The sequence below is a fragment of the Asparagus officinalis genome, chromosome 1, assembly GCF_001876935.1.
Source record: "Asparagus officinalis chromosome 1, Aspof.V1, whole genome shotgun sequence".
Classification (NCBI taxonomy): Eukaryota; Viridiplantae; Streptophyta; class Magnoliopsida; order Asparagales; family Asparagaceae; genus Asparagus; species Asparagus officinalis.
This window is the reverse complement of record NC_033794.1, coordinates 48,390,010-48,462,098: the sequence shown is the minus strand read 5'-3', so window position 1 is coordinate 48,462,098 and position 72,089 is coordinate 48,390,010. Positions and strand designations below refer to the sequence as shown.

The following is a 72,089-nucleotide window of genomic DNA, read 5'->3' as shown; positions in this document are numbered from 1 at the left end:
GATCTGTTGCGAATTATTTGTGCTGTAATATGATTAGTTATAACTTGTATATTGCGATTATCTGCGTGGGACTGTTGATGATGACATTAAATGATTTCAAATGATAAATTAATGTTTTTTTCTAGATTAATTAGAATTATTATTATGAGAAATAATTTTTAAAAGAGTTTATTTTGGAAAAATGGTTTAATTTGAATTATTATAATAATAAATGAGTTGAAAGAATTTATTTTGGAAAATGGGTTAGTTTTGAAAATTTATAATGTTAAATAATTTTAAAGTTATTTTTTTGGAAAAGAGATTACTTTTAAAGGAATCTATTTTTTTGGAAAAGATTATTTTTGGAATTAATAAATTTATGATCATGACGATTGGAAATTGCGAGTTTTCATGTATAATTATTTGATAGTTGTAGTTCCATCTTGCACTATTATTAGTAGTTGTTCACGTTTCCTGTTCATGATTCATGACACTGTTACATAGTATTCATTACATTTATACCCTGTTATAGTTGAGAATCGCGAGTATGGCTTGACCATAGTAACCCGTGAGATATGAGTTGTTAACTTGGACTTGGGATGGGAAAGTCTTGGTTTGTGTTATCGGATATGTTATTGTTTATTTCCAGGCTCGCACCAGTGAATCGTTTCGCACTGGGGTGGGTCTGAGGAGCAGTGATCGGATATGTTATTGTTTATTTTTAGGCTCGCACTAGTGAATCGTTTCACACTGGGGTGGGTCTGAGGAGGGGTGGTATTGTGATTATTGTTTATTTCCAGGCTCGCACCAGTGAATCGTTTCGCACTGGGGTGGGTCTGAGGAGCGGTGGTATTATGAATATTGATTATTTTCAGGCACGCACCAGTGAATCGTTTCTCACTGGGTTGGGTTTGAGGTACTAGTGAGATGTGGTTGTTAACCAGATATCCGATAATGTGAACTTTGACCCTGTGTGGGATGTGAACCAGTGACCTGTTATAGGATGGCTAGATACATGACTCGTTTCTTGGCTAAGTATGAGTTCTTGTGAGATATAGTCTAGTTGTGTTTCTTTTCATACATAGATCGGGATTAATATTTAATTATTTACAATTCGAGACATATGGTATGGTATATACATGAGGGTTTTCTTGTTTGGATTATTTCGCTCGACGTACTACGTCTCTTGTTGTAGATTTTTAAGTATTAATTCCATCTATGGTATGATCTTGTTGCTTGGATGATTAGTCTGATCGCTAGCTGCATGACTCGTTACCTGATCGATTTTGGATGCTTTATGTTATCATGATTTAGTAGTGTTTTCATGTTGATTTGTGGATTTCAGTTGTACGTTCTTTTGTTGTTTCTCTTATCGTATCGTTTTTCGCATTAGATTTCCGTTCGTTCTATTTTCTTTGTGGAGTCGGGTCTTGCCGTGTGCCATACACGCTGACGTACACCTGTTTTCTCTGGTGTACGTCAGACTTAGAAGAAGAACAAGTTCAGCTTGGAGATGCGCCAGAGCCGGAGGATTCTCAGCAGGAGTGCCTTGCAGATTAGCAGAAGAAGAAGCCGAAGCTTAGTCATTCCCTTTAGTTTGTTTTGTAGTACTTTTATTTCCTTTTGATCAGTGTATTTTTATATTCTCAAGTATTTCATTCAGATAGTTTTGTATAAGGGCATGTTGACTCGATTATTATGTCTAGGATGAATATTCATTGTGATATGTATTATTTTATTCTGAGTTTGTCTATTATATTCTTGATGATTGTGATCGGGGACTTGTGACTTCGCATTATACTTATTTCCAAACGCTTAGCGTATTAGGTTGAGGAGAAACATTTATTTTTATTTATTCTTCTTGATCTAATACGTCGCGGGCTTGTTCACATTCCGATTCCCGTGTATTTTGGGAAGCGGGGCATGACAACATGTCTCCCAGCTGAAGTATTCTCAGCTGATTGGATCTCTCTTGTACATATCCAACCGGACTAGACTTGATATAGCTTATGTTATAGGAAGCCTGAGCCGGTATACCAGCAACCATAGCAAAGATCATTGGACTGCCTTAGAGAGAGTATTTAAATACTTGAAAGGTACAGTTGACTATTGCTTGACTTACACTATGTACCCTGATGCGATAAAAGGGTATATGACGCTAGTTAGGTCACGGATTCCAACAGTGTAAAGTCTACATCTAAATATGTATTCCTTTTTGGTGGTGCAGTTGTATCCTAAAAAACCTGTAAGCAAATAGTAATTTCTAGGAGCACCATGGAGCCTGAATTGATTGCACTTGATACCACTTGCACAGAAGCAGAATGGTTAAAAGATCTACTCTCTGAACTGCCTTTGGTTCCTAAATCCTCTCCTCCGATTTCTATTCACTCTGATTCTAGATCCACCATAGAGTTTCTAAAGCAAGTGCATGTCAATAAAAAACTTAACAGACATATTCAAATAAGATATAAATATGTACAACGTCTGCTAGGCAAAGTTGTGATTCTAGACTTTATGAAGTCTAAAAAGAATCTTGTTGACCCATTGACTAAGGGTCTATCTAGGAGTGTGGTTCTGGATTCATCGAGGGAGATGGGGTGAAGCCCATAAGTGAGGTCACTGACAATAGGAATCCAACCTTTATTTGGAGACGCAGTCCTAATGTAGGTTCAATGTGGTAGAAACAAGTTGGACTGGTGACACTCGTGTAGAGCATCAACCTAGATATATTCATATATCATTATGGTAGTATCTGCTACTACCCCTTCTCTATGATGATAATACTCTTATGATACAGTTGGTTAGGTTGAGTATTACTCTTAATAAGTCCAACGCATATATTATGGAGGGTATGATATTCAGCTATAATACCCTTGAAGGACTTACCTACATAAGAGGAACTGTGATGGTCGCGGTTGGGGGGGCAAGGTTAACCCCTAGAAACTCTCATGAGTCGGTTATTGTGAGCATGACCTTTAACGTTCAACCCACTTTACTCAATAGATGAAGACGTATTGTGTGTGATTTCATCAATACCTGGTACAATGGGCCTATTCAAGGCTTAGTCCATTATGTCCCTCAGGTTGTGATGAACCCACTAAGGAAAGGTTCAAAGTCGAAAGCTATCTCTCCTGAATTCATGATACGAAATGTTGCCCAACCTATATTTATTTTGTGATTTATTAATTTATTTTATTTCCCGAGTTTTCCGTCAAACATTGCCTTTTGGGGGTGACTGTTGTCTTTGTTAGGAGAAAAGGCAATTTGCCTTCAAACAATAGTCTCACATTGTCTAGTGTAATGAATGGGTACGTGTTTAAATTAATTCTCTTCTCTTTACCCCTTGAGGGTCCCTAAGAGGGGGTGTTTTGGCATTCAGTTTGTGTGGTCTTTGGATAACACGCGCACGCTCGCCGCCGCACCGCGCCGCCCGCGTTGCCATTTTTCGGTTTTGATTTTTTTAAATTTTATTTTTACACGTTTCTTTTGACTCAAAAATAACAACGGTTAGAATGTGCGCACGTTTGGAGAACGTGAGTAGAGTTTTGCGGGAAGTTCAAACGGATGAGCAGTTTTAGCAAACGTGGATTTACAAACGGGAAGTTAAAACCCTATAAGTACCTCCTCTAAACCAGTTCGGAAAATACAGTAACGAAAAAAGAAGTTCTCTCTTTTGCCTCCTCAAGAACTAAAGTTCTCTCTTTTGTCTTCTTCCTCTCCAAAAATCTAATCTCTGTTATTTATTTTGGGCAATCGTCTTCATCTGAGAAGAAGCTCTATACTCTCGCCTGAGTACAGAGGTCGGCTGTTTCCGAAGGCTTTTACCGCTAGGAAGTGAGGATCATCTGCGTCAGGGCGATAGACGGGTCATCAATCTTCTAGAGCAATGCTTTGCGCGATTGCTACCCGTATCAGGCATGTTTTCTGTTCAATTTATTTTCGGATTTATATACATGCTAATAAGTTTTTTTTTAGCATCAACTAGATCGATTTTGATCGTGGCTCTCTTTTGCTCAACGTGTGACCACAACACGCTTCCATCTTAGCAATAGTTTAAGCATGATGATGACCTACACATGCTAGACTTGGGCTTGATAATAATTTGGAAAAAATCTCTTTTAACCCAAAGTTTTACCAGAACTTATTTTAAAACCCACTCATTTTTTCAAACACCAATAGACCCACTGTATCTCATCTCACTTATTTTTAAACCCAACATGTATAATACACCCATTTTATGTACTGTATTTACCCAATAAATTAAAAATTCCTAAACTACCCCATCCCCAAATATAACTCATCCCCTCTCTCTCTCTTCCGTTTCACTTTCTCAAAGATTTCAAGAGAGATTAGGGTTTCGGCAAAGAGATCTCAGGTTTAGGATCACCGGCAGCGGCGAAGGGAGTTGGTTCGACGGTGAGCGACGACGGACGGCAACTGCACGGGTCTGAAAGCGGAGGATATTTGGAGCGACGACGGACGGCGGCTGCACGGGTCTGAAAGCGGGTAACACATGAATCTTCCCCTTTTCCTCTCTAATACTTGAAATTAAGCCCCTAGATCATTGATTTTCATCGCAAGTTCCTCATATCACTGAGTGTTTTTATTTTTCGAATGAGGTTGTAGAGAAGGCGACGGAGAGAGTTAGGGCTTGGATTAATCGGTGTTGTCTGTAGCGAGAGATATTGGAGTTGGGAGAGATTGAAAGGTTTTCCTGCAAGTGTGATTAAGCTCTTTTTTTAAATTAATTTATGAAAATGGATGATTTCTTGACCTAATTATGTTGATGTTTGGTATAATTTAGGTCATCGTGGGACTGTGGATTGTTTCGTACATTGGAAGTTCGTTTAGTATCTTCACTCTTATTTACATCGGTGAGTTCTAATAATTTATCCATTGTTTGGCTAACCTAATTAAAGTTCCAAAAGAATAATACTTTATTTTGATCGAAATTAAGCCCCTTGTTGTAGTTTTGATCACATGCAACTTGCATGTATAAATTGTTGAAAGGGCCCGAAAGATAAGAATGTACTTATATCATAGTAATCTCTCGAACATCTAAGGTTTAACACCTATGATAGCTTGGTGTTGAAATCAAAACTTATTTATAAAAGGATTCCAACCTGCCGCTGGGATATTCATAATTATATTGTATTTTTTGAAATATTTGTCAATAGGTTGTCAAAGATGTCAAGCAGAAGTAAATCGAGGGATTCTTCCCAATTAACGTCTAAGGCTACTAAGTAAGTAAATTTTAATTTATATGAAATTATTGTTATGTTAATAATTTCTTATGTTTTTACTTGTAAATGAAATTGAATTTGAAGATTTGGATACCTAGATCCCTAGATACGTCTGATACATACGAATGATAAATAAGAGCATCAGGAGAAAACTTCAACATAACTAGTGTTCTGCTACAATAGTTGATTTTTATCCTACAATAATGAAACAGTAGATATTAAGTTGGTAATAGAGGAATTAAACAATAGATATTAGCATGTAAAGAGTTGAATATATTGATAAAAGTTTACATGAGCAACTCCTTCATTATCAACTTTAGCTATATAAAGATGCTTCTTGTCCATGCTTTGACTTATTTTTGGTGTTTATTGTATTTTAAGTTAAAAACTCTTAGTCTAGTTTTAAACTAACTGACAGAAGGCTTCTAGGAACTGATGGTTCTGTTTGTTCTTTGTCTTATTAAGGCCTGTAGGCGAAGCTGATCCTGGTTCCTTAAACCAAATCATATCATCTTACCTTTTATTTTGTATTTTTGAGAAAGATATCATCTTAGCTTAGTTATTTGGTTTTTTGTTTTTTTTGGTAATTGTCAAGGTGAAATTTGAGGACTTGATTCTTCATGTTGTAAGCTCAAAGATGATATACAAAATTTTGGTATATCTGCCGGTTAATTTGGTTCAAAGGAATTCTGCACCAACTTATAGTTTAAAGTCAAGTCTATTCTAGAATCTTCTATCAACTTCTGGGATTTTTATAACTCAACTATTGTTCCTGTTTAACCATGTGTTTTTTCTCTGGAGAGGATCAGATGAAGTAATGTTGACGTGTGGTGTGCTTTATTGTATAATTGATACTGTAGACTTTAATTCTAAGCAAATTTGTCATTCTTGCTTTGGTTAATTTGTTGTTTCATTACCTTTTCATGCTAAATATACCTTATAATACCAATTTCCAGTTAAGTCTCTGACCATGCATTACCTTCTTCTTTTCTTAATGCAGTTCTTAATGCTTTATCACTTTGCTTTACAATCTCTTAATTTTTGCATTTATAAGGGCTATTCGTTTTGATTGATATATTCTTCTTTTTGTAGGAAAAATGTTGCAGAGTTAAGATTACCTTCAAATATTGGTGTATTTCGTGATTTGGTGAATAATCATCTAAGGCCTTTGCTAAATAATAATCATTATGAAGCCCTCCGTCAAACCCTTTTTTTCCATTTCATTAATCTACCGGCTATACCTAATGAACAAGTTTCTGTTGATTGCTTGCTTCGTGCATTTAATCTAGAGCATAGCTCATTCAGGATTGGGGGAAAGGATATTGTGTTTAGTGTTCTAGATGTGCATGAAATAACCGGATTGCCGAAGACTAGAAATAGGGTTGTAATGGATGGTCGAGCGCCTAATACTATATATATTGCACATGTGTATTGTAAAAAGACCCAAACAGAGAAGGAGGAGGAGAAGAAGGCCAGTAAGAGGAAGAAGAGGAAAGTCAACAAGAAGGATGAAAATAAAGATAAGAAAAAAGTGTGGGCCACACGCAAAAGGATGGCGGATTTGATTATAGAGTTGGCAGACTCCAACCACATAGCATGTGTGAAATTACTTGTGGCATTTATTATTGGATTTGTATTATGCCCTCAGCCCTCTAACTCATGTCCATTATGGGCATTTAGATATGCGGACAATTTACTTGCTCTTCGTTCTTATAATTGGGCTGGTGCTGTGTTTGATCTACTGCATAAGGAGATGAGTAAGGCAAAGTTGTCCATCACAAAGAGAGCCGTAGGAGAGAGGTCACGAGCCGGATACATGGGCGGGTTTGCCTCAGTATTGGTGGTGAGTTTTAATAAAATTATATAATTTTATTATCATATGTTCTACTAGTTGTAACTAAATTTATTTTTTTTAGGTTTGGTTTTATGAACTAGTGGGGGAGCTCAAGTGTGAAATAAAAGAGGAATCCTTGCACCCCATTTTTATTGAGAGGAAGTCTCGATCATTACGACGAAAAGCGATGATGAGGATAATTGAAAACCCAAAGTGTATTAGGAATTTCACTAGTCAACCCACCATATCATCCATTCCTAGTGCATCACGTCATCAACCGGTATGTACACTTCATATTCTCTATTGTTGTCTTGTTGCTATCAATTTATTATATCTTTCTCGAATGCTAACCCATTCATTGTGTTGTATTTGTAGGCGATGACATTACTTCAAGTACGTGAGTTGCTTGCCAAAAATAGAGAGGAGTATGATGAGCTTATTTAGTTAGAGAAAAAGTTGATTAGTGGCGGTAATTGTGGCAATGAATCTGAAGATAAAACTGAAGGGGAAGAACAAGAAGAAGATGATGGGAAGGACGAGGAGGATGGTGATGATCCAGATGATGAGGAGAATGGTGGTGATACAAATGATGGGGAGAATGATGATGACAGTGATACTAATGTTGGGGGGAATGTTGTTCAGGATGATGAGGTTAATGGAGGGGAACAAGGAGAACAAAGTCATGAAGAGATGGGTAAAGATGAAGAAAGGAGTGAGAAAAAAAGTGGTGGCTCTAAATACAAGAGGAAGGAAAAACAACCAGAGATGATTGCGGAAGAGCTCATTGAAGATGATGACTTCTTACCTATATCTTTTTCAAGGACATCAGCAAGGGACATCAATGATAGGACCTCGTCAATTAAACGGGTCGTTAGAGATAGGAAACATGTACCCGCACGTGCAAGACGTTCACCTTATACACAGTTGCGAGGCCGAGGCCGTCATGAGAAGAAGAATGAGATAATTAATGTTTCTCAATTGCAAACGCCAACGTGTGATGAAAAGAATGAAGTGATTGATGTTTCCCTAAGAACTGTGATTACCCTAAGAACTGAAGTATTAGGAATGTCAGTAGCGAGACTGGTTTTGTCAGTAGCGAGACTGGTTTTGTCAGATGCGATTTTGCAAACACCGGAGAAGAGAAGGAATGTCAGTAGCGAGACTGGTTTTGTCCCTAAGAACTGTGATTACCCGGCGAAGGGAAAGTTATGAAAGTGAGAGGAAAGTCCTTGATGAGTTTTGCAAGAAGAGAATGAACAGGTATAATTTATCCCACACATGCGATTTTGCTTTATAAATTTTGTTTTATGTTGCGCTTCCTTTCATATTACATTTATTTAACTTGTGTATGTTTCATTTGTCATAGAGATGAATTTGTTTGGCAATCTGTTACCCGGTTAGATGTATATCATCTTCTTATTAGAAGCGCAATTTCTGATAGTGTAAGTTCCCAATATTTAAATAGTTTTGTGTGTATTTCCATATTTTAGTTATGATCATTCTATTATGAATAATTTTCAGTTAGTCAATGGTATGATAGAGAGATTTAAGATGAAGATTGAAACGGACACATGTTCTAAACACATACACATCACAGGATCATTCTTTGCCGTGAGTATTAGGAAAATTTACTATCATTTAAATTATTTTTTGTTAAATATTATGGTCATGTTTTAACAGAGAGCATTACTACAAGATAATCCTGGCCATTGGGCAAGATAACTCAAGGGTCGACAGCTTCCACGTGCACGCTTCGAAGAATGCGAGAAGATTATTTTTCCTATTCTTAGCTGTAGTCATTGGCATTTGTTGGAATTGATTAAGGCTGAGAAGTTTTTTTATCACTATTCATCACTCACATACATTAAATATCTTAATGATGCCAAGATGTTCATGAACAATTTCTTAGCTTGCATAAAGGATGAATGGAAAATAGAAAATGTGGATGAGTATAGTATAGAAACCCGACAGGTTCCTCAACAGGATGGGTATGACTATAACTTAAAATGTATTAATGTGATTGATTTTCCTAACATATTATTATTTTATCATGTAATCATTGATTGCGGCATTTGTTTGTGTAGGAGCTTAGATTGTGGCATTTTCATGATGGGATACATATATTCCATCATCAACAACACACCACCATTCATTCATCAGGATGATTGTGAACTTCTATGAGCAAAGATTGTTATTGCCTTTATCTCGGAGGAAGCAGAAAATCTGTTAGAATATGCTTTTACTCAGGAAGTAGACTCTAGATATACATGTCTTGGATGTTCTGAATGTTAAAGTTGCACAGCAGCTTGGATCTTGTGTTGATTGTGTACTTGGCTGATTTGGATTTTGTGTTTATTGTGTAGCTTAAATCTGTGCAGGAGCATAAAGTACTTGGCTGATTTGGATTTTGTGTTTATTGTGTACCTGAAATCTGTGCAGGAGCTTAGTTATGTATTTGTTGTTTTGTAGCTTAGTTATGTTGAAGTTGTGCAGGAGCTTAGTTATGTGTACTTGGCAAATTCATTTTGTTCTTATTGTTAAAATTAGGGTGTTGTGTATTGGTTATTTTTTGTAGTGGTGTATATTTTTATAGTGGTGTTGTGTATTTGTTGTTTTGTGTTGTAATTATGTTCTTATTGTTAAAATTTTGTGAATGTTGAAGTTGTATGTCTGTAATGGAAACTAAGATCTTTGAAAGCCATTATAATAATATTCAACTGCAAGTGTGGTTTATGAGACAACATTAATTTAGGCCTTCTCTATGTCTACCCTGAGTAAATGACCCTAAGCAAATGTAAATTGTGATATCTAGTCATGATTAGTTGATATCTGTCTGCATTCAAAGTCTCTGTTGAACTGAAATTTTTGAGACAGCTCGTAATTGAACTGTTCTGCTCAATATCAAGGCTCAAGTCAAAAAATGTTTCATCCCTTGCAGTGACTGTTTCACATCTCAAGCACTTTGTTTCATTGGTCAATATCCCCTGCATATATGATTAGAAATACTTTGTCGATAGACCATGAAATATTCAATGAGCTAAAAGCACGAAACAAGACTTATATTCACCTAAAAACTTTTGTGGACCCACGTAACAAGGGGCTCTTTTCTAATACCATTAGCTTGAGGATGGCATGGCCCATTTGCAATCTTTTTGGATGGTGAAGTTTCAGAGGAGACCTTTGTAGCATTAGACTCTTTCTCCAGAATGTCAACGAGCTCATTTAATAAGAAATTCAAGAATTCATGAGCATCCTACAAACTTGCCAGGAGTTTGGTTCAGCTAAATAATTTACTGCAAAGTTGTCCTGTTACAATACAGATGCAAGCTTCAATTACTTTGCACATAAAAGAGCACATAATTTACTTTGCACACTCGATGACCTCTCATACGTGTTTATTGACCAATCATCCACCGTGACGGGGGTCCTCGCGCAATTTTGAAGCTTTTGGCAAAGTATAACACTTTATGGGAAAGTATAGCACCTTATGGCGAAAGTATAGCACTATACGGCAAAGTATAGCACTTTATGGCCAAAGTATAGCACATTATTGGCAAAGTATAGCACCTTATGCCCTATGAAGATTCTGCACCCAAAGTATCTGAAAACAAATCAGTTTTTTTCACCACAACGCAGACACTCAATGACCTCTCATACGTGTTTATTGACCAATCATCCACCGTGACGGGGGGTCCTTGCGCAATTTTGAAGCTTTTGGCAAAGTATAGCACTTTATGGGAAAGTATAGCACCTTATGGCCAAAGTATAGCACTATACGACAAAGTATAGCACTTTATGGCCAAAGTATAACACCTTATTGGCAAAGTATAGCACCTTATGCTCTCTGGAGATTCTGCACCCAAAGTTTCTAAAACCAAATCAATTTTTTTCACCGCAACGCAGACACTCGATGACCTCTCATACGTGTTTATTGACCAATCATCCACCGCGACGGGGGGTCCTCAAGTAATTTTGAAGCTTTTTCCAAAGTATAGCACTTTATGAGAAAGTATAGCACCTTATGACAAAAGTATAGCATTATACGGCAAAGTATAGCACTTTCTGGCCAAAGTATAGCACCTTATTGGCAAAGTATAGCACCTTATACTCTCTGGAGATTCTGCACCCAAAGTGTCTAAAACCAAATCAGTTTTTTTCACCGCAACGCAGACACTCGATGACCTCTCATACGTGTTTATTGACCAATCGTGCACCGCGACGGGGGGTCCTCGCGCAATTTTGAAGCTTTTGGCAAAGTATGGCACTTTATGGGAAAATATAGCACCTTATGGCCAAAGTATAGCACTATAAGGCAAAGTATAGTACTTTATGGCCAAAGTATAGCACCTTATTGGAAAAGTATAGCACCTTATGCTCTCTAGAGATTCTGCACCCTAAGTGTCTAAAACAAAATCAGTTTTTTTCACCGCAACGCAGATACTCGATAACCTTTCATACTTGTTTATTAACCAATCATCCACCGCGACGGGGGGTCCTCGTGTAATTTTGAAACTTTTTCCAAAGTATAGCACTTTATGGGAAAGTATAGCACCTTATGGCGAAAGTATAGCACTATACGATAAAGTCGATTCCATCAATCGGTATAGCGGGACTTTGGAATGGCTTCTGTTCTTGATTCCTTCAATCCTCCAGGCTATTCGGTGCTTTGTCGAATGTCTGTAAGGGCTCCAGTGCTGCATTTATTGTTTGACCGTTGTCGGAATTTTAAACTTGAAGTCGATTCCTGATTTTCTGATCTTTAGCTCGTGTTTGCTGGTTCAACATAGAACTGACCATCGATTGTTGGCGTTGAGTTTTTATTTTGTGACGCGTTGTCCGGCGTAGTGTTGTTGAGTTATCCTTAAGAATGTTTTTAGAAAAATATTCTCCAGAAACTTCTCAACCAAAAATAGGAAATAGTTTGTACTCGTATACCTTATTGGAGTATTAAGAAGCAGTTTATACTCGTATACTTTATTGGAGTATTAAGAAGCAGTTTATACTCGTATACTTTTCAGAGTATTAAGAAGCAGTTTATACTCGTATACTTTATTAGAGTATTAAGAAGCAGTTTATACACGTATACTTTTCGGAGTAATTTCTGTGCCCGAATGAGCTGAACCGGCCTGATAATGAGCTGAACCGGCTTGATAATGAGCCAAAAAAAAAGGCAGTAATTCGGTTCAAAAAATCTTCTGATCCTTCCGAATGTGCGGGAGAGGCAAGAATAAACCAAGGACTGAACCCTCGGTCGATTTGAAGTTGTTTCGATGCTTGATTTAGCTTCAATTTGAATTCTGGTTCAAATTTGGTTCAAACTGGTTCAAACTGGTTCAGGACTAGTTCAACCTGGTTCAAGGCTGGTTCAGGACTGGTTCAAGGCTATAAAAGCCTCTTTTCCTTCTCCTTCTAGGGCCGGCCACCCTTTCCTCCTACTTCTTGGATTCCTCTTCCCTCTTGCATCCGTTCTCCCTCAAATCTTCATAATTGTCTTAGATCCATCCTTCCTTTTGATCTTTGACTGAGAAATCCCTCAGAAATCTTCATATAAAAATTCCTCTCAGGCCCCTCGAGCACGTGGTCTGAGCCTCTTTCAAGATTTGATTTTTGTCGGATCTTCGAGCTTTCCCTCAGGTAACTTCTCCACAATTTTAGCATATTTCATGCTTAATTTAGTACATGAATTTGTGGTATTGCATATGAGGGTTAGGGTTTATGATTTGGCGCCTCGAGCTCCTCTTTCAGGGGGTAGAATTTGGAGATTTGAGGGGCTTAATTGTAATAAATAAGGAATTTTTTTTTTGGATCTGATCCTCTGATTTATTTTGCAGGTCACCATGTCTAAGAAGATGGTGAGACCCGAAATCATCCTGATATCCGACGATGAAGGGGAAGAGGATCCCATTGCTGCAATTATGCCTGGCCAAGAATCTATCCTCCCGGTCTCCGAATCCGTGCAGGGCATCCTCCAAAAATTAGAGCAAGTTATGCAACAAATGGCCACCGCCATTAGTTTTGGACGGGAAAGATTTTATGATTTGCTCCCTTTCATAGCAGATAGTCTTAAAGACATTCGGCGTATAGGTGGCATCCGGCTAGCTAGACGATGTGAGTTAAGGTTGACTTGCTTAGAGGAACTCATGTATCGTTTGGAAGAGCTAGTATACTCCGACCCACATGATGAGGCCACGCCGCTCATGATCGATGCTCAGATTTAGAGGATGCACGAGCGTAAGGCCCGAGCGAGATGCATATCATAGCAAGAAATCATCGTTGCGAACTTGTACGAACGGCAACGTCATCTGTGGACTAAGATAGATGCTTATAACAACATTGCTGATAGGACGGGGATTAGGACCATCCAAGGGGAGAGGACTCTAAAAGATTTTGAGCTCGAGAGCACCAGAGTCTGAAATGTTTATAGAGGAGAGCTGGAGGTTCTTCACGCGTTGCGCCGAGAAGACGTAACTGCCGACGTTGCTGCCGTTCTTGCTTATGCCAACCTTCAGAAGGAAGAAGAGGAGAAGGTTCGAGCGGAACACGCAGAGAAACTTGCCGCTGTTAAGGCTAAAATTGCTTCCTTCAGTTTGTTAGATCTGATTTGAGACGTCTTCTTGTATCTCCACTTGGTCTAATTTTATTAATGAAATAAAGTCTTTTCTTTAGCGTACTCCTCTTTTTATCATTATGTTTCTCTGTTGATTGTGAACCCAACGGTCATAATACTTACAGGATTTTTGGAAAATCCTCAGCCATCAACGGGTTTGATAAACCTTTACCGACTACCGTTTGAGTCGGGCTAGCATGCGGATTGTCTAAATCCGTTCTGCATGTAACGTTGTGCTAAGAGAGTGAATTCTCTGAGACTTGGTGCTATGATGTCGAATACATAGACTTCGCCATTGTTATGGGAATAGGCTACCCAGCGACACGTGTTAGGTGTTGAATTTAGGATTTTTGGCTAACCCCCAGCCTTCAACGGATTTGATTAGCCTTTACCGACTACCGTTTGAGTCGGGCTAGCATGCGGATTGTCTAAATCCGTTCCACATGTAACGTTGTGCTAAGAGAGTGAATTCTCTTAGACTCGGCGCTACGACTTTGAATACGTAGACTTCGCCCTTGTTACGGGAATAGGCTACTCGGCAACGTGTATTAGACGCTGACTTATCCCTACTTAGGCTTCGGGATAAAATACCCCAGAATCGAACTCTGGTGTCTTTTTCTACGGAGAAAGACTAAATCGGCGACGCGTGTTAGGCGTCGGCATATCCTTTCTTAGGATTCAGGATGAAATTCCCCATGTGTGTAAGGCATGGATTTTGGTATTATTAATAACAACCTGCCACAATGTCGAATATGTGAACGGGTGTTCTTTTTAACGGTTAAGAACTAACCGGCAGCGCGGGTTAAGCGCAGACTTATCTTTGCTTAGGTTTTAGGATAGAATACCCTAGAATCGGACTCTGGTGTCTTTTCTACGGAAAAAGACTAAACCGGCAATGCGTGTTAGGCGCAGACTTATCCCTGCTTAGGATTCGGGATAAACTTCCTAGGATGAATCCTAGATTGACAAATTTTGGAAAAGATCGGTGCGGGAAAGGAAGAATTTTATATTCTATTTCCCGGTCTTCTTTTGGGGTGAAGGCGAACCCGAAAAACAAGGAAGGAAGAATTTTATATTCTATTCCCTGATTCTGGATTTTGGTGGTAAAAAAATGATTTTGGGTTATCCTTTAGAATATTAAGTGTAATATTCTTCAAGGAACTTCCCGGTAAATGGGTTATCCTGAATGTACTAGGGATAGTACTTTTTCAGGAACTTCCCATTTATTGGCATTAATTGCCTGGCGCCCTCTTGAGTAATCAGGCGATATGCGCCGTTTGAGTAGACTGTGTCTATCATAAACGGTCCTTCCCATTTGGGTTCAAATTTACCTTTCTTCTTGGAGTTGAGGATTATCGGTCGGCGAGCAGCGAGGACCAGATCTCCTTCCTTGAAGCTTCTCTGTCGGACTCTTTTGTTAAAAGCCCTAGATATTCTGGCTTGATAAAACTCAATGTGTTGTTGAGCCTCCAAGCGCTTTTCATCCAACCTCTCGAGTTCTTCGAGACGTTTTTGATGTTGTTCTTCTGTCGTCATCACAGTTGCGAGGGTGATCCGAAGGGATGGGATTTGGATCTCCAATGGTAGCACAGCTTCACATCTGTATACCAGCGAATATGGGGTAGCTCCCGTAGGTGTGCGTATGGTAGTGCGATAAGCCCAGAGTGCTTCACCGAGTTTATCGTCCCAGTCTCGTTTATTGGTCTTCACGAGCTTTGACAGGATCTTAATGATTATCTTATTAAACGCCTCAGCTAATCCATTCGCAGCGGGATAGTAAGCTGTTGACGAAATATCTTTAATTTTGAACTTGTCACAAAACCTGACGAAGGCGTTGCTTATGAACTGTGGACAGTTATCATGAATGATCCGTCTTGGCACGCCGTGTCGGTATATGACATGATGTTTGATGAAATTGATGACGTTGTTCGTCTTCACTTCTCTAAGTGGAATCGCTTCAGCCCACTTTGAAAAGTAATCCGTGATTGCGAGAATGAATCGATCGCCTTTGACTGAAGGGGGAAAAATAGGTCCGACAATGTCCATACCCCATGTCTCGAACGGCCAAGACGTGGTTGACGTGTGTAAATGCTCTGGTGGTTGGTGCATATAATTTGCATGTACCTGACAAGCATGACACTCTCGGGAGTATTCGATTGCGTCACGAACCATCGTTGGCCAAAAATATCTCATTCTCCTGATGCGATCATACAGTTTGGGACTGGGCTGATGCGCGCCACATTCTCCTTCGTGTGCTTCCTTAAGGACTTCTTCTGCTTCATTGTTCGAAAGGCATCGGAGTAACAAACCATCGTACCATCTACGGTAAAACGTATGGGTCTCAGTATTGTAGAAGAATCTTGGCGCTCTTCAGCGGATTGATTCCTTGTCTTTTACATCCTCTGGCAAAATACCATAGTGGACGTAGTCAATGATAGGAAAACGCCAATCTCGGGACTCAGACCTAATTTGAGTTGAATTCACCTCCTTGACGTTTATGTTTCCATCATCTGCCTCTTCAATATCCATCTCGTATATGGGTATGCAGAGTTGATGCGTCCTTACTGTGACTAACTGTTCAGTTTCGGGAGGCTGCGCAAGTGATACCGCTAGTGCTGCCAGTGCATCCGCATAAGCGTTCTGGAGACGGGGTATGTATTCAATATAGAATTCTTCAAAAGAATCTGCCATTTTGATGGCCTCCTGGCGGTACGGGATCAGGTCTTGGTTCCTAACCTCATATTCTCCACGAACTTGGTTAACTATCAGTTGAGAATTCCCAAAAGCTTCGAGATATTCGACCCCCAGCTCTTTGGCAAAACTGAGTCCAATGAGAAGCGCGTTGTACTCGGCCACGTTATTAGAACACGGACTAGTTAGCGAATAAGCCCGAGGCATCACATGCTTTCCCGGGGAAATTAAGACCACTCCAACTCCAGAGGAGACTTTGGGACATCCGGGGGTGATTGCCCTATTAATTGCCCTTGAAGCGCCATCAAAGTATAATTGCCATACTTGTTGGTGAGATGTAGTGTTAACCTCGTGGGTTTTGTCCGGCAAGTCATCATATACTTCTGCCGTATACGTTGTCGGGTTTACCGCCAAAAGATCACAAATCGTTTGTCCTTTGATCGACTTCTGCTGTTTGAAGTGCAAATCATATTGGGACAAGAGAAGGGCCAATTTCGCTAACCGCCAATTCATAGAGGCCGGTTGCGTCATAAATACCCGCACTGGATTAACGTTGGAAAGGACATAAATCGTCTGTCCAACCAAGTAATGTCGCATCTTTTGCGTTGCGAATACCAATGCGAGGCATTCTTTCTCAATTATCGGATATCGAGACTCGGCGCCTATCAAGGTCCGACTTAGGTAATAAACTGCCTGTTCGTGACCATTATCATCGTCTTGTGCTAGTAAGGCACTTATCGAGTGGTTCATCGCCTTGAGATAAATCAAGAACGGTCTACCTGATTTTGGTGCGACGAGAACAGGAGGATTTGTCAGATATGTTTTGATATCTTCGAATGCTTTTTGGCAGGCGTCGTCCCAGATGAATGACACCCCTTTCTTGTTTAGTTTAGAGAATGGTTGGCACTTCCCAAAAAGGTTTGAGATGAACCGCCGGATGTAAGCTAAACGCCCTTGCAATCCTCTGAGCTCCCTTAGATTTCTAGAAGGTTGTAGTTCGTGTATCGCTTTCACCTTATCAGGATCGATATGTATACCTTTAGTGGTAACGATGAATCCAAGGAATTTTCCGCTAGACATTCCAAGGAAGGATTTAGTGGGGTTCATCTTCAATTGATGACTCCGCATGAGATCGAACAGCGTCTTCAAGTCCTTGATGTGATCCTCTTTGTTGCGGCTTTTTACAACCAAATCATCAACGTAGCATTCGACCGTCTTCCTGAGATGTTCTTGGAAAATCTTAGTCATTGCTCGCCGATACGTGGCGCCTGCATTCTTCAGACCGAAAGGCATCACGGTGTAGCAAAAGACACCGAGGGGCGTTCTGAACGCTGTATGCTTCTCGTCATCTGGGTGCATCTTGATTTTGTTATATCCTGAAAACCCATCCATAAAAGACATTCTCTCAAATCCACATGTATTGTCGATAATGACATCTGTGATCGGGAGAGGAAAGTCGTCTTTTGGACATGCCGTATTCAGGTCCCTGAAGTCGATGCAAATCCTGATTTTACCGTTCTTCTTCATGACTGAGACAATATTGGCTAACCAGTCTGGATGTTGCTCCTCTCGGATAAATCCTGATTTGATTAACTTCTTAACCTCTGCCTCAATGGCTTCCATAATCTGCGGACGAAACTGCCTTTGCTGTTGTTTGACAGGTTTGGCATCCGGCTTGATATCGAGGCGGTGCATTGCCACATTGGGATCGAACCCGGGCATATCCTCATAGTTCCATGCGAAGACGTCAATATATTCCCTGATGAGAGCGATTAATTCCTCCTTCTCATTTGGGGGAAAACTATCGCCGATGAATATAGGCTTTGGGTTGGCCTCGTAACCCATGTTAACTTGGATTATTTTATCTTCAGTGGGGGTTTCTCTCTGTTCGAACCTATCACCATATTGCATGTTCAGGTGATGAACCCAGGGGTCTTCCCATGTTGGCATTTGATCGTCGTCCTCCATTGTGGACGGATCAGCTATAGCCATGTTCGCCATTAGGGCCTTGAATGCTTCCCCCAGACTTGTATCGGAATCCCATTCCGGGGCATCTGATGAATTTCCATCTTTGTATCGCCCTGATGATTGGTCATTGATTAACCAGCAACATTCGTCTTCTGAAGAAGATTCATACCCTAAACCTCGTCTGTATTTATAATAATCATCAGGTTTCCCTTTTGGTACATATGCCGCTTTGGCTAGAATACGAGGACCTCGATCAAAGTATAGACCTTCTCCGAGTGTGAAATCATACTCCTGCTTTTCCATGAGCTTGCGCGCTTCCGGACTATATTTGGATAAATGCCGACCAGGTTTGTCATCATCTTCATCTTCGCTTAAGAAATGATCTGGTAATGGGGAGCTTTTTTCTTTACCATAAATCACTTCTTTTCTGCCTCTTATTTTGTTCGGGACGACCATGGTTGTGCCGAAAGAATGCTGGAGGTGTTCCTTTGTTATATAGGACGATCGAAGCGGCATATACAAATCGGGATTATCGTACAATTCTTTTATCACATCATCAAGAAACAGGGAGTACTCTAAATCATTATTTATTTCATTATTGGCAAGTTACCAGTTACAACTGCCCTCTGACGTTTGTTCATCGTCAAGGTTGATTACAAAGGGTACAATGTCGTTCAAAACATAATCTCCATTATAATCAAATCCGGCTTCGGTATCAGCTTCTTCTCCGCTGTCCGTGCCATGGGCCGATGATTCAATATCGGATTCGTTACCATAAAGGAGAGAATCGGTGAAATAATTTTCATACCCTTTGAATGGTTGCTTATCCGCGACCACCGTCCTAACTCTATTATCAATGTCGACATATTTCAAACACTGATGGAGAGTTGAGGGGATTATAACGTTACTATGGATCCAAGGTCGACCCAATAGTAAGTTATACGAAGTCTCGGCATCAATCACATAATATGTGACTTCCGTCTTTAAATCACCCATTTGACACTTTATCTGGATCTTACCCAAGGGTCTTAACCCGCTAGTGTTGAATCCATAGATAACAGTGCCTGTGGATGCCAACTTGCCCGAGGAAATGCATCAATCGAAGCGGCATAATACTCACCGCAGAACCCGGATCCACTTGGATTCGGTTGACTTTGCTGGAGCCGATGTACCCGATGAAGTATAGCGGTCGATCGTGGTTCTAATTCTTCGTCTGCATATCCTCTTTGGTGAAAGTAATGCAGGGAAGGTTCTTAGTCGCTATATTGCAGTGTTGACTCAGCGGTTCTGGCTCTTCAGGCACCGGCTTGATTTGAGTCAGAATCACCTCTGAATTGGCCAAAGCTTCTTGCAAGGCCTCCCTGGTTTTCTTGGACAACCGCAGCAACTCATACAGCGTTATCCGTGCTGGAATGTTGGCTAGTTGAGCCATTATATCGAAGCCTTGTGGAGTCTTCGAGCTTTCCGGTTTGTCTCTTCCAATCGGGCGACTGAAACGAGACTGCTTCGGATTCTGAATCTCTTGGGGATTCTTCTCTTTGGGTTTATTCACCGGCTATCGTCGAGCCTCCTTGCCCGGTGTAGGACTCGTAATCACCCCCATATTCGTGAGAGTTTTGGCTGGTCCCCGTTTATTCACCTCCTGCTCACTAGATGGTGGATAATTGTAGTGATACTCATTTCCGCTTCTAGTGGCGAAGACTTCTTGTTCTTCTTCGGAGAGCGGGAAAGTAGGAGCTTCATCGCCATCCTCCTCGAAGATTGCGGATGTAGCATTGCAGGACTTGCCTTTACCCTTTCTTCTCGAGGAAGTCGCCCACTGTTCGTCTTCAATGAGATCGGGATGAACCCAGAAGATTTCGCCGTTTGGGGTTGTGTGTGGCACAAGTCCTTTTTGGCACTGTCCATGTGGGTCATCGTTCACTGTCTTCATTCCTACTTTGGTGATGCGCTCTGGTTTGAACCATGTTGTGGGCACCAATCCAAAGCTGATTGACATACACTTTAGGAAATCTTGGCTCCGAAGATTTCTGCTTCTGAGGCCGTTGTTGCCATTGTCCCCGAGACTGTTGTGGCGCTTGTTGCTGCGGCTATTGCTGAGGTTGCAATTGGAAAGTTTGATTAGCATCAACTGCATTAGCATGTGCCTTACCTTTCCCTCGTGGGATGAAATTCTGTTGCGGAGCATTATTCGCCTGTTGGCCTCTTTCCGCCTTCTTCCTTCTGAGGAACCGCTCGGCTTGCTCTCCTCGGACCTTCAGATCTTTCCAGGTTTTGGATGGTGCTATACCCATTGCTTCCAACACTTTCAGTGCGAGGTTGTTGTGGCACGTCTGGAGAATAAACTCCTCAGTGATCGGGTCCCGGCAGTTCATCGCCTTGTTCCGGAACCTCTTGACGAAGGTGTCAACCAATTCCCCGTCCTTTTGTTTCTCGTCAAACAATGACCCGATGGATATCTCGGTGTCGTCAAAGAAGAAATTAGCGAGGAACTTAGTCTCCATGTCGTCCCAGCTATTCACGCTTCCTGGCTTGAGGCGGCGATACCAATCGAAGGCGGCTCCACGAAGAGTGCCAACGAAGGACCGTACCATCAGAGGCTCATTACCAGAGATAACCCCCAGGTGCGATTTGAAGTAAATTAAATACTGAGTAGGTGAACCCATCCTATTAAACGGCGTGAAGTTAATTAGATTGAACTTCGCCGGATATGGGATCGATTCCCATTCTCTTGGGTATGGACAAGGAATGCCTGTTTTCTTCATCTCTTGAGCGGAAATCAATGTATTGATTTTACTCTCGAGATTTTTAATCTTCAAGTTTTCACCTGTGTTTTCTCTAGCATTCTCGTTACTACCCCCTGCATTGATGGGAGGATTATTGGTATTATGAGTCTCATTCGCATTTGTATCCTCATCTTCCAGATTAACCGAGTTACCACGACTTGGCTCTCCTTGCTGGTTCGTCAATGCTTGGATTTGTTGGTCATGCATTTCTCTCATGTTCTGCATGGCCATCTGCATTTCGAACCTGAAGGTCTCCTGTTATTTAGCCAGGGCCTCCTCAAGCATCTTGGCCACTTGTTCCGCACTTATCATAAGTGCCTCGCGGGGTTGTCCCTCGCTAGATACCGTATTATCTGATACGACCGCGGAGCCGGCATCATATTCTTCATCTTCTGAAGGGAGTCTTGTCTGGACCCTACCATAGGTTGCTCGCTTGATGGTTCTGGACTGCAGACGGGTTATAGGCCGGGATGCTTTCAGAATCGACTCGAGATTATCCCGTGCCGACGTCCCCTTGCTAGTCATATTCGTGGTGACCCTCGGAAATTCTCCCTCTTTGACTACTCTTCTTCTTCGTCAGAAACGCCTAGGTCTTGGTTCTGGCGTTTGGGCACTGAGTCTTTCAAAAATCAAAACTCTTTCAGGAACTGTCTCGATGCAGTTGCACTCAGACAATACTGCCCGAATGAGTTTGGAACAGGGGCATTGGGTCTCTAGTCCTCGAGGACTCCTCTTCCTGGTTTTACTCGTACCCCCAACACGATAGTGCAATTCGTCTGCTTGACCTATCGTGTGTTGGCACGACTTCTCAGGTATAACATTATCATTATCATATGATAATGTTTCCTTCTGAGGGTGAACTGCCTTCTTTGGGCCTTCAAGAGTCATGCGCCTCGAAACATGCCTTTTTGGGCATGAGTTCTCAGCGGGCTCCTGGACTTCGATGCGCAAATTAGCGCACGCAGCTGCCTTGAACTCCTTGTCGTGCTGAAGGTGGTGGTGACCCCCAGCATGTTGAGTCGTTCGGGGCTTCTTCATCGGGCCCAAACGTTCTTGAACTGGAGCTTTGCCTCTCTCATCGATTGGACCAAGGCGCTCCAAAATTGGCTTCTTTCTTCGCTTGGAGGAGCTGCCATTCATTGGTTGTTGAGGCTGTTTGCCTCTCCTGTTCTTCAGATCCGCGTGATAGCAGACTCCGTCGGTGGACTCCATCGCCTTTGCGAGTTGCCGCGCCAAGCGTTGACGTCGCCTTTGGCGGGCTCTCTTCGAGAGAGTCACAACGCCCTCAACGGTGGAGGCGTCGGCGAGAACAGGGTTGACCTGGTTGGAGGTCAGCGGAACTTCACCCGACGCAACTTTTGCGTCAACTGGGGTGAGAGCTTCGTTGGCGTTCTGTACTTCTTCGTACCAACTAACTTTTCTCTTGGAGGAGAGCTTCTTGGACTTGCGGGGGGAGGTGGATCCGGACGAGGATGAAAAATACTCCTCGAACTTGGCCTGGTCGAATTCATACTCGACCTCCTCCTCGATCGGGATTGAGATCCGCGGCTGCGACGCGACGATCTCGGCAACGAGATCGTTGGCTCCCACTGTGGTCGCCAGATTTTTCGTGGGAAAAATTGTGGCTTTCTTTATTTATTCCATCGATTACAAAAATTCGGTCTTTTTATAAGATCCAGTTACAACGAGATCAAAAAAGAAATAAAAAATTACAACTTTCTTTTTTCGAACAAATCGCGAGCTCCTGTTTTGCGGTCACTCGCTTTGGTGGGTTCTTCGCCTGCGCTGGGGTTTATCCGTGGACTACCACGTGATCTAGATCCGGTCGGATCTACACGATATAACGGGTATTATTTCGCGAAGGAAATAATAGCCGGGGGGGATTAATTCACAATGGCCGGCCACCTCAAGGTGGCTCGGCTCATGCCGAGCCACCAAGAGGTGGCTCGGCCGGCCACCTTGGTGGCTCGGCCACCGAGCCACCTCTTGGTGGCTCGGTGGTGGCCGAGCCACCTTGGTGGCCGCCGAGCCACCAAGGAGGTGGCTCGGCCTCCGAGCCACCATTTGGTGGCTCGGAGGTGGCCGAGCCACCCCAAGGTGGCTCGGCCACCGAGCCACCTAGGTGGCTCGGCCGAGCCACCACTTGGTGGCTCGGCCACCGAGCCACCTTGGTGGCTCGGTGAGCCGCCTCGATGACTTGGTTTCCGAGCCTCTTTTCGGGTGTTCGTCGCGTCGACCGTCATCCGGTTTCACGATTTATCGGTTTATCCGAGCTTTACTGTTGATCTGGACTCTGATTTGGTGTCCGGATCTTGATTTGGCAGTAAATCCGCTTTGTCGTTGATCTGAACTCTGATTTGGAAGTCAGGCTCCCGATTTGGCAGTAAATCCGCCTTGGTGTTTGAGTTCGAATCCATTATATGGTTGAATGACTCGTTGACTCCCCGAATCGTTGGCTTGATTCCGCACGCGAATGGATGCATTCCGTTACTTGCGTGGGATTCGTTAACCTTGTTTCCTCGTTAATCCGCTTTGTTGCGTGTCACTTGGCTTCGGTGTTGTGGACTGACGTTCGTGTTTAGATACTTGTTGCGTGTCACTTGGCTTCGGTGTTGTGGACTGACGTTCGTGTTTAGATACGTCACCCGATGGCTCATTGGTTTGTCGAATCACCGTGCCGAGCTGTATTCAGGGACCCATAGGCAGTTTTATACGCCTACAATACTTTGGCCATAGAGTGCTATACTTTGCCTTATAGTGCTATACTTTGGCCATAAAGTGCTATACTTTCCCATAAAGTGTCATACTTTGCCAAAAGCTTCAAAATTACACGAGGACCCCCCGTCGCGGTGGATGATTGGTCAATAAACACGTATGAGAGATCATCGAGTGTCTGCGTTGCGGTGAAAAAAACTGATTTGGTTTTAGACACTTTGGGTGCAGAATCTCCAGAGAGCATAAGGTGTTATACTTTGCCAATAAGGTGCTATACTTTGGCCATAAAGTGCTATACTTTGTCGTATAGTGCTATACTTTCGCCATAAGGTGCTATACTTTCCCATAAAGTGCTATACTTTCGAAAAAGCTTCAAAATTGCGCGAGGACCCCCCGTCGTGGTGGATGATTGGTCAATAAACACGTATGAGAGGTTATCGAGTGTCTGCGTTGCGGTGAAAAAAACTGATTTGGTTTTAGACACTTAGGGTGCAGAATCTCTAGAGAGCATAAGTTGCTATACTTTTCTAATAAGGTGCTATACTTTGGCCACAAAGTGCAATACTTTACCTTATAGTGCTATACTTTGGCCATAAGGTGCTATACTTTCCCATAACTGCTATACTTTGCCAAATGCTTCAAAATTGCACGAGGACCCCCCGTCGCGGTGGATGATTGGTCAATAAGCACGTATGAGAGGTCATCGAGTGTCTGCGTTGCGGTGAAAAAAACTGATTTGGTTTTAGACAATTTGGGTGTAGAATCTCCAGAGAGCATAAGGTGCTATACTTTGCCAATAATGTGTTATACTTTGGTCATAAAGTGCTATACTTTTTCGTATAGTGCTATACTTTCGCCATAAGGTACTATACTTTCCCATATATTGCTATACTTTGCCAAAAGCTTCAAAATTGCACGAGGACCCCCCGTCGCGGTGGATGATTGGTCAATAAACACGTATGAGAGGTCATCGAGGGTCTGCGTTGCGGTGAAAAAAACTAATTTGGTTTTAGACACTTTGGGTGCAGAATCTCCAGAGAGCATAAGGTGCTATACTTTTCCAATAAGGTGCTATACTTTGGCCGTAAAGTACTATATTTTGCCTTATATTGCTATACTTTGGCCATAAGGTGCTATACTTTCCCATAAAGTGCTATACTTTGCCAAAAGCTTCAAAATTGTGCGAGGACCCCCCGTCGCGGTGGATGATTGGTCAATAAACACGTATGAGAGGTCATCGAGTGTCTGTGTTGCGGTGAAAAAAACTGATTTGGTTTTAGACAATTTGGGTGCAGAATCTCCAGAGAGCATAAGGTGCTATACTTTGCTAATAAGGTGCTATACTTTGGCCATAAAGTGCTATACTTTACCGTATAGTGCTATACTTTGGACATAAGGTGCTATACTTTCCCATAAAGTACTATACTTTGCCAAAAGCTTCTAAATTGCGCAAGGAACCCCCGTCGCGGTGGATGATTGGTCAATAAACACGTATGAGAGGTTATCGAGTGTCTGCGTTACGGTGAAAAAAACTGATTTGGTTTTAGATACTTAGGGTGCAGAATCTCCAGAGAGCATAAGGTGCTATACTTTTCTAATAAGGTGCTATACTTTTGCCATAAAGTGCAATACTTTGCCTTATAGTGATATACTTTGGCCATAAGGTGCTATACTTTCCCATAAAGTGCTATACTTTGCCAAAAGCTTCAAAATTGCACGAGGACCCCCCGTCGCGGTGGATGATTGGTCAATAAACACGTATGAGAGGTCATCGAGTGTCTGCGTTGCGGTGAAAAAAACTGATTTGGTTTTAGACACTTTGGGTATAGAATCTCCAGAGAGCATAAGGTGCTATACTTTGCCAATAATGTGCTATACTTTGGTCATAAAGTGCTATACTTTTCCGTATAGTGCTATACTTTCGCCATAAGGTGCTATACTTTCCCATATAGTGCTATATTTTGCCAAAAGCTTCAAAATTGCGCGAGGACCCCCCGTCGCGGTGGATGATTGGTCAATAAACACGTATGAGAGGTCATTGAGGGTCTGCGTTGCGGTGAAAAAAACTGATTTGGTTTTAGACACTTTGGGTGCAGAATCTCCAGAGAGCATAAGGTGCTATACTTTTCCAATAAGGTGCTATACTTTGGTCGTAAAGTACTATACTTTGCCTTATAGTGCTATACTTTGGCCATAAGGTGCTATACTTTCCCATAAAGTGCTATACTTTGCCAAAAGCTTCAAAATTATGCGAGGACCCCCCGTCGCGGTGGATGATTGGTCAATAAACACATATGATAGGTCATCGAGTGTCTGCGTTGCGGTAAAAAAAACTGATTTGGTTTTAGACACTTTGGGTGCAGAATCTCCAGAGAGCATAAGGTGCTATACTTTGCTAATAAGGTGCTATACTTTGGCCATAAAGTGCTATACTTTACCATATAGTGCTATACTTTGGACATAAGGTGCTATACTTTCCTATAAAGTACTATACTTTGCCAAAAGCTTCTAAATTGCGCAAGGACCCCCCGTCGTGGTGAATGATTGGTCAATAAACACGTATGAGAGGTCATCGAGTGTCTGCGTTGCAGTGAAAAAAACTGATTTGGTTTTAGACACTTTGGGTGCAGAATCTCCAAAGAGCATAAGGTGTTATACTTTGCCAATAAGGTGCTATACTTTGGTCGTAAAGTACTATACTTTGCCGTATAGTGCTATACTTTCGCCATAAGCTGCTATACTTTCCCATAAAGTGCTATACTTTGTAAAAAGGTTCAAAATTGCGCGAGGACCCCCCCCCCCCCCCCTCAATAAACACGTATGAGAGGTCATCGAGTGTCTGCGTTGCGGTGAAAAAAACTGATTTGGTTTTAGACACTTTGGGTGCAGAATCTCCATAGAGCATAAGGTGCTATACTTTGCCAATAAGGTGCTATACTTTGGCCATAAAGTGCTATACTTTGCCGTATAGTGCTATACTTTCGCCATAAGGTGCTATACTTTCCCATAAAATGCTATACTTTGCCAAAAGCTTCAAAATTGCGTGAGGACCCCCCGTCGCGGTGGATGATTGGTCAATAAACACGTATGAGAGGTCATCGAGTGTATGTTGCCAAAAAAAATAAGTTCTATACTTTGCCGTATAAAGTATCATCATTTTTTTTCACCGCAACGCAAACACTCGATGACCTTTCATACGTGTTTATTGACCAATCATCCACCGCGACGCAAATACTTGATATGATAACATCAAAGGTTTTGAGTAATGTATAACAACCAGATATAACAATAAAACTAACTGAAATAACATTAAAACTAACTGAAGTAGTTACCCAAAATTTACAATGATCAAAATAGTTTGTTTTTTTATCTTCACCACCAAAACATAATCAACCTATAATAAGTCCATGAAGATCACAATCAAACTGATTTGAAAATATTCAAAAGCATGATATTTCAATCAGCTATTGGTTGGTTACATGTTCGTCGATTGTGACCGAACTCCTTACATCGGCTACACTTCAACATTCTAGAAGGATTTAGTCCAGAAGGGATCCGCTTTGTTTTTGGCCTTCCTCTACGAATCGAGGTTAATGGAGGTCTAATCTCCATATTCTCATCCGTTATAATTGGCTTCTCATAATCTGGAATTGGATATATGGGAAAGGAGTAACACTTGCGGTACAGCTCTGTGCTGAAATAGTCAGAAATATATGGATACAATAGCTGATCTTTGTGCCTGATTACAGCGGCCGCATGCTTGCAAGGTAGTCCAAGAACTTGCCATTGGCGACAAGTACACGTGCGGTACTCCAAATTCACTCTAACAGATGGGGAATCATATACTTCATACAGAATCGACGTAGAAGGATTAACATGAAGACAACGTGCACCCTCGTTGATCAGGACAAGATGCTCCTCTACACTAGGAACAAGTGGTGTAGTCCATTTGTTGGATTCCTCATGTCTATCGTAGCTCATTTTCATCATCTTCACCCGGATGTGATCAACCGACTGCGCTCTCGGTAAAAATCGGGCTTCCTTAATCCATGCATTGAAGGACTCAGCTAGATTTAAGGATAACCACCCATACCTGCAGCCATGTTATAGCTATAGGATTATTCAAATGTTATACATGTTCAAACACACATATAAGAGAATTCAATCACAAAGACCAAAAATATGTAAAAATGGTGACATCTTTCCAGGAAAATAACAATTAGCCCAGTTCTGTGGGCTCATATTCAGCATTTCAATGAAAGCAATAGATAACTTATTCTGGAGCTCGTTGCATTCATTATGATAAGCATGCATTGTGTAGGCATAGGCAGCTCTCTTTTTAATTTGAACACAATCATCCCTAAGTGGTGCTGGTAACCTTTTCTTTGACAAGTTGTTCTGTGACACCCCTGGGTTCACACAAGGCTGCAGTCCTAGGTAAAACCAAAAATGTCAAACCTGTCATGCACCACACCGTGCATTAACATGTTTCACCATCACAATTCTATCACTCTAGTAGAGTCAATAACAGGTGTAGGTACAAAAGAAAGTAAAAGATAATACAGAGAATAACTGATGAAATGGTAGAGATCATAATAATATTTCATCATCCAACATACCGAAGTACAAAGTCAATGTCTGAAATGAACGAACTGGAGTTTTCAACAAGCTTCAAATACAATAAGTCTGAGTAAAGGAAATAAGGCATACAGCCTTTACAACATCTATAACATAGTCCTCAAATGTCTAACAAATACTACAGTGGAGCTCCAACATAAAGCATAGCTAGAAAAGATAGCTGAACACTAAAGTGTGTCGCCATCAACCTGCGACTCTCCATATATATATATATATATATATAATTATCCTAAAAATAAACAATGGGTCTTAGTACTTATGAAGTTTTAACACGGGCATAGGTACGTCGAGCGAAATAATCCAAACAAGGAAACCCTCATGTATATACCTTATATCCCAAATTGAAAATCCCTAAGTACCAAACCCGGAGTCTAATACGTGAACAGAAATAAGTAAAAAGGAATACATCCCATCTCAGAACGTAAATGCAGTATCATGTATTGTCCTACATGAATACCATGACATATTCTACATAAGTGTCATATCATACTCTACATATGTGTCATGTCATATTCTTTATAACTGTTATGTCATAACTCATGTGAAATGTCGCATACCGGGTTAAAAAGGATGTCCAATACATGAATTAGATTTAGAGACTTGCCAACACATGAGGGAAATAGGTAACTGTCCAACACGAGGACTGAATGGATTATAGTCCAACACGATGACTTCTATGGATTATAGTCCAACACGAGGACTGTACCACTGAGCAAGTATTACAGATATACATGGTAAGATTTACTTATACAAATTTCATACTCAACTCGGCATGTGATTCTAAACTGGTATTTCAGGCCATCTATCATGCATAGATACTTAGTAAAACTGAGAACCCAATGTTAGATGATCGAGGCGAACACTCGAACGAGTGAAAAGTTCAACAAAAACATACAGGGCAACATAAACTGTGTGGCGGTCGACCGCAGAGACCCCTCTGGTCGACCGCTCGCAGAGCCGAAGCTCACTGGGCTCGAAACTAAGCGGCGGTCGACCGCTGAGGTCATGCCGGTCGACCGCTCAAAGAGCAGAAGCGATTCTGCTGGCAAAGACTCGCGACGGTCGACCGCTGAGTCCGCTGCGGTCGACCGCTCAACAGACAGAACCCCGGTCTGGGTTTCTGTCAGCTTCGAAACTCATTAAAATTTGGGGATATCTATACCCAACTAAAATTTAACATTTCAATAGTGATATATAGCAGTAAACAACAAGTTTAAAAAGTTAAACCTCAATACCAAAAATCCCAAACTTTAATTAATGTGATTCTAAAAGTTTTTAAACAGTAAAAATCGGTTTAAACTCTCATAAAAACGTTTCAGATCAAAATCTCATCAGCTAAAACCATTAGTGAACTTTTAAAGACTGAAAAGTATGGTTTTCACATACTATGCCATAAAGATATACTTTATCTACATAAAATACGATTTAGGCTCAATAAAACCGGATTAAAACTCAAATCTAAGTATAAAAACGAAAAGAGGTGAAGTTGGGCAAGATGTTACTCGCCTACGATGAGAACGAAGCCTTAGATCTGAAGGAAGATGATCCCTCTCGCTGAATCCACCAAAAATCCGCCGAAAAACCCTTCAAAGATCCTCCAAATCACCAAAGAGTGAGAAAGTAGGGTTTGAGGGGAGAGAGGGGGGCTAGGGTTCTGATTTCAGATGAAAAGGGGTTCTCTTGGGTAAATTAGAATATATACTAAACCCCAAACCCGACCCGAAACCCGTTAAGACCCAAAACCCAGCAAACTCTCTGCCTGCTGGGCGGTCGACCGCCGCGATGAAAGCAATAGATGACTTATTCTGGAGCTCGTTGTATTCATTATGATAAGCATGCATTGTGTAGGCATAGGCAGCTCTCTTCATAATTTGAACACAATCATCCCTAAGTGGTGCTGGTAACCTTTTCTTTGACAAGTTGTTCTTATAATTGGCCATTAAATGGCGGATGCAATAACTGTGATATGAACAAGGGAAGCAATTCTTGACGGAATTTTGAAGTCCTTTGTCTCGATCAGAGATTATAACCAGCTCATCATTCGGAGTATATGGATCATCTGAATTGTACAATACGTCACGAATGCATTCAAGGAACCACTCCCAATTGCTCTCATTCTCGGTTCCACAAATGCAAAGAGCGACAGGAAACATTCCTCCATCTCCATTCAAAGCAGTAGCAGCAAGTAGAGTTCCCTTGTACCTAGCAAAAAGATGGGTGCCATCCAAGAATAAAATTGGTCTACATCCCTCGACAAAACCCTTCCAACAAGCATAATATGAGATAAAAAAAATCTAGTAAATCTGCCATCTTCGTGTTCTAGATGGACGATTGATCCTGGGTTAGTTTCTATAACTTTATCCTTGTACCATCTAAGTTGTTCATATGAATGTTTTGCATACCCATATAACTCCTGTTGAGCAAGCTCTTTCCCACACCAAGCTCTTCCATAGGGGATATCAACGCCAAACTCTCTCAGAAGCTTCTTTTTAAGATCAATTGCGCGGTAGGTGGGTTGTTCTTTTAGTATGGATTTCACAATATTTGCAACCCACTTACGAGATGCCCGTGGATGTCCCTTCTCTCCTATGCCTCCTCCGAGACAACTATGTGCACGACCAATTTTCTTCACATAAAACCGTTTGCAGTCTGTACGACGGTTACAATGGACCATCCATTCACAATCAGCACCTTTGCATTTTACTATCAATCTTCTAGGTTCATTTTTCAAATAAGCAAAGTTAAAACCGAGAGCAATTGAGTAATTTCCAAGACTTTGCCTTAGATGTTCAACATCATTAAATTCTTGTCCGACACTTCTAATGGCATGATACCATGAAATAGGAATCTGAATACTAGATCTCTCAACTTCACGTAATGCATTTTGTGAATTGGATGGATTATGCGTCGAGGATGCATGTTGTTCCGAAAGAGATATGGTAGGATTCCTGCAAACATAAAGCAGTTACCTTATAAGACTAGCAATTAGAAACATTAATGAAAATTCTTATCTAGTACTACAGCTAATTGCCGACATATTATATCGTCATAATTTTTCTTTGAACTACAGAGAAATTAAATAAACATGGATTAATTTTGTGAAATATGGACCTCACAATATACAATAAGTTCTTACCTTATGTGAATGGTGTTTTCCTCTAGACCAAATAATGTATCTCGATCTATGTCAACATGCATCTTAACTATCTTCTTCTTGCAACTTAGATGTACGTCGAACATTGTTGACAAATCGACGTCATCATGGACACGTACAAACAATTCTTCTGTATATGAGACTTCATAAGTCAGCTTCACTGGGCTTGAAAAAAAAAAGCAATTCTACTTTGCACCTCGGCCACTAAATTACTGAAAGTCCCATTGATATTCATTGGAATCAAATGATTGTTTCCTCTAAAGTCCATAATTGCACAATATAGCTCTTCTTCCATTACTGAAATTCATAAAAAATAAAATAAGTGGGGAACTAACTAACAATCAAATATTACCAAACAAACACAAGTCTAACATGCATTTTCTTATTGTATACGATATAATTCAACATCGGCATTCAATATGCAATTCTCTATGTTTCTATACAATATAATTCAATATTCATTCCTAAATATTCAAAGACCAGATTTTTCTACATTCTATAGAAATGAGGAACAAATGATTTTTATTTTGTGAATCAAATAAAGAAAATATAGAACAGGTACATTGCTTAGCTTTTCATAGCACTTTTTAAAGAAAGTATAGCACTTTCCAAACTCTCACTACAAATGATGTAATCAACAGAATTAGGGTTTTCTCATGAGAAAATAGTAGTCTCAACATGATAAAGGTTTTCTCATTTAAATGCCTTACTGTTGGCGGTGATGAGAAGAAGAGAGAAAGGGCAAAGTCGGGTTTCTCTATTTTGGGGAAAATATAGTATAGAGATAGAGAGGTATAAGGAACATTGGGTTTAAAATTAAGCCACATGGGTATAATGGGTTTATTGGTGTTCAGTAAAGTAGATGGGTTTTAAAATAATTGGGGGTAAAACTTTAGGTTAAAAGAGGATTTTCCCTAATAATTTACTGATCAACGTGGCGCATCAATCTTGCTCCTTGCTAGCATGCTTGTTATCTGTTAAAAAAAACATTTGAAATATCCTGCAGAATGTGATACCTGTTTTACCTAAGGACTGATTAAAAAAATCCTCTACAATATTAGGAAAAAATTTAAAAGAACATTTACAAAGTATGATTGAATAAGTAGGAACGATCAACCCAGTAAGAAAAACAAAACCCAAGTCAAAAAACGCACAAATAATAGAACTATAAAAAATGCAACTTGCTCGCTCCCAAAAATCGTTTCTAACCGTCTGTGGCAGCAACAAACATCACAAAATATATGATTCTCAGTGAATCGAAGAACACTGCTTAACATTTAGATATTCGCCTATTCTACAACAGTCCACCAATTGACTCTGAATGCCTCGATGCAAAATTAAAAATAATGCATAATATAGCAGGGCTTATTAGTAAGGTTTTCCGCATGATAAATTGTAGCTCATGACAGACGTTTCTTTCACTAAATAAATATTTAAGATAGATAACATGCTTACTCCTTACAGTCCTAAAGACATTCACATTCCATCCCCCACCGTCCAAAAGTCCCCCAAACTAAAGAGTACAAGGCCAACATAGAAACACAAATATAAACCCCAACCTAAAACCCTAAAATGCACAGATGCTCGAGAAACGTCCAAATGTATCTCACCTCTGCCCTCAACATTCTATACAATGCTTCATTTGCTGCCCCTCCCACTCACTTGCATTTGGAGGCAGCAGCTCCAAGCCTCTCCAGATTATACAAATCTAGCTTTTTTTTTTTCTCCCAGTGCAATTTTAACCGACATGGCGTTTCTGATATAAATCTTTCAAATGGATCAATGGATGAAACTAGCTTCGCCAACCATTCTGCTTCTTAGCTTCGAAGGCAGCTCCATCATTAAGCATGTCTTGAGCATCTGTCTCCATTCCGAGTTTTGAGAGAGCAAGAGCTTGCAAGTAGAAAGCAGTCGGCCATTCGGGCATACAAACTTGGGCTTGCATTGCATCCCGGAGAGCAAGCTCAGGTTGTCCGTTCATCAAGTATGATAGGCCACGGCGTGCAAAAACAGTCGCAGAAGGAACAGACATCAAGCTCACCAACTGCATGTTTCACTTTTTTCGCATGAGAAAACATAGAAGTTTCAATACATTTGGAGAAGTTGCTTGACAGTACATGACAAACGTACATGGTTAAGGAAAGTTATCGATTTCATCTGTCAATATATTAGTTTACATGTTCTGCTTCTCCAGCATGGGATTTGATTTTACCCTTCAGCAGGGGCGGAGCTAGCTACCCCGCTGGACTTTCTACATAAGTTAGAATTTGGTTGATCATTGAAAATATGTTTTTTTCCTATCTTTTATGTAATAACATAGTTTCATAAAACTACATTTGAATATCGGGGCTAAATTTTTATGTTTTTGGGAATTTTGTTACTTCAAGTTTTCTAATAAATTTATAAAAAAATAAACAATTGAAAAGGTGCTAAAATTTTCTCCTTTGGTACGACATTTTATATGTACTGACTTTTTATATATGGATTCTATCATAAATATCAAATTTGGTTTAAAGCTAGCTTTGTTTTAAATTAAATAAATAAGAGGGCACTTATGTATCTTGGTCACCCTCAACATTAAGTTTCTGGCTCCGCCACTGCTTCAGCTTTAACAACTAAGGTTTTTTTTCCTTTAGTATGTTGCTATAAAATATTTAAATCATCATGGTTTTCTAAGGCATTTAATAGATGGATCTCAGCAGTATATTGCTGTAAAATATTGCAGCTATTGTATAGTACATAGAACACATGAAAAGTCAAAAGGTATGAAAGGCTTTACTCTTAAGTTACTGACATAGAAACAACAACTATAAGATAAAGCATAAACAGTTTGAAAGAAACCATATGATGAAGGAGAAAAACATGGTGTGAATGAAAGATGATACATTACCTTACTGTAGCAGTCAATAGCAGTTTTGAAATCCTTGTCTCTGAATGCAGTATCACCTAACTTCTTTGTAGTCAACATCTCTTGCACTTGTTGTGTCCATTCTTGAAATGAAAGCTTCACATGGTGAACACAGTAGCAGAAATATGAACTTTAATATTTTCATGACCCAATAGAATACAGCAAAGATTGAGATGCAGCAGCAGACTCATAGTAGTGAAATGTTAATCGAAAATTTATGGTTCATTCGCCTCAACATAAGCCACTGTATAGTTATTTCATTTTACATACATAATACCTCACATGGAACCGTCACTAGCACACCTTGCAGTGAATCATTCTATATTTATTCCCAGTCATTACACAAACTATTTTGTGAACATTGGATGGACTGCAGATGTCCATAAAAGCTAACATTTTGTTCGTACATGTCTTAAATACAATCAAGGGCTAATTGCAAATAGAGCTGATGTACTCTCACCCAATTGCGGATTGACCCCCTGTGGTTGTATTGTTTCAGATAGATCCCTGAGTGATTTTTTTACTCTTTTACCCTCAGAGAAAATTGTTTTATTTTGACAAATAGACCTCCTGAGGGTAAGAGTCAAAAAACATTCACCCAGGGGTCTATCTGCAACAATAGATCTACAGGGGGTATATACACAATTGGGCAACTGATGCTGGACACAGTCACTGCCCAGATTTGATTCCGACTGAATGATTTTAGATTTGGATTTGGTTTTGGTTTTAGATAGGTGAGAATTAGTTATTTTGTTTACTTGTTTTGATTTAAATTGTGTTATGATTGAGTTTGTTGGATTATTAAGGTTAATAATGAATTAGTTTTAGAAATAGGATAGGTTTTTGAATTTTTTTAAATAAGAATCCAAACTTTATCAAAGAGGGAGGAGAATTTTGTAGCAGTAGAGTTTATGCTGAATAAAATTGTGTACATGAGATTTTAGAGTGATTCCTCAAGACGTGAAGCCATCATCCATGTTTGATGTCTATGTAATCGTTCCTAATTTGTTTATATCTATAGTTTATCTCGAGCTAAAAAAAGGAGTTATTCAACCGAGTATTTTACCTCGTACAGCTCACCAGAGCATTCTTCACAAAAGATATTCATCCATGTTAGTTCACCTTGAAGTTTTTTTCGGAGAGATTCTCCAGTTAAATTCAATCAAATTCACCTTTTCCGTTCACCGTCAGTTGGTATCAGATCAAGTTCATCTGTCCACGTTATCATGGGTAAATATCCACTTCCTCGGTCACAACAAGATGAATTCAATCCTTTGAAGTTTGACTATTTTTATGGATTTGATGGATATGAGGAAAAATACAAGTGTGAACTATGGATACAAGAACTAGAAGATTTGTTTACTATTTACAATATATCGGATTGGGAAATGTATATATATGGTAAGTGTAGGTTAAGAGGAGAAGATGAAGATTGATAATTTCATATAGTCATCGACCTATATACGTTCGTGGGCATCTAAGAAATTTCTGATTGAAAAGAAGTATTCTAGTTATCCACATAGAACTAGAAAACATTGTTGTTTTTCTTCAAAGGCCAAGACAAAAGTGTCTCAGCCCCAATCAAAAGATTAGGGGTGGCAATTTATGACCCGACCCATCAACCTGATCCGACCCGACCCGTTTATAATGGGTATGATTTGACTTACATGGGTCGGGTCATAAACGGGTCTATCTAAATTTACCCATTTATTAAATAAGTCAATTCGGGTTGACCCGACTGACCCATATAACACAAACACCCACTATGACCCTAACCGCGATTCCTTCTCCCACTACGGCTCCACCATCTGCCTCCTCTACGGGAACAACCAAGTCATGTACATCCCCGCCGACGAGATCGTCGGCGACAGGACGCAGTACATGGCGGCGAGCTTTGTTGTTGAAAAATTCGATAGGAATGTGATGGGAATGTCGTGGAGGTGGAGACGAGAATCGGGTTGAAGGGGAGCGTTAGGGTATTGAAGGTGTTTATGCATCGGGTTCAGGTGGTGGAGGTTTGTAGGGAGGCGATTATGGCGATGAGTGGGTCGATGATGTGGGTTAGATGCTGAGATCTGGTGGTCCAGATCTGATATGATTTGATTTTAGGGGGAGGTTTGTAAAGTGTAAATTTGGTAAATGTTAAGGGGTTGAAAGTGAATTTTTTTATTTTATTTTAACAAATTAGCTACTGGATGGGTTAGTTTAGATTTTTCGGATTTACTGGATATTGTTTGTTCGCGTTGATTTGTCAATTTGGTCTTGAGCATAGAATTGTGCGAAAGTACATTAGACCTCATATTTTTGGAATATTGAGTATGTGTGATCAGTTTCTTGGTAGGAGTGGTTATATTAAACTATGATTAGTTAATTAATGGTGGTTCTTATTTCTAAGGGTTATATAGGTCGGGTCTGGTAACTCGTTTAATAAACGGGTCGTATCACATTGACCCGTTTATTAAATGGGTCGGGTCGGGTCTCCGTTTGCCACCCACAAAAGATTGATTCAAAGCAATGGTGAAAATAACAATAACACATGATGTAATTCTGCACCTCATGTTAAGGATTAAAAAAATGCAAAAAATGTACTACATAACATAGGTTATTTTGTTTATTAATTATTTACATATTAACTATTCATAATAAGAATTATCAAAATTTTTGAGCATACCATCTCAATAGGAACAAAATATTTTATTATTGCTTAATTAAAAAATATAAAAGACAATAATAATAATTTTAAGAATTAGGAACAAAAACCTTAATACAAAAATAAGTTAATAAAAATTATTTAATTTAATACAAGCTACATCGATTTACTAGGAAGTATCACAATCGAATACTCAAATCAAATATATAACCATAAATTTGTAGCTCATTCTAATTACATTTGTTTTAACAGTCATATCAATAATTTCACAATCACATAATGATGTCACCACAACAAGTCACAAAGGCTTAACAAATAATCATTAGTAATTACTTAACTACTTTAATTTTTGAGAAAAGATATACTCTCAAGTCTCTAGAACTTACATTGAAATAACGTAAGTTGTATTGACATAATGCATGTTATATTGAAATAACATAAGTTATATTAAAATAAAGCACATTATATTGTAATGACATAGAGTTATATGTATCTGGGTTTTTTCATAAGGTGAAGCAACATTCAAGGCCAATTTAGGTTACAACGCAACATAACAAGTTATGTAACGGGTTTTTCTAAACAATGATTTAGAGTCCAAGCCTAAACCAGAGCTTGAACCAGAACCAAAATCAAAAAGCCAATTCACTGCTCAAGCAAGAGTTAGAGCCTGAGCCCGAGCCCGAGCATGAGCCTAAGCCTCAAATTCTCATGCATGATCAGAACACCAACTAGTTCGAGCCGCTTCCAGTTCAAGACAATTCGATAATGGACTTTGTTATATTGGATCCTCCACCACCCATTCATTATCATGTTTTGAGAAACTATTGAAGACATTGGAGTCCACTAGTCATAGTTCAAAATAATTCAAGGATTCATCATTTTATCTTCCTTTTAAAACTCGAGGTCGAGCTTACTCCAACAAGGGGAGAATTGATGCAAGACGCAATCACTGTCCAGATTTGATTTGGATTGAAGATAAGAGTTGTTATGATTTCATATTTGGATTTCGTATTGGATAGGGACAATTAGTTATTTTATTTAGTTTTTTAATTTAAACTAGTATAATGCATGTGCTTTGCACATGAGCATATATGTTTTACGTTTTAAATTTCTGTATTGAATACTAAACCTATATGTTAATAAATAAAATTGTATAATAAGATTGCTTAAAAATAAATATATGAATTAATTATTAATGTGTAATTATTGTAATTGAATGTTTTTCTTATAATGGTCGCCTAGTATTAAACTTTTTTTTCAAATAAGTCCCCAAATCTAAAGTTGTTCTTAAATAAAACTATCAATTCTATAACTTTTCTTAAATATGCAACTCCAACTTGAAAGTTGTTAACTCTAAATTAACTAAGTTGTATTAATCTTGCTAGTTTTTGCTTGATGTTCCCTAGATAATTATACTTGATACTTGCAACATATTACAATAGTTACTTCCCATTATAATTATTTAATAAAGTAAATTACACTAAGCCCTTATGAACTTTCAAGATAACACTAATCCCCTAATGACTTTTCTCTTTCAAAGAAGACCCTAATACCTTTCTAAATTTTGTAGATAACTTCTATAAATTAGAACCAAAAAATAGCATAAAATTTTTTTTAAAGTTATTGGGGGTTTGGTGTAATTTATATAAAAGATATTGGGGGCTTTCAACAAAAGTTATTATGAGTTTAGTGTGATTTTGAAAGTTTGTAGGATTTATTTACTGCAAAATGCTAAAAGTTCTGGGGGTTTATTGTAATTTATCTTATTTAATATTACAATTCTTAGTTCAGGTAATACTATTAAAATAATTAAACTATAAATACACTATAAAATATTTGAGCTTTGCTACAGGGACCCAAAATATGGGACCAATAAAGGGGACAAGTGAGGTGCCTCCATCCTATTGGATAATGAGTTGACCATCATTAATGATGGTCAACTCATTTTTCAATAGGAGGTGGACACCTCACTTGTCCCCCCTATTGGTCCCATATTTTAGGTCCTTAAGGAATTTTTCAAAATATTTATCTAATTTAATTTTTTAACTATGCTCTTAACTAATTTATACTATAAATATTTTATTAAATTTTTATTATACCATCATTAACAATTAATAGTATTATTATTAGTATTAAATAATTTTTTTGTAAAAAGTTAGTTCTCAATCATTACCAATTATAGATTATTCAGTATCATGTAATAATCTTTGACAAAATACTCTAAAAATAATACTAAATTATTTATTTAATTTATTTAATAATATAATATTAAATAAATAGTGTAATTCGTAATTTATGTAATATTATAAAATAATTACACTATTTATGCGATTCAAAATTTATTTTGTTTATTTTGATGCTCGCTGAATTATAATATTTCATAATAGTGTTTAGTAATATATTATTCTATTTATACTATTATTTTAATTATTTTATTATAATTAATAAATAATTATTATAATAATTTAATTGGTTACTACTAATAATTGTGTATACTTATTTTATAAAGTATTTTATTTTATTATTGTCAAACAATTAATATTATAATTATTATAGATAATTATAATTATTCAGGAATGTGAGGAGGTGCATAATTAATAAGAGGTTATATTTATTTAATGGAAAATTAATTATCATTACCAAGTATAGATTATTCGGTATCATGTAATAATCTTTGAGAAATTACTCTAAAATAATATTAAATTATTTATTTATTTAATAATATAATACTAAATAAATAGTGTAGTTCGTAATTTATGTGATATTATTAAAATAATTACATTCTTTATGCGATTCAAAATTTATTCTATTTATTTTATTAATTATAGTATAATTTTTAATAATATTTAGTAATATATTATTCTATTTATACTATTATTTTAATTATTTTTATTATAACTAATAAATAATTATTATAATAATTTAACTAGTTGCTACTAATAATTATGTATACTTATTTTATAAATTATTCTATTTTATTATTTTAAAAAATTAATAGTTTTAATATTATTGATAATTATAATTATTTAGAAAGGTGAGGAGATACATAATCAAGAAGAGGTTATATTAATTCAATAAAACATTAGTTAGAGATAATGGCAGATTTAGAATTTATCAAAATTTGAAAGGGCAAAAAAGAAAATTAGAAATTTTAACACCCCAATCCTCTTTTTATAGTATAGTATAGATTGTGTTAAGATTGAGTTTGTTGGATTATTCTATGGTTAAGATTGAAATGGTTTTAGAGATAGGATAAATTTTGATTTTGTTTTAGATAAGAATTCCTAACTATATTACAGAGGGTAGGAGATTCATGTAATGGGCTAGAGTTTAAGATGAATAAAATTTTATTTACGTGAGATTTTGGAGTTATTCCTTAAGGCAAGAAGCCAGCTTCTAGATTAGATGTCTATATGTGAAATCGTTTATCTTATGCCTAAAAAGTAAAAAATAAAACAGAAAATGTATTGTTCACCAGCACCACTGATCACCCAAGCACTGTTCATCGAAGAAGACTCTTCGCTTGGGTTAGTTCACCTTGAAGTTTCTTCGGCGAGATTCTCCAATTAAATTCAAATCAAAGTTTTATCTTTTCCATTCCTTGTTATCAATAGTATAAGGGGACTATACACAAATTAACCCTATAATCAAATGTTTATCATACTGATACAAGTCTCTTTCCTTCTTTCAAATAAACTAAATACAAATAGAAAGCAAGCTTCTATTACAAACTGTAAACCTACAGTTGAAACTCTCTTTTTGACTGTAAGTGCTAAACAATTTCTTTTATCACACTGAACGAAAAAAAAAATTTTGAATTTGGTCAATAGGAGACTATATATTATATACGTAGAAGTTACTAGTTTACTACACTCACCTAAGCAAGGACTCAAAAGTTCCCTTTGGATGTTAAAAGGATCTTTCCCAGAAAATATGAAGACCAATGCTAAGAGAGAAGTATCCCTAATAGATGCTAGAGTCCCTTCTGCATATATCGTCTAGGTCTCATTTCCTAGACAACCTTTTGTAAAAACACAAAAAAATGAGCGTGACTCATGATACCCTCACTAGCATTATGTCACTATTATTAGCCTGTTACAGTCGGTGTTCAAAAACAGGGTTTATTATGTGTGTGCTCCGGGAGTACTTAATGATAACTTGGAGTGTGCACCGATTAATCAAATTATGCAGAATTAAGCATCTTTTTTTAATTTTTAATACATTTATTATTTATCATATGTTACAACATACAAAATTCATGTAGAAAATATACTAAGAAAAAGACCAACAAATATGCAATTGAACAATCAATATAACTAGTTAACTGCTCAAAATTTTAATCCATATATCAAAATTAACTAGATACTCAAGTAGAAGTCACTAAATTGAACGCTAAACTAAAAATAAAAGTTCATAGACTAAAAACAATCATCTACTCTTCCTCATAACGAACGTTAGCATCCAACTCTTCTTCAGAGGAAGCCTCAAAATCATCGGTGTTATCCACCTCATCCAAATCATCTCCTTTCGGCCCTTCATCAATTACGTCCTCAACTGCATAAGGTGCCGTTTTTTCCTGCATAGTAAAAGTATGCAGCTGCTTACTAAAAAATGTGCACAATTATGCAGATGTCCGCATAATAATGTTTTTTCCCTAATCTGTGGGTTCCGACGCACATAGGTATAAGCGGCTGCTTAGTCCGCATTTCAGAACATTGGTAATTGCACAACAACCTAGGAAGACAGAAAGCTAAAATTTCAAAGAAATATTTATTGAAATTAAAAGTGTAAGTTTTGGAAAGAAGATTATGATTTCTATATTTTCTCTAATCAACGTTACATACATATATAATCAAAGACAAGCGATAAAATTAGGAAAGTAATAACTCCAAATATTCACACAGCTAATCCTAAATCAATACAGCTAATACACCTCTGACTTTCTATCTTTAACACTCCTCCTCAAGTTGGAGCGTATATGTCTAACATGCCCAACTTGTTACATATAGTATTAATTGGGGCTTTGCGAAGAGGCTTGGTTAGAATGTCGGCGAGCTGAAGATCTGTCCGAACGTGAATGAGTTGAATACATGGGGGACAAGAGGATGTTCCTATGACAAGATCTCGAATCAGATGACAATCCACCTCAATGTGCTTGGTCCTCTCATGAAAGACCTGATTCTTGGCGATATGCATGGAGGATTGATTGTCACAATGTAGCCTCATCAAACCATCATGGCGAACACCTAGTTCGCTGAGTAAACGCTTCGTCCAAATTAGCTCACAGGATGTGTTTGCCATTGCGCGGTATTCTGACTCCGCACTGGATCGAGATATAACTGTCTGCTTCTTACTCTTCCAGGATATAAGGTTACCACCAAAGAAGACACAGTATCCAGTAGTGGACCTTCGACTAGTAGGACAACCTGCCCAATCGGCATCAGTGAATGCTGCGATCCTACTATGTCCCTGATCAGAATATACGAGTCCTTTACCTGGAGATCCCTTGAGGTATCTAAGGATTCGAATAGCTGCATCCCAGTGTGTAGTGTGCGGGGCTGACATAAATTGGCTCACTACACTAACTGGATAAGCAATGTCCGGTCGAGTAACTGTTAGATAATTTAGCTTCCCGACCAATCTCCGATATCTCTCAGGATCATGTAGGGGTGCTCCGTCATCAGGCATGAGTTTGGTCTCAGGGACCATCGGTGAGTCAACGGGTTTGCATCCAAGCAACCCGCATTCTGAAAGCATATCAAGAACATACTTTCTTTGACAAATAAGGATCTTACCAGGAGACCGTGATACCTCAATGCCAAGAAAGTACTTGAGTTTACCAAGATCTGTAATCTGGAATTGCTCGCTCAAAAACTTCTTCAATGCCGAGATCCCCTCGACATCATCACCGGTGATAATCAGATCATCAACATATGCAACTAGGATGATGGTCTTCTCCTTTAAGTGTCTATAAAAGACTGAGTGGTCATTAGCACTCCTGGTCATGCCAAACTGACCAAGTGCTTGGGAGAGACGCCCAAACCAAGCTCGGGGGGATTGTTTCAGACCGTATAGAGACTTTCGCAAACGACAGACTTTGGAAGCCTCCTCCTGAACAACGAATCCAGGTGGCTGGGTCATGTAAACCTCCTCCTCAAGGATGCCATTGAGAAATGCATTCTTGACATCTAATTGGTGCAGTGGCCAGTGGCGAACAGCAGCTAGAGACATACAGATCCGAACAGATGCCATCTTAGCAACAGGAGAAAACGTCTCATCATAATCAATGCCATAGGCCTGAGAGTACCCTTTAGCAACTAAGCGAGCTTTGAGTCGGTGCAGTGACCCATCAGGATGAACTTTGACCGTGAAGACCCACTTGCAACCGACGGCCTTTTTGCCAGGAGGGAGAGGACAAAGATCCCACGTTTCATTTTTCCAAAGAGCGGACATTTCCTCCTGCATAGCACTAAACCACCCCGGATTGTGCAGAGCCTCTGGCACATTCTTAGGAACATAGTAACTGTCAAGACTAGTAGTAAAGGCACGGTGATATGTGGATAAAGCTGCGTAGGAACAGAAGCGGTCGAGGGGATATCTGGTACTGGGGCAGTTACGTGAGTCTTTACGAAGGGCTATAGGAAGGTCAAGATCGGAGATTTGAGGTGGTGGGATTTGAGCAGGAATCTGTGGACTAGGTGTGGTAGGGTCAGGTGATTGGGTAGGAGATGGTGGGGATTCAGTGGTTGGGGCAGGTTCACCGGGAGATGCACAAGTCTCATGGTCCTGCATGGTCTGGACAGAGTTAGTATTAACAGGGAGATGCTTACCCCTTCGAGTATATACCTGAGTAATAGGAGGCGCAGGAGGTGTTGGTGGCTCGCCACTCTCGAGGATTGAAGAAGAGCCGATGTGAACCTCAGGATATTTCAGAATAGTCATGATAGGTGGAGAATTACTAGATATAGATAATGGACTAGATTCAGAATTTAAGAAAAACGGTACAGACTCCAGAAAAATAACATCAGATGAAACAAAGTACCTTCTAATAGTAGGGCTATAACATCGATAACCTTTTTGAGTTCCAGAATAGCCTACAAAAATACATCGGAGTGACTTGGGATCAAGTTTTGCACGACCCGGTCGATTATCATACACATAACAGGTGCAACCAAAGATCTTGGGTGAAACAGGAAATAAAGGTGCATATGGAAATAGGACATTATAGGGTATTGCACCATCAAGGACAGAGGATGGCATCCGATTTATCAAATAACATGCAGTTAGAACCGCATCAGCCCAGAAACGATGAGGGACATGTCCATGTATCATCATAGTACGAGCCAGCTCAAGTATGTGTCGATTCTTTCTTTCGGCTACTCCATTTTGTTGAGGTGTATAAGCACATGATGATTCATGGATGATACCATTATCAGTCATATATTTCACAAATTCATTTGTAAAATATTCTTTGGCATTGTCACTACGAAGAGTTTTAACAGTGGTGTCGAACTGAGTTTTCACAAAAGAACAAAAAACTGAAAATTTTGCAAAAATTTCTTGTCTAGATTTAATAACAAAAAGCCAAGTTGCACGAGAGAAATCATCCACAAAAGTAACAAAATATCGAAAATCTGACACCGATGTAACTGGACAAGGACCCCATACATCAGAATGCACTAAATCAAAGATACCGTTAGACCGACCAATGACTCTAGGTGGATGGGAAGCACGAACATGCTTTCCCTGGATACAGGACTCACAAACTAATTCTGAAATAGACTGAAATTCAGGACGTATCTTCTTCAACACCTGGAGAGATGGATGCCCCAAGTGATAATGAACCTCCTTAGCACTACTAGTACTCAGGTATGCCACTCGCTGAGGTGAGCTCTCCATGCAATACAGACCTTTGTCCTTATATGCAGTGCCAATCAACCTGTTCGTCCCCAGTTCCTGAAAGGTGCATTTAGTTGGGGTGAAGGTAACGGAGCAATATAACTGTTCTGTTATTTTGCTTACAGACATAAGATTTTCAGGAAAAGAAGGAACATATAAGACAGATGATAAGGGCATGTTTTGGGAAATCTGGGTGGATCCAATTCCTTCTATATTACAGGTAGAACCATTGGCTATTTGGACAGGTGGTTGTGAGGTAGTGGCAAGTCCTGACAGTATACTTTTGTTACCAGTCATGTGGTCAGTAGCGCCTGAATCAACAATCCATGATGATTTTGATGCTATAAAGCAGTTGGAAGTCATACCTGGGTGGGCCAAAGTAGCCCTCGGAGTCTGTGGCTGAGAGGTCATGTCGGCACGAGAGAAGCCCAGCTGCTCAAGTCGCTGAACAAGTGTAGCAACTTCATCTGAATTGGTGCGTTCACTGGGTGATTGATCAACAGTGGCCACCTGAGCACGAGGAGGGTGTGGTGAACCTTTTGGGCGCTTTGGGCAGTCCCACTTCATGTGACCCCACTCCTTGCAATAGCGACACTGCACATTCTTATTGCTACTAGAATCAGAAGTACCCTCAGATCCTTTTCCTCCTTTCACAAATGACTGACCTGTGCTCTTACCTTTGTAAGAGTTTGCCACTAATGCTGAGCTTTCAGTAATAGGAGATGAACCAATCCCATCAGATGGAAACATCTCCCGCAGAAGATGATAGGTAGCAGACAATGATGGTATAGTCGTCTGACCAAGAAGGATTGGTCGTGCTGAGGAGTATCTGGATGACATACCTCCAATAAATGTGAGTGTATTCAGCTGCTCCCATACTGTGGCTGAATCCGCACCGAAGGGAAATAAATCACTCATCTCATCAGATAATTTCTTGAATTTGGTGAAGTACTCGGTCAGAGTTGCATCACCTTGTTCACACCTTGCATGTGCCTGAGAAACTGCGTATGCGTGTGCCATGCTGGTTTTTTTAGAATATGTGGATTGGAGGTGATCCCACATTTTCTTAGTGGTCTTAAAGGTGTGTACAGTGGATAGAATATCCGGTTCCATCGCATTCCATAGAATCATGCGAATAAAGCTATCCTCAGCTTTCCAGTCCTCAGAAGTTTGTGATTCTTCTTTCAGATATTTGCCCTTTCGAAGGGAATCTAACCCAGTCTCAACAAATGTGGACCATTGTTCCCAGTTAGAGCTAGAGAGGTTAACAGGAATTTTCAATTGATGAGTGGAAAATGGTTGAGGAACTGTAGGTACAATTAGAGTGGCAGGCTCTTTATTCGTCCCCATTAAAAATAAATTGTAGACTTAGAGAGAAATTAATGGTATTTGTTCGGCTCCCAGAGAACAAAACCCCAAACAAATCAGATGGATCCGAACCCTTGCTATTAGAGCACTGGATCCGAACTCTTCTCCTTCTCAGTCCCGAAGAAAGAAAGAAAAGAAAAAAAAAGAAAGGGAGGGGTCGGTACCGAAGAAAGAAAGAGAGAGGGGTGCAGAGCGGAGCGGTGCGGAGCAGAGCGATGTGCACTGAACGGCGGAGCAGAGCGGACGCTGCCGTGGATCTGACGAAACCCTAGCTGTCTAGGGCTCAGGAGCCTGAGATGGCTCTGATACCATGTAAGTTTTGGAAAGAAGATTATGATTTCTATATTTTCTCTAATCAACGTTACATACATATATAATCAAAGACAAGCGATAAAATTAGGAAAGTAATAACTCCAAATATTCACACAGCTAATCCTAAATCAATACAGCTAATACACCTCTGACTTTCTATCTTTAACAAAAAGTTGCTAAGGTAAGAGCATGCTTAAACTGGTATAACTTTGTGGCATCAAAAATTAGTGAAATCTTCTTCTCTTTTTTCATAAACATAATCTGAAAAACTTGTCAAACTAAGACAAAATTTTACCAAGATAGTTGTGAGTTGGTCTGCCCTATGTAGTACGGCTACTTACATCATGAATTTATATCATGATAAACAATAACATGAAACTGCTCGTTGTATGATGGTCTTAGATGTCTTATGTTTAGCTTATTAAAATGAGTTGCGTGTTATGCAATGTCTGCACTTGTTCTTATATTTGGAAAGTTTTGATCTTAATGGATGATTTCTTGAATGATTGACCGAGATTAAACAATGTGTATAGATTTAATGCCCCAATAAATAAAACAACCACATTATGTGCATTTCACTCAAACAAATACTCTGTAAGGTGATGAAGCTAAATTATCAGATTGGTATTTAAAATAGACTCTCTTTACCAATAGAATAATTTGAAAAACTCTAGCGACATTTATTTAAAATAGATCATTTTCCTAATAAGACCCTTTTTATTGCCAATGACAAGAATTCCATCGGGAAAATTTTGTCCACCAGTCTGACCTCTAAAAAATATTAAATCTACACCTATAAGTATTCACTTTTTACACACTAATCTTTAATTAACTTAGCAGCTATCTCCTATCCCTTTATTATCTCTAATATTCTTCCATTACCCCTTCATTTTCTCAACAAACCTATCCGCAAACCCTCATCAGTGGTCACTTCCATGATCTTATCTCTCTCCTTTGTAAACATCCCCGAAATAAAATTCATCAAAATCTATCTAACCTCCTAGCATCAGATCAAATTGAACAAAAAAACAATCATCCCAAAAATCTCATCACCTAACTTTTATCTTCTACAAGCTGAAGTACTAAGAAAAAAATCCATCAGACTCTTGTTCAACTCCATCAACACCAAAGAACCCAACTTTAGCCAAGGAGTATTAGGTCACACTGGTTTGAGCTAAGTTTGAAATATAAGAAAAACCAGATCGCCTTTCCTCTCCAACTTCAATCTCCTATTTCCTTCTATTTTTCCCCTAATTTTAGATCTAACTGAAGCTCCAACAAGGAATCAGACCACTGTCATCCCTCGAGCTCCAGCCCCTACTCCATGTACCAATAAACCCAAAATTATTTGATTCTTGATAGATGAAAGAGTTGGAAAAAAATAAAAACAAAGAGAATAATTTAGGTGTATATTTCATAATTTTGAAAGATTAGGCGGTGAAAGAAATTTTCCTGTCGGAATTCTCGCCACCGGTGAGGAAAATGGTCTTATTAGTAAAGAGGGTGTATTTTAAATACTCTAATGTCTTTTTAGATACTCTATGGGTAATAATATGGTCTTTTTTAACTATCTAGTAATTTGTGATGATGATCCAATCCTTTCCCATAAAAAACATCATTAGTTGTGAGAATTAGCCCAAAGTTAACACTTACTCCTGCAAAAATCCCAGAAGAGGCAAAATATCCATAAGTGAAATTCAATGTTACAGAAGACGCTAGGCGGACTAGACGTTTGAGTCAGCGCCTAAACGCATAGGCGTGTATGCGTTTAGCTATTTTTATATTATTTAATTATAATAATTGATAAAAATATGTATTAAATTCATATAAATTTGTAAAAAAAATTAGCTAGCAATCTTAGAATCACAATAAACCATGCATACGTAAATACTAAATAGCCAAAATAATAATTAATAAGGTTATAGAAAGCGCTAGGAGGCCTAGGCGTTGGACCTGACGCCTAGAGCCTAGGAGGTTTTCTTTTCTTATTTATTAATTACAATACTTTATAGTGAATATCAATGTTACAGAAAACTTAGGTGTCGGTCTGGTGTCTAGACGGATTTTTCTTTATTTAAGTGGTGGTCAAGGAAGTTTTATTGAAGGTCGGAGGAGGTAATGCATGTGTTCATATATGAAGGTTAAAGGAGTTTGAAGGAGGTTGGAGGACATTGAGGCTGCAATGCAAAAAATCAGGATCAAGACCTAAAGGGTGCACTCCACATAAGCAGACGGTGCTCTCCTAAACACTCCCAAAATCTAGGTGGACATCCTAGGTACAGCCCAGACGCTAGGCGTGCGCCTAGACGGACTAGGCGGAGGCTTCTTAAAACAGTGGTGAAATTGATTGCCAAGGTTAGTGCTCAAAGGAGTTCATTATATGGGTGAACATTGAAAGACAATCCTGCCATAAATAGAATCTTTTGGATCATTAGGTATAGAGGTCCATCAGCAAAGTTTCTTTTATCACTTCACAATTCTTCATGTCAAATTTAGAAGACAATAAAAAAGATAAAAGCCGGTGGGTAGCACTTGAAGTTACCTCATTTTCTGCACCTTCCTCATCTTTGTAACCAGTCTTAAGCAATATGTCATGCACTGCAGTAAGGTCCATCCTTGCACAAGCCTTTCCAAGTGGAGAGAGCATAGTTGGTAGAACTGCAGGAGTTTTGGACAGGCCCATTAGAACATGTGATGCCACCTGTAATACAAAAAGAGAGGAAAGGCTAATCATAAATAAAATACAAAGTACTAAAAAGTATCATATTTATCTTAAAAGGAAGTACCTCTTTCTGTGTTTGGAGAGGTTCCACAGAGGATAGAAGAAATTTAGAGTTTGGACGATCTCTAGCCTCAAACTGTAGACATTTCGAAGCAAGGTCAATCAACTTAGAAGCATCCTCATTTGCATATTGTCCTTCCAAGGAAGAATCCATCAAAAGCAATATGTTCTTCCCTCTAATCAAATCTAATGCCTGGAATGTGACGCTAATCAACTTGAAGCATTCAAATCATAAAATGAATGTCGACTGTGAATATGGAAGCACCAACAAACAAATCATATATTCCAGAAACATCAGTGTACAAGGATCTTACATATAACGAGCACATGTCTTGCATATGTAGCCAAAGTAGAAATGAAACATGCTAAATGCCAGTGTACCCAATACAAACTAACAACTTCACAATGGAAAATTAGAAATAGAAGTAATAGTAGACTTAGTAGAAAACTTACGAGCTTACAAGGTAGGAGAATTCAACTCTTCAAGAATAAAGCAGCAAGTAACAAGAGAGATCAATTTCCTTAGGCAAAAAAACAATATGAATCCACACACACACAAAAGGACTTTTATAATAAATTACATGACTGTTTTAATGGCATACTGAGAAATCTGCATTTACTCTCTAAACAATTTAGGGTATTCAATTAGTATAAATTACATGACTGTTTTGGCATACTGAGAAATCTGCATTTACTCACTAAACAAGTTAGGGTATCAATTAGTATCCTCACTGGTTAAGCACAATAATTGTCATTAAAGCAAGGAACCAAAAAAAACAAAGACCAAGTTTCTGATCCAAAAATTGATAAAATGTGGCATGATCAAAGGTCAACAAGTTGGGCAATGGTTAATCAAGATATTTAAATTGTCATGTAACTGGATGCTCCAACAAATAGGTGGAATGCTCCAACAAATAGGTGGAATGCTCCAACAAATTGGTAGAAAAACCTAGATATATGTCTGATTCTAGGGACCAGGATATACGTGGGACAAATAGAATGACCCATAAATTAACATGGCTTGCAAATATATTGGAATAATATTGTAAAAAGCTGACAGTCGCATGGTTGCAGCTGCAATCAAACAGCGCTTCTGATGATAACAAATAGCATGATAATGTTTAGCGCTAAACATTAAACATAGATCTTTAGAGCGCTAAACATAGATCTTTAGAGACTAGCTCCTATATGTCAACATAACGGGCCTAAAGTACAGCAATAACATGCTCCATGTACCTTGATAAGAAAGTTTTCTATTTTCTCACAGTTTATTTTACATCTAATATTTACAAATAGGAGTTGTGAATTCACCAGCATATCTGTATGCCCTTAATGATTATCTCCTAGGTCTAATCTCTAACAACTGTACAAATTAAACAGTAAAACGCCGTTATGCTTTATTTCCTGCCAATGCAATATCAAGATAAAACCATTCATAAACTTGGTATAAACTACTGTCATTTCTCTACATGTTTAGATTGATGAGGCAGCAGCAATGTGCGAATGGAAACAATAGAAGACAGCAGAAGCTTATGACAGAATGCCAAGAGAAGAAAATAGATTCATTCAAAGAGATCACTACATGACTTGGAGGGATATGTTTCCCACTTAGAAGATCCAAAAGAACTGTTCCATAACTATAAATTACACTCTCGGGGATGACCCTGCCTGCAAAAAAATAACACCATATCAAATTCAGCAGTCATGAAAATGTTCAAAAATATTCATTTAACGCTACATGAATTTATTAGAAAACAGAAACAATTAATATGAAGTAACTATTCGTTCTTAGAGTCTAAACCTTCACAAGATAAGTAGTTCACAAAGACATACTAGAAGCCATTTCATAGTGCGAAGAATTGGCTGAACCAATTTGAATCTTAGCATGAAAATGGCAAATTCACATGACACTGAAATGAGGATACTTGGCGTTGCTGGAATTGAGGTACAAAATCGACTAGTCTGAGCGGATGGACACCTTAGGCACTCGCCTTAGTGATCTTAGGGGTTATTGGCTAGGGATTGGTGATTAGGCCAAGGATAATTGTCCTATATTATAGGATTCGGATAAGGACTACGATTTTTTGGAAATATTGGACTTTTTGCTAGGATATTTGAGCCTTAGTTGGATTATAGGATTGAATATTGGATGCTCAGACTAAATTTTAATTATATTTAATATTCAATATATTAAATATTAGTTTCATTTAATATTATATATTTTCTATATTTCTTATCTAATATTAATAAAATATTAAATATATATTTGTGACATGCTAAGTGATAATATGTTTAATACTAGATATATTAAATACTAAATATATCAAATGATTAAACAATATTAAATATTAAAAATATTCATTTAAATGTGTTAAATATATTTAATCATGTTAAAAATATTTCAACAAAATTATATTTCATATGAAATATATTTAATTAATATATTAAATTTAATATTTCATATTGAATGTATTTAATATTTGATGGGCTTGCATTGTAAAATTATCAATAAAATAGTCAAAAAATTTCTCACCATATTCAACAAAGTTGATTATTAAATATAACATGTCTAATACTACACATGGAAGATTACACACAAGATGAGGAAATAAATTATCAATTATTTTTACAATGGCCATTGAGGACCTTTCAAAGTTTGATGCATTTATATATATTCCTCGCCACTCAAGCGGATGGGTTCTGGGCCAATAATTAACTTATACATAAACATCAAATAATCTTTTGCCTTTTCTAGCTTGCTTTTGTGAAAGTAATTTAAAAAAACTACCATGAACTATTAGGAATTGGACCAAAAGTATTAGAAATTATATTTTGCTAGACAAAAATATCAAACTTTAAAATCTATAGAAAAATTTCATATACTGCCAGAAAATATCACATATTATCAGAAAAGCACCTGGATGTTTGGTCATTTTGTTCTTAGCATGAGGCCTACCATCCTTATTGGTAATGTTTGCTAGAAACAGCATACAATATTCTTATGTAGATTTGAAAGTTTGCAATATTTTTCTCCAACGTTATCAATAGCGGATAGCATCACGTAGCAGTGAGCCTCGCTAAGACAATTTAGGGCTATTGCGACAAAATAACAGCAAAAAACGCAAAGTCAAACGGTCTAATTTAAATAAGAACAAATATTTAAAAAATAAAAATTAAAAAATCTAAAAATATATGTTTGATGATTTAAAGAGATCCTAAGCATGAAATAGACATGTAACTATCGCATAATATCAAAGAGGACTATAGGAGTCGAAGAGTTGAGCGGTGAGAGGATTGCAATATGAGGAGCTCATGACGACATGCGAAAGGAGGTGTTATGACGGTGCGAGGAGGTGCTGAGGGAGGTGCTGAGGGAGGTGCGGGAGGCGGCAGGATGCAGTGGGAGACGGCGATCTTTTTGGGGGCTAGGGTGTTTTTAGAGTTGGATCACGAGGGGGGTCGAGGGGGGATTCAAGAGGGAGGAAAAAAATCACAATTGGTAATGACTTAAAACATTGGGCCTTGCGGGTGCTAGTAAGGTTTAGTTAAAAAATAAACCAAAAATCGCTTTTAAACAGCAGTCAAAAAGTAAATTTTACCCGCAATCGCTCGCTATTCACCGTTATAACGCGCTTGGAAAGTGCATATTCCGCAATATGTCACTACTATTAGGCGATATCATTGCGGAAAAGCCGCTAATGTTATTAGCGGCGCAATTGCGGCGCTATTTGTAGCTAATTATAATAGTGTTTTTCTCTAATAAAATAGCTGCAAAACCACTAAATAGTTAATGGTTTTTTTCTTTTTTTTGTTTTGGTGAAACTTCCCCATTTGTGACTTAAGTTTACAATTCTATAGCAATTTTGTGTTACTTGACCTTCTCCACTATTCAAATAATGAATAAGGATTTACCATGATCGCATTTTTCATATGATTAAGATGCAGAATCAGTAAGTTGTCTCATAACGTTGTTATACAACTCATATTCTCATAGTTAACCACCTAAGTTGCATGGGTACAAGTGCAGGTGCAGTTACCGGTACGAGACACGAAAAAATCGTAAAAGACAGGGTATGAGGACACAGCTATATAATTTTTTATATACACATATATTATATTTTAGAATTAATAATTTATATAAGAACAACGATGATAATTAAAATTCACATAATAATTCTATGTTTCTTTTATTAGATTATAAACTGGAAAATCACTAGTTTTGGAACTAGATATCCAATTGACCCTTCAAAATCACAATTCGGAAGCTGACATATGTCCAACAAGTTTTAAGAAGTCGATATTAAGTGTAGGATATATGTCAAAAAAATGTATGACAAGTGTTTTAATTAAAAATATGTACATGTATCGTATAATTGAGTATATGCCCGAATAAATGTAATCATATACGCAAGGAGTGTCCAAGGAGTTTGGGTACGGGTATCTGTCGGGTACGTTCTGGTATTGGTACAGCCTCATATAAGTACTCAGGTAACATTGTTAACCACTATACGAAAAATTCGCACGGATCGTGGATCAATAATATACATCAATCAATCTTGATCTATGTTACCTGGGTACTTCTATTCGGAAGTCATACCCCGTACCCGACACGTACCCGTACTAACACATGCCCAAGCTGCTTGGACACTTCTTGAATATATGCGTATGTTAATTTAGGCGTATACTCTCCAAATCTTAACATGGTATCAGAGCTTATCCCTAACCCTAACCCTAATACTAATCCAATTTCCTAAGCCTAACCCTAGACAGCCGCCTCTCTCCAAAACCCTAGCCGTCAAAACCCTGCAGTCGCCTTATCGTCCTTATATTTCTCATCCTCGCCATCGTCATCGCCCTCGTCTTACTCGACAACTCCTCGTCCTCGTCCATCCAATCCACGTCCTCGTTAGTATCAGAGCTTCACTCACCCGACGCGACAACTCCCACCCGACCGCCGCCACCATGAGGCCTTCGCTCGCCGCCGCCATGCCCGCCGCTCGCCGCTTTCTTTTTGTTTTCGGATCTGAATCAGATTTGCGAGTTGTTTTGTAATAAAAAAAACCTTCGGGTTCTTGATTTTTAACCTTCGAGTTTCATGTTAACCTTCGGGTTCTTGCACTTTAACCTTTGGGTTCAAAATTAAACATTCGGGTTTTTGGACTTATTCAGCCTACTGGCTAATTCAAGACTTATTTTCTTGAACTTAGACATACTTTGATTGTTTTTATTTTGGAGTACAACTTGTGGAGGGTATTGTCTTGAACTCTACTCGTCTGTTTCATGATGGCCGGATCTGAAGAACTCAAGAATTCTAGAGTTAACGGTCCAGACGAAAGTTTCGGAGATATTTTCTGGTAGAATCACTGGCCAAAAACTTAATGGAATTAACTATTTCCAGTGGAAGCATGTTATTGAAATCTACGTGACAGGCTCAGGCAAAACTGATCATTTGTTGACAGACCCTCCTACTCCGACACCGGAATCTTGGACATTGGACGATAGTGTCCTATTGCATCAACTTCTTAATACTATAGAGCCTAAAATTCAGGATTTAGTTCTTCATTGTATGACAGTGAAGGAACTTTGGTGTTTTTTACAAGATCTCTAAGAGCGTAGCAGCAATATTAATAGGGCATATAAAGTAATTTAAGAGCTGTTTCGTAAGAAACAGGATGGCAAACTCATGGATAATCATTATGGTGAGTTCAATCGTCTGGCTGAGGAACTTCGTTAAATTTTTCCTATTACTGGGGATGTAAAACAAATGTAAAACCAATGAAACAAACTTATGTACTCACCTATTTGGACAACCTAGATTCTATTTACTATTCTGCTCGACCACAAATCATGGGGAGCTCCGCCATTAGTTCTCTGGCTGAGACTTATCAATTTCTGAAGAACATTGTGCCTGTACAGTTACTCACATCCACTGCGGATCGCTCTGCGCTTGCCACTCAGGGTTGGCAGTCTTATGGACGAGGAAGTCATACTGATGGTCCAGGAAGATGAAGAAACTTTGAAGGGATAGGATGTTACCACACTGGTAATTCTAAAGGCCGAGGTGGTCAACGAGGTGGCTGTGGAGGTTCATCTCAAGGCAGACATGCTCATGACGATGTCTCAGTGAAGACTTGTTACTGTCACCAGCCAGGACATCTCAAATAGTCAAATATAATTGTCCTGAATTAAAAAAGAAGGCTAAGGGTGCTTACATGACTGTTCAGGACAACTTCACTTCATCTGATAGTGAAATTCAACCACAATCACTCTTCCATGATACGGAGTTGCAGCGTCAATTTCAGCAATTTCAATTATTTTAGCGGTACCAAAGTTCACAAACATCGTCTTCCTCTTTATCTGCGACTCTCAAAAATGCATGTACATCTTTATCTTTACTTACATTGTCTTCGTCTCATACTTGGATTATAGATATGTCATTGATCATATGACTGGGAACCAAGATATCATATCCTCTTTCTCTCCTACATCTAATTCAGTTATATTAGTTGATGGTTCACGTATACCTGTTCAGGGTGTCGGCAACACCAATCCTACCCCGAGTCTTCCCCTTTCCTCCGTATTTTATCTTCCTAGTTTTCCTTATAACCTTTTATATGTTAGTAAAATTACTAAATTACTAAAGTGTATTGTGACATTCTTCCCCACACATTGTGTCTTTCAGGATCTGATCACGAGGAAAACGATTAGAACTAGACATGAGCAGGACGGTCATTATAAATTGGACTTGGACGCCAAATATTTAGCTTGTATCGAAAATTCATCAGCTCTACAAGGGCATTCCTTTATTCTCAAGCTTCTAAATCCTCAGTTCAAATCTCTTTCCTCATTAGAGTGTGAGTCGTGTCAACTTGGCAAACATCATCGTGTGTCTTATCCTAATCGAGTCAGTAAGAGGGCTGCTAACCTATTTGATCTTGTTTATTCTGATGTCTGGGGGCTATGTCCAATAACTTCTAAATTAGGATTCCGATACTTTGTCAGTTTTGTGGATGATCACTCTCGTGTTACTTGGATTTATCTTCTTAAGTCTAGGTCTGAAGTCTTTTCTACTTTTAAACTCTTTTATTCTGAAATAGTCAATCAATTCAAGACTTCGATAAAAAAAATCGATCTGATAATGCAAAGGAATATTTGGATGGTAACTTCACTAGTTTTATTAAACAACATGGAATCTTTCATCAGTCTTCTTGTGTTTACACTCAGCAAAATAGAGTTGTTAAACGAAAGAATAGACATCTCATTGATATTGATGGGACCTTGTTATTTCATCGCAGCATTCCCAAAGAATTTTAGGACGAAGCTATCTTAACAGCATGTTACTTGATTAATCGAATGTCCTTTTCTGTTCTGCAAGATAAAATTCTTTTCAAAGTTCTATAGCACAACGATGATCTCTTTCTGCTTCCTCCAAAGATTTTTTGCTCTCTGTGCTTTGTTCATAATCATAGTCCAAATAAATAAAAGTTTGACTCTCGATCTATTAAAGACATTTTTCTTGGCTACTCCCAAAAACATAAAGGTTACAAGTGTTTTTGTCCGTCACTTAATTGTCTTGTGTTATCTACTGATGTAACATTCTTTGAAGGTAAACCCGATCATTCTAGTTCTTCATCTCCATTATCATCGAATGAGTATGACTATTTAATCCTACAAGAGTCATTGGTTAACGGTGGTGGTTCATCCGCTGATAATATTATTTGCGCTACTGGCAAAGACTCAGCTAGGTTTAACGACCCAATTCAAGTTTATCATCGTCGCTCTGCTCCTTCTCGTGTGCCAACGTCGGCCTCAACACCACATCCTCCGTCCGAAGAACCTGAATCAGTAAGTGCAAATTTACCCCCTTCTACGAAAGACCTTCCTGTTGCACTTTGAAAAAGGACACGAACTTGTACTCAACATCTTATTTCTAACTTTGTCTCCTATGATCGCCTATTCTCTACTTTTCGATCTTTTGTTACTTCCCTCGACTCATATTTGGTTCCCAAGAATATGTCAGAAGCCTTGTCTATTCCAGATTAGAACCAAACGATGCAGGATGAAATGAGGACCTTACAGCAGAATAAGACTTGGAATTTGATCCCACTTCCACCACGAAAGCGGCTCGTCGGCTGCAAATGGGTGTACACTGTCAAGTTGAATCTTGATAGAATTTTAGCACACCTGAAAGCCCGACTGGTTGCTAAAAGCTATTCACAGGTGTGTGGCTTGGATTACGTAGATATTTTCTCTCTGGTGGTAAAAATGATATTTGTTCGAATTTTTATTTCGTTGGCAGCGACAAACCACTGGTCACTACATCAGTTGGACATTAAGAATGCATTCCTTAATGATATTCTAGATGAGAAGGTTTACATGGAATAACCACCAGGTTTTGTTGCTCAAGAGGAGAATGCAAAGGTGTGTAGGCTAAAGAAATCATTCTATGGTCTGAAGCAGTCTCCGAGAGCCTAATTTGGACGTTTTGCATCGGTTATTTAGGAATTTGGGCTTTATCGTGCACAAAAAGATCACTCTGTCGTCTAGCGATTTCAGAATGGGAAACGAATTCTGATAGTTCTCTATATGAATGATATTGTAATTACAGGAGATGATGCTTCTGGTATTGACAGTCTGAAAAAATATTTACAAACACATTTTCAAACCAAAGATCTTGGTTCCTTAAAATACTTCCTAGGCATTGAAGTTGCAAAATCAAAAAGGGTATTCTTCTATCACAAAGGAAGTATGTCTTAAAACATGCTCTCAGAAGCCTGAATGTTAGGATGCAGAAACAGTGATTCTCTTACGGATGTGAACTCAAAACTACTACCAGACCAAGGGGAGCTTCTTGAGGATGTTGGGCAGTATAGGAGATTGGTGGGGAAACTAAATTATCTGACAGTGACCAGACCTGACATCACATTCGCAGTTAGTGTTGTGAGTCAGTTCTTATCCGCACCAAATACTCACTTGGATGCAATAATAAAAATTTTGAGGTACTTGAAAAAGGCTCCAGGACGAGGAATTCTCTACTCAGATCAAGGAGACACCAGAGTTGCGGGCTTCTTTGATGCAGATTTAGCTAGATGTCCTTTTGATAGGAGGTCAACTACTGGATATTGTGTCTTTCTCGAAGAAAATCTGGTGTCATAAAAGAGTAAGTAGCAAAGTGTTGTGTCTCGATCTAGTGCAGAATCAGAATCAGAATACAGAGCTATGGCAAATGTAACACTAGAGATAGTTTGAATCAGAGACCTATTGACAGATATTGGCCTCCCTCTAGAATGTCTAATGAGTCTATATGGCGATAATAAAGCAGCAATTCACATTGCTAAGAATCCTGTGTTTCATGAGAGAACCAAGCACATTGAAGTCGACTATCATGTAATCCGTAAGAAGCTCGAGGATAAAATCATCACTGCAAAACATGTATCGACAGTACATCAGTTAGCATACATTCTTACAAAACCACTTGGTCGAACACGGGTTGACTTTATTTGTGACAAGCTGGACATACATGATATATATGCTCCAACTTGAGGGGGAGTGTTAGAAGAGAGTATGAGTATTAGTTTAGTCACACATTACCTGTGAGACTAATTTGTAACTAATCCATCTCTATAAATAATAAAGTATAGAGTGAGTGAAAACTCTCCCAAGAAACTCTTTTCTCACCAAATCTTAACGCTAAAAAATAGGATGATGTCTACTAAAGCTAAATTAAGATTAAGCTTATACAATATTAAGGTATTTTTGGCTATGTGCACATGACATCAAATATAACTAGATCCTAACACGTCGGTCAACAATCAGAACTCTGCATCCATTTCTCTAACACACAATATAATGGCTTCAGAAAGACCGTTACATCATAAAATAATACATCTACAAGAAAAAGACATTACCTAGGAGGCATCTTCTAAGATTTTATGGGTATTTCCTTACATCACAACAATTTTTAAAATAGTTGCATCATACTGTAGCAACATATGCTATGGCAAGATCATGTTGCTTCCAAGTGTAGGAGGAACAAGCATACAACAGTAAGTGTTTTAAGATAAAGAGAAATGATAGAGGCACACTCTCCACCACACCTCCAACCACACCTCCCCTCCTGCTACAGTGCACCGGGCCCACTTGAGATTTAATTTTTAAATCTCAAGTGGGCCCCGGTGCACTGTAGCAGGAGGGGAGGTGTGGTTGAAGGTGTGGTGGAGAGTGTGCCTCTAGTGCCTCTCTAAGATAAAATAGCTGGAGGGTTGTAATGACAATTGGAAAAGTTCGCTGGTGATTGATGTGGCAATTGATGTGGCAGTGGTGGATATATTTGGTCAGTATGCTTGGTCATAGAGAATGGTTAATGAAAATGTTGTTGTATTAAGTTTTTTAGCAGCATGATGGTTGAACATAATTCACCCTGTTATACAAAATCCTGAAATGTTGTATAAACACAATATGATTTAAGTTGCTTACGACATGATTTCATCCAGCATGTTGCAGAAAAAGCTCAAATGCAAAAACAACATGACATTGTTATTAATCTAATACATGTACTCATGTGTGTAATCTACTAATTTATTTTTGGTGGGAAGATCTTAAGCTATTTTTAACATTTATGATATGGATAAAGTGAGACATTCCATTATTGGACTTTCATTTTGAAGTTTTCACATGCCAACATCAGCATTGACAACCCACATCTGATGTTTCCTTGTTCAGAAAAGCTGTATTACATCTTTCACCAGGGATTATTAACTAGTAAATGAGCTATTGCAATTTTAAACGTTAGCTTTAATGACAGTTCATGCTCAAGATAAGGAAATGAAAAAACAAAATTGAATGCAATGAACATTCTAACTAACCTGTCCGCAAGAACTCTGGTGGTGTGTAGGCCAGGTTAGTGCTATAACTTTTTCCATCCCGGCTATTTTTCATAAGACCAAAGCTTGATAGACGAGGATCACCATCCTGTTGCATGGGCATGGTCGCTAATTTAAGAAAACTATAAAGTAGCACATATGATAAATCTGAACATAATTTTGAACAATCATTACCACGAATAAAGCATAAAACTGTAATTCAATAAGAGAATTTAATTATAGTACTCAGCATCAGATGTTTGCAAAGTTGAGAAATTATAATTCTTTTATTCATTCCCCAATAGACATTATAGTGCAACATATAAAAAACTTTTGATTCCAAGAATAAAGGGAGCTGCAGATAACCTTCTATTAGCCAAATCATTTAGCCACCCAACTTATAAAGTTAAATATGAATTGCCAGCCCAAGTAGAACTGTGCAATATACAATATCTAGCTAAACTTTAAATGGTATATGGATATTAATACCAAGTCAAAGCCAAAGAGCATAAAATTTCGAAATGAACCCACAAAGAAACCAAATAAACTTTCATCAAATAATGATATCTTAAGATATAGGACTGTTTATTCATTAAAATAGTAAATACTAGGATAGCATACACTTAACAGAAAGATTCTATTCCAGAGAAGGCAAGCAGGAGTACTGATCAATATAAGAAAATGATGCGGACTCTCTTAGTGTTTGAAACATCAAACCATACACGCATAGGAGAAAGAAAACCATGGTCAATAGCATAGCTGTCCATTACACCCAAAAGATTCAACTTACCCGCCTAATGGTAGAATTAAAAACAGCATTAACTTGTTAACTTCACCTGTCTTGGGATAAATTCATCAACCCATCATTACTGTTGGTTTTATCCATTGAATCCCCATTATGTAGTTCCCTAACGTGCCGTTTCCAATCCCATTGATGTCTCCTTGACCCATTACCAAATCAGGAAGAACTTCGGATAGGGGAGAAGTATAATCATAGGAAATGGCAGTAACCCTTTAGAAGAATGATGCTTCCATTAAGCTAACCAGTTGGTTGCTGGCCTTCAATTTGACTCTGGGATTTCAACACAGTTGTTTAGTCATCTCCATTTAACTAGTTCATACCTAGTGTAAGCTTCTGGAGTGTTAACCATTATGTTTCCTAACCAAAAGAAAACATTTGGGTTGCTACTTTTGAAGTTTGCTCCAAAAAGACAAATTCAATCTAGTTACAATTAAATTGCTGAGCTAGGTTACTCAGACACAGCATCTTGGATGCCCTGCATGTCCGACACGAACCAGGTTACTCGGACACGGCGTTTTGGATGCAGTGCCTGTGTCCAACACATGTCGGACATGGATTCTCCGCGGACACGCCATGAATACATGTGGTTGAAAGGAAAACCCGATTTTCCTATTATTTATACCCTAAACTAGTTTTTGTGGTAATATTGGGTTCAAAACCAATCGGTTTTTTAACCCGAAAATTGAAACTTATTACTTAAATATTTGAAAAATATCCCATGCGATCAAAACTAAACTTTTGTTCTTAAACTTTATTCTTAGTTTGATTTAACTTGATTCTTAGTTGTTATATAGGTAATAGAAAGAATCATACAAATATATACAAATATTATAGGTATTTTAATTCAATATTTGATCTGATGTGTGTGTATCCATGTTCCCAGATCTTGCAATTTAAAAATTAAAATTTGTCGTGTACCATGTCTGTGTCCGCACCCGTATCCGTGTTACGTAGCTGCTAATTATAGCAAGAAGAAAATTGTGGATGGCATGGCAGATTTTATGGATATGGAGAATATTACTTTTGCAGATTTGAGAGATGAAAGCTTCAGACGTCAACTATCTAACACTAAGCAAGGACTTCCCAGGAGATCAGGTACCAATCTAGTATTATTCGCGCTCAGAAACACCTAATTATGGAGTTTAAGCAGACCTAATTATGGAATACGGGTATCCATTTAGTATTTACTCACTCAAATACACCCAATATATGGAGCTCAAACAGTAGATCTCCTTCAAATCCGCATATGTTTTTTATTATAGTGCAACTATTACACCAGGCACCCTTCTTAGCACGCAATCTATTAGAACTATTCACTTTTAGGGTTGCGGCATACTGATTCAGTAGATTATTGAATGTCTTTGATTCTATGAGCCAGATCCATTCAATGAACTAAGCCTAATCATGATACATAAGAAAAGTATCAATGAAGATAATTTGTTACAAATTAGTGGTGCAATGGAGGTTTGGGACGATAATGGACCTGTCCTATTTATATAGTATGTCTTGTATGTATCTGTATTCTGTCTACGCTATATATTATGAGAGAAGGCAATCACATTTACGCATGTAAAATCAGGGAGTGCTTATAATTGGACCTTAGGAGATATACCACCATTCATTATACTCAGTATATTTGATAAGTGAACTTATTATAAGAGAAGGCAGTCACATTTATGCATGTAATTTTGAAGGTACTTACAATTGGAGTTTGGGAGATATATCACCGCTACTCCTTAGTGTTTGATTAGCGAACCTATACTCCTTCAACTGTTGGCATAGGTCAGAAGATGAACCATATCAATCTTTATATCATTCTTTTCTCAACACTGTATGTTCTTATACTTTGTTAAATTTGTTATCGACAAGGTTTGAATATAAACAAACCAAACAGTCTTCTAGTGGAAACAACACGATCACATGGGAGGCTTCAGCAATTAATCAAAATGGGGTTTCTAACAAAAAGATCAAGCCAGCCTAAAACTTTTTATCAGTCTTTATGCGAATACAACACAGAGCAACTTATTGATTCTCCTAGACGAGAAAGATGATAAAATTTCTTACAAGGAATAGCCATGAGCAACTATAGGCAAACAGGATCATATTACTAAACTAAGCAGAATGCATAAGTTTAACCTCCTAGACAAGCAAACTCGTGAATTTGACTTCCTAACAGAGGAAGACTGAATTTCCCACATGAAGCCCGATAATCTGGCATACCCCTGAAAATAGGTAAGTACATTATGTAACAAAAGGATTTTTACAATTGAATGTAGGGAGACTGAGTTCTTAAGACCATAAGCAGAGCAGCTGCATGGTTTACAACTTGAAATCAACTGAAGCTAGAAAAAAAAGGGGGGACCATCATAAATCTGTTCTAGGACCAAAAAGGTTTACTGTCTAAGGATAACAGAATGCAAATGCAGGACAAGATGTGTTGACATAATGAAAGTCAAATAAACAAGTTTGGGGATTTTCTGAAGTAGTTACCTTCTATTTCTATTCATCTAGCTAGCAAGTTTCGTTAGTGAACATCATCAGAATACAGGTTAGAAAAGAAAATAAAGCCAATTCAAAGGCTGGAAAATGATATAGAATTTTGGTGTACTAACTAATAATCTGCCAAAAAAATCATTAGCAAAGACACAGCAAGCAAACACGTCCACTGCAAATAAGGTCCCACTATGGTCATGATAAAGCATCGTGCCTTACTTAATTTGATTTATACTTCCTTGTTGCCATAACATAGAAAAAAAGAAACTGCTGACAGTAATACTGTAAAATTATAATATAAAATGTAACAGAACTCCATCCATAATGTTGTATTTGCTTTCAACTTAGCAAAGGGATAAAAGTGGAAAATATCAGAATCTCAAGGCAAACGCTAGACATGTTTGTACAATCAGAATTTATAAATAAATAAAAAAGACTGCAAGGGAACAAGGAGTAAAAGTTTTCTAAAACATTTGATACAATAGGAAGATTAGGTACATTCTACATACCTCATCAAAAAGAACCCTGTAAGCATTCAAGTCATGGTAAATTTTGCGATTTTCAAGATTACAATGATCCAGTGCTTGTGCTATGTAGTATGCAACTCTTACTCGCATTTCCCATGGTAAAGGTTGTTTGTCCCCTGTGAACCATACATATCAATTGCAGTGAGATGAGGTCAATTACACGAGCTATTCAGGTTATTAATATTATCGATGACAATGAAATGAAACAGTGAAGTGAAGGAAAGCACAAAACGTAGCCACACAATTATTTTGGACATAAAAATCTTTACATTCTCAACAAATTATTCAGGTCAAATTGTTAAAGAAATGTATATTGATTGAACATAAGTAAATTAAAAAATATATTTGGAAACATAAAATTGAAGACAATTTGAGGAAAGACAAAACTAAAGGGTTTAGATTTTATATTTAAGTTCTTTTCTGTCCATTTTTCTCCTTTAGTTTGCCTGATGTTCTTTTTGGAATTTTCAAGGTTTATGTACTTAAATCTAAAACTTCTTCTCATGGTGGTTATTAGTGATCAAGCCATGACTTTAGACTCCTTCTATCCGTTATGAAGTCCTGAAACTAGCATGGCCCTCAAATCATGCAGCACACATAAACTATTATTTTTGGGCAATAGTGTTAAGTTGCCAACCAAAATGGACCGCTTCATTTTGAGTACCAAATAAGTCAAACCTGTAATCTTCTGTTCTTTGGTCCAAAAATATGCACAGATTATCATTATTTTAACGTATATATTGCAAGTGATGTAGGATTAAGCTGCATTTGTGAACAATTGGCTAGCTTTGATTTGAGATCCCAACTTAATGAGAATCATTCCAAAAGAAAGGGCCAAGAAACATGATCTAATATTGAGTTGCGATGTGAAACCTACAATAAGAGAGAAGAAAGTGACCAAAACTTGAGATACTGAGAATAAGAAAGTGACCAATAATTATTTTTCTAGAATTATTCTCAAACGCAAGTCACAAAATGACAGAATGGATTGAGTCATAATGTGAAGTCACAAAATGAGTTATAAAGATGCAGTCTTTCAAATTCATTCAGGAAGACTATTTCTAGAGCATCTGTAGTTTTAAGTTCAGTGCTCTCTTGCTGAACATTCGTGTAAACAAATTTCTTCATAAATCCCTAATAGTTGATATGAATGTGATGTCATTTGATTGAATATTTGGTTTAAATCCTTTTCTCCAGTTAAGTGCAACTACCTATACAAAATATTATCACCTTATCACTCTATCCAGACTTTTTCTCATTCTGAGGATTTGAAGCATTTCCCGCTGGTGGAGGGGTGAAGGGGGGTACTGGTTAGGACATTTGGGAGGATAATGGCATATTTTTTAGGATTCTACTTTATGATGTTAGTCATTGGGACAATGGAACAAGGATATTACCTTTTGATTTGATTGGTTTGTTGGAACACTAGTGGAACAATTATATTAATTATTATACACCACACTATTATATCCTATGATACTATATTCTAATATATTAAACTAAATATTATATTATTGAAGTATTATATTAAATATATTTTTCATATATTATAGCAATTATATTATATTCTAAATATAGCACACTGTTATAATATAATATAATATAATACTTAATAATATTAATTAGTAATTATATTATAACATGTTATATTTTAGTATAAAGTAAAATAATGTATTATATTATAATAACATACTAAATAAAATACTAAACCAATTGGATAAATTAATTTAGAATTAATTGATAGATAAACATTACATTTTAATAAGATGCCACATCGTCAATTATCCCACATGAATTGTCAAATCAAGCTTCAAATTGTCTCATTATCCCAACTTATCCTACTTCACTTAACTCAAAATATCCCAAAGGGATAAAATTGTTCCATTGGAACAATTATCCCACTTGACCACAAATTATCCCAACCAATAGCCCCACCCCACCCCCACCCCCTCAAAGTTTAAGTGAGCATAAGCACACTTATTAGGACATTAAGGATGCTACACTTCTGAATTAAGTTGTTGATTTGGGCAAGGAAGTGAATGAAGTGCAATAGTCAGGATCATTAGGACATTTACACAGAATCTAGTATTAATGTGGTTGTTGACTCCGAGGCACACTTCATAATACATGGTCAGTCCTACTAGCACAGCGTAATTGTTCAAACATCATGTACTTATAGCTGACAATGTTGAGCAGACAACACATGGTAAGAATAGATGCGTCATTGGTGTCAATAAAAGGTTTAGAGCATCAAAAGGATGACTTTTCTATAGACTCTCCTAGTTACTGAAATAAGAGTTCCGACTCCAGATTAGAATCACCAGGACAATCTGGATCAGGAACAGACTCCTGGTACGTTGAAGAAAGATATGAATATGCGATCTAACCCTAGTAGACAGAGTGTTGACATATACCACAGGTCCTTATCACCATGAAAAGAACACTGATCTATACAGTCACTAACAGAGGGCTTCTAGGTCTCATGCTACGTCCTCCTCTTCATATTTAATTACGTTCAAATGTGAAATCAACTTACAGAGGATTCACCATTCATAGAAGCTAAGAGGCTGATAAGTGGTCATGAATCACAGCTTTCTATCTGTTTTTTTATTTTTTTAAGCAGATGCTCCCTTACAATTATCAAATTTTCTAAGACCTTATATCAGCAATAAAACTTCTGCTTAAAGAAAGAATTCACATTAGGTAAAATAATAAAAATGCATAAACGTACAGTGGAACAGATGCTTTGATAGGGTATCATTTGGCATGTATTCCGCCACAAGAAGCCTCTCATCACCCTCAGCACAGTAACCAATCAAGTTCACCAGTCTCTTGTGCCGTACCTTTCCCACCCTTTCTGCCTCCGTCTACAATAAACACAACCAACTAAAAACATAAATATGTATCTGAATTTCCAAGAAAATAGAAAAAAGAAAGAAGGTGAATTTGATACAAGCTTTCAATGCTAAAGGGAAATAAGGATACTGAAGCTTTAAGAAAATGGGAGCTAGATGTTTACTTAGAATGTCAGAAAACATAATAACAAAATTTTGCTTCGTTTAATGTTATTCCGCATTTTCCTAAAACCCAATACACCAAAGTAAAATTCATTCTCTAATACTTAAAATTAGTATGCTCTCAATACTCTCTCAGGATAGAAACAACCAAAATGAACAATAAATGTTGTTTTAACATCCAAGTCAACAAACGAAATAAAGGGGTTAATTATGAAGAGCTTTTGCAAACCTTTCAGAAAATTTGGAGCTGTGTTTTTCCCCTTTCAACCTCAGCAAATATTTTCATTAGCAAAAATTGAAGAAATTTGGATTGCTTGCTCCTCTTCCCCATTTTCCTAAAACCCCCCACACACAAAAAAAAGTAAATTTATTCCTTAATTTTCCCACTTAAACTCAGCAAAGCTCGACCACTCTCTCTTAACATGCAATCAGTCCTAGCCTAACGTGCCATTATTCTGAACGCTAATAAAACACAATAAAAATGCATTCCCCCAAATTTGCAACTCTCCTCTAAAAATTTGAAAAAAAGAGAATCATAGCAAGGAAATCTCACCGCAAACTGCTGAGCATCAGGCCAAGACTGCCTTGAGAACCTCTTAATCGCAACGATCCTCCCTCCATCAAGCTTCCCTTTATAAACAACATTAGGTGCCTTTTCCCCACTCTCGGAAACGATCAACTCCGAGCTGAACCCTTTAGCCGCTAATCGGAGCTCCGATAACCCGAACTCCTTGAACGCCGGCACTTGATCCTGATCCAAGACCTCGCCATTCTCTAAAAATCCAAAAAAAAAATAAGAAAAAATGGGGGAAAAGAGGGGAAATAGTGGGGAAAGGGAGAGGGGTTTACGTGGATCTGGCTTGTTGTCTTCGGCAGATTCCATGTCGGGGGCATGGACGTTGCTGGTTTTGGATTGTAAGCATCCCATCGCAATCGAAACCCTAGATTTCCATTTTTTTTTCCCCTCAAGGGAGTTGGTGTGAGAGAGTCCGAACAGCGACTGGAGTCAGAGCTAGTGTCTAGTGAAGTAGAGAGTGTGAAGTGAGAAGGGAGAGGGAGCCAATGAAGGCTTGGTTCGTTTTGCTCATTGGTCTTTAGCTTATAGGACAAATTTTCAAAACCAAATCTTTTGGTTTTTTATTTGTAAAAAACGACCTATTTCAGTTTTATTTGTAAAAACCGACCTGGTTTCAGCCTCAGCGCTGAAACCAGGTCGGTTTTTAAAAAAAAGTTTCCGAAACTTCACGGGAGTTGAACTCCCGTGAAGTTTAGCAGTTTTTAATTAAGTTGCTAAACAAAAAAATTTCAAAAACCGACCTGGTTTCAGCGCTGAGGCTGAAACCAGGTCGGTTTTTACAAATATTTTAAAAATGGGTCGTTTTTTACAAATAAAAAATCAAAAAGGTTGGTTTTGAAAATTTATCCGTAGCTTATATTTGTAATTTGTCCTGTAAAAATGTATAATTTACATGTTCGGTCCTTTGAGCCAGCTTTCTTTTGCGAAACCGGAAACCCTAAACTGCTTGAGGTAAGGAATACGTTATTAAGAATTAAAATGGAAAAGCTGCAGCAGAAGGATTGGAAAAGATAAAAAGTAAAAGTAAAAACAAGATGGGTTAAAATGTACCCAAAAGATACGGAGAGCCAAAGAACAATGAAAGTTAAGATTGTAATATAATGTTAATGAAGGGCTAACATGATAAAAGTCAAAAAGTGATTGGTGACTTACACATGTGGGTTGAACAGGTGGGGGGCTCCACGTATGACTGATGCTTCATGGCTGTGGAAAGTGGGTGCGTAAAAAGGTTGTGATATTTTAAGGAGAAGAGGGATGGGATCCGGACTTTTTCAGAACTTTGTAATGACGGAGCTAGGGAGGAAGGAGAAGGAGACTGTGATGACGTGGCACTTCAATTCGGTCGGCGGGTTCAAATGAATTCGGAAAGAAAAATTGCCTCCAAAATCTATTGACCTGGGGTGTTGTTTAGGGGCCATTCGGTTAGCATTTACAATGGGTCTTTATATCAAAACTATCCTTATTTTTATTTAAATTGCTACTTATTACTTTTAAATTTTTTTAAGAAAAAAATGTGTAAAGGCGCCCAAAAAAACAAATTTCATGTGCTCCCCACCCCCTATTAATTATCTTAGGGAGCTTTTGGTAACCGTGGCATTTTTACCGTTTTTGTTTTTTTTCAACAAAAACAAAGAAACGCGTTTAGCAACCGGGACGTTTTTTTGACTTGTCTCTTTACAAAATCTAAAAATTAAACATTTTTCTCAAAACACCAAAAAGATGTTTTGAGATTCCGTTTTTTCATCTAAGCCGCCGCCGCCCGCTCGCCATTCACCGACGGCTCGCCGGCCACCGCATCCGCCTGGCCGCGTCGCTGGCCGCCACTGTCGCCGCCGTCGCCACCTGCCGCCCGCCGCACCGCGCGTCGGCTCCTGCCCGCCGCCACGCCCGAGAGACCACCGACAGCTCCGCCGCCGCCACCTCTCCACCCTCGCCATCAGTCGCCGCCAGTCGGCCACCCGCCACGCGACCGCCGCAATTCGTCCGCCCGCCTGCTGCGCTATATACATGGTCATAGTTTGACCAAAATGGTGTTTTCAAAACACATTTGAAAAAGAAACATCATGGTATGGTATTTTTTACAAAAACAAAATAAAAAACACATTGATTACCAAACACACCCTTATGTATAAGCCCTAAATACTAAGAGTTTTTGTGATTCAACCCTTTTTGACACGGTCCTGATGCGATATAAACATGTACCAAAAATGTTACAAGTGCACAACCGTGTCAAGTTATAGTATAAAGATATCGATCCACGAGGAAGGTGTTTTGTAGGAGAAAATATAAAATCGGTTCTTATGTTGTGTTCGTGACAAATAGCAATGATAAGTGAATGTGATTGTGGAGAGATGAAAATGATTGTGTAAATGAATATATTTGAGAGTGGAAGTGATAATACAAATGTGATCAACAAGGCAAGAAGGAAAAATCAAGAACAAATAAAAATCAAGAATGTAAAGATAGCGGATTCAATTAAAGATATGGGTAATCTAGAATTGAATCCACTTCTTAGAAAAAGGTGATTCCTGATTCCCTAGAGGGTTCTAGCCTAAAGGCGAATCAAACAAAATAAAAATAAACAAAAAGAAAAACTAAACCCAAGAGGGTTCTAGCCTCAAGGTGAATAGTGTAAGAAATTAAAATCTAACTATAAAATAAATTGTAAAATCTAAACTACAAAATAAAATTGCAAGAATTAAATGCAAGAAAATAAATCTATTCTATAAGCATGAAATAAATCTAAGGCAAGAGGGTTCTAGCCTCTTGGCTATTTAAACAAGAAAATAAAATCTAATTACAAGCATGAAAATAAATCTAACTAATAAGCAATAAAAGAGAAATAAAAGAGAAAAAGGAAAGAAATGCAAACCTTCAAATAATTCTCCATCTTCATCTTCATCTTCATCATCCAACAAAGAGAAGAAGAGAAAAATTTAAAGTGGTGAAAAAATTATTTTATTAATTGTAATAAAATGTTACAAATTTGGAAGGCCTTCTCAATTAAGAGTAGCCCTCCTCTCCAAAAGGAGTTACAAAAATTTTTACAACCCTAACCCCTCACTCTCAATCCCTTTTTATAGTAAACATCAGTGAATGAGAGCTCTTAGATCAAACTTGAGCCCCAAGAATGCAATTTCGGCCGTTGATGAAATCTGGATGACTTCGCATCGATACAGGCATCGATGTCCGCATAGATGCTGGCATCGATGCTCCAATAAATATTCTAACTTCACAGTTGGCTTTGTCTCGTCGAGATAGGCGAGTTTCATATATTATATGTTAAATTCCGCCTTCCGGATTAGGAGATATCGTCGTTTCTTTGCGGCCAACTATCTTGAATACATTTTTTTCATATTTAATTTTTTTTTATTTTCTCCGGCATCTACAGGCTACTCGGCTTGATTCTGGGCTTGGGCTTTTTGACTCTTGCTTGTGTTCTTCATTTAATTCATGGATTTTTGTTGAGATAAGAGATCTTGAGCTTTATTCTTCACTAATCTGCAATTAAAGATAAAAACAATTATTAATGGCATATTTATTCATATAAAATAGATAATAAGGGTATAAAATTATAATAAAATATGATTATTAAATACCCACACACCTAAACTTTTGCTAGTCCTCTAGCAAATAAAGAAAAATGAAAGAAGACCTAACTCACTTTCGCAGGAATCGCGGTTGTATTTAGCGCATCCAACAAGCCTTTAAACCCCTAGGTTACCCCAGTAGACTAGTTGTACTCTCGTGAGGGTTTGCAGTAAATATACCCACAAAATTCGATCTACTTGCCAAATTAAAGAAGTCAGTAAATAACTAAATTCACTTGATAACTTTAGACAATCTAATTAATCAGTAAATAACTAAATTCACTTGATAACTTTAGACAATCTAATTAAAGCTAGTTATCACTCAAGAAAACGTTTTTATAAATAACTTGAAGGTAAATTTCCTAGAAAATCTTCTCATTATAGCAATACAAAACCAAGCTAAACTTAGAAAATTAATTTAAAAGTTTTTAAAAGAACATGCTAACTCTTTGTTTTAAAATAATATTCAAGTTGCTTGATCTAAAATATTTTCCAAGACCATATATACAAATATCACTAAAACATTTATTAGTATTTGTGTGTGTGTGTGTGTGTGTGTGTGTGTGTTGTAGGCATATAAAATTGCTTATAGGTCCCCTAACATAGCTCGGCACAAACCGACGAACCAACGAGGCGACGAGATCGACGAATCGCACAGAAGCGACGGAATGCATCCACCTGCGTGCA

At 38.2% G+C, this 72,089-nt stretch overlaps 2 protein-coding genes across 4 annotated transcripts; both read right to left on the bottom strand.

Annotated features, from left to right (window-relative positions):
* LOC109834050 lies at positions 27,280-31,135 on the bottom strand. The gene is made up of 3 exons (XM_020401944.1): positions 30,818-31,135; positions 30,367-30,722; positions 27,280-27,916 (listed from the first exon to the last, which is right to left on the bottom strand). The coding sequence occupies exons 1-3, from the start codon at positions 31,133-31,135 to the stop codon at positions 27,280-27,282; spliced, it is 1,311 nt and encodes a 436-aa protein (XP_020257533.1).
* On the bottom strand, positions 32,870-68,318 carry LOC109823798 (probable serine/threonine-protein kinase At4g35230). 3 transcript variants are annotated; one of them, XM_020390178.1, is made up of 11 exons: positions 68,085-68,318; positions 67,789-68,009; positions 66,950-67,085; positions 64,201-64,334; positions 60,400-60,505; positions 51,117-51,202; positions 49,539-49,727; positions 49,295-49,453; positions 41,627-41,749; positions 34,506-34,619; positions 32,870-33,659 (listed from the first exon to the last, which is right to left on the bottom strand). In XM_020390178.1, the coding sequence occupies exons 1-11, from the start codon at positions 68,161-68,163 to the stop codon at positions 33,408-33,410; spliced, it is 1,599 nt and encodes a 532-aa protein (XP_020245767.1). In that variant the 5' UTR covers positions 68,164-68,318; the 3' UTR covers positions 32,870-33,407. The 3 variants fall into 3 exon arrangements, with proteins under 3 accessions (XP_020245767.1, XP_020245775.1, XP_020245783.1); XM_020390194.1 differs by having other exon boundaries at positions 33,548-33,671; XM_020390186.1 differs by lacking the exon at positions 41,627-41,749 and having other exon boundaries at positions 33,408-33,659; positions 68,085-68,316.

What these genes read in the sequence shown, in the direction of transcription:
- LOC109834050 (XM_020401944.1), bottom strand. Translation starts at nt 31,135, where the DNA reads ATGGTCCATTGTAACCGTCGTACAGACTGCAAACGGTTTTATGTGAAG. An exon ending in TTAGATGGTACAAGGATAAA is followed by an intron (nt 30,723 to 30,817) that starts GTTATAGAAACT and finishes GCTTGTTGGAAG; the next exon opens with GGTTTTGTCGAGGGATGTAG. An exon ending in AACAACTTGTCAAAGAAAAG is followed by an intron (nt 27,917 to 30,366) that starts GTTACCAGCACC and finishes ACATGGCTGCAG; the next exon opens with GTATGGGTGGTTATCCTTAA.
- LOC109823798 (XM_020390178.1), bottom strand. Translation starts at nt 68,163, where the DNA reads ATGGGATGCTTACAATCCAAAACCAGCAACGTCCATGCCCCCGACATG. An exon ending in ATCAAAGCATCTGTTCCACT is followed by an intron (nt 64,335 to 66,949) that starts GTACGTTTATGC and finishes TATGGTTCACAG; the next exon opens with GGGACAAACAACCTTTACCA. An exon ending in ACAGGGTTCTTTTTGATGAG is followed by an intron (nt 60,506 to 64,200) that starts GTATGTAGAATG and finishes CCCATGCAACAG; the next exon opens with GATGGTGATCCTCGTCTATC.